This window comes from Lepidochelys kempii, chromosome 19 (genome assembly GCF_965140265.1).
Source record: "Lepidochelys kempii isolate rLepKem1 chromosome 19, rLepKem1.hap2, whole genome shotgun sequence".
Lineage (NCBI taxonomy): Eukaryota > Metazoa > Chordata > Testudines > Cheloniidae > Lepidochelys > Lepidochelys kempii.
In genome coordinates this window covers 6,447,303-6,506,367 of record NC_133274.1, presented here as the reverse complement: position 1 = coordinate 6,506,367, position 59,065 = coordinate 6,447,303, and the positions used below count along the sequence as shown (strand labels likewise).

Sequence of the window (59,065 nt, the reverse complement as noted above, 5' to 3'; positions counted from 1 at the left end):
TTTTACAGGTGGGAAGGTTGGCTGGTTAAGGTAGTGCTGGGACTCAGTAGATCTGGCTTCAGTTCCTAGCTCTGCAACAGACTGGGCAAGTCACTTGATCGCCTCAGTTCCCCATCTGTAAAATGTGGATAGCGCTTCCCTTCTCCCACCCTTTGTCTTGTCTTTTGAGTTTGTTCTTTGGGGATGAGATGCTCTCTTATTATATACAGCGCGGAGCACAATAGGGCCCCAATCTTAGTTGGGGCCTCTGTGTTTACAGAAATACACGTGAATAATAGTTAATTGTTGGTTGTTTAACTGGCTGCAGCATCCCTCCATCCCCGAGGCAAAGCTACAGGGTGGATATTCTTTTCCTCTGGGTGGAATTGGGAAGTCGATCAATTCCAGTGCCGAGTGTGTGGTCCTCCCTGCACTTCCTGCCCTCTGCCCCGTTCTACATGGGTGTAATAAGGAAGCAGAGGACTGCCTGGTGGATGTGCTGGCTTCTGGCTTCTGTGCTATCACAATTATCCTCTGAAATTGGGATGACTGTTCTCTACAAGGCTGCCTATGTTGGCTTCAGAGAGAAGGAAGCCTCGAGGGCTTTAGGCACTAGCTATTGCATACTTCACAAATGGATGCGTGCCACAGAGACGCCCATCTGCAGCCTGGGAAGGGGCCCATGTGGAGGGTTTTCGTGCTGGATTGGAGAATAGAGGAACTCTTGTTCCAGCTTTTGTCAGTGTCATTCCTGCTGCAGCTACCTGCATAGCTAAAAAGCAGTGGAGGTTCTAGGGGGCTCCTCTTGAGAGGGGGCCTGGAAGGGGAGTCCTGAGTCTTTCTCTCCTTTGCATCCCTCTCTTAATCTCTTCTGCTAAAAAAAGGAAGTTTGGGTTCAGGGGCTCAGATCAAAAAGATCATCATCGTTCATTATTATTACAGGTTAATATCAGCTTCTACCTCTGTAACCCCTTTGGTCTCAGACTCCCCACCCTGTGTTATTGAATGCTGTGCTCTGCTGCCCTCTGGTGGTGAGTGTGGGGTATTTGAAATAGACCAGCACGTGGAGTGCACTCTGCCCACAATGGGTATGTCTACACTACAATTAAAAACTGGTGCCTGGCCTGTGCCGGCTGACTTGGGATCCTCGGGCTAAGGGACTGTTTAATTGCGGTGTAGATGTTCGGGCTTGGGCTGGAGCCCGGGCTCTAAGGCCCTGTAAGATGGGAGGTGCAGCCCAAGCCTGAACATGGACATGCGATTAAACATCCCCTTAACCCAAGCCCCATGAGCCCGAGTCAGCTGGCCCGGGCCAGTTATGGTGCCTAATTGCAGTGTAAACATACCCAAATAGGCAAAGATGAGACAACAGGAACTTTGGAGAGGAAAAATAATCCAATTTTCAGAATAGAACCAAGCACATCAAAACACCAGCTCATACAGAGCATAAGTCCTCTTCAGAACTTTCCGTGTCTACAGTGCCTTCCGTCCAAGGCCTTCATAGAGTGAAATATAGCCCTGTGCAGGGGCTCAGCACAAGGACTATACACCACTGAATCCCCCAAATTAGGACATACACGGGTCTTAAGTGATGCGGCCCTTCAACACCCTCCCATTATATAAATGTCACACCCAGACAGTATGCCTGCTTGATGTTGTGCCCAGGGCAATAATCCCACATGACACCAGGAAAGGAAAGCATGTGGCACTGTTTTACAGGAGCGTGAGTACTGGGTGTGGGGGAGGGGCGAGGGGGGGAGAATGACCGTTTTGGTTAGTTACAGCCATGCGGCCAGGATTGAAACTCTCATCCAGGTTTCTCTTCCTTGTTCTAGATGGAGTCCAGCCAGAAGTGGAGTCAGAGCTGTAAGAAGGGGCAGGGTCCTGCTGAGCCCAAGCTCTGAGTCATCTGTATCCGGTGTTCCACCCCTTCTACAAGGAAGCAGATCAGTGTGTCATTCATACCTTTCACTTCAGCTTCCCTGGAGCCACCTGGAGCCCAGCCAGATGAATCAGGCTACTCAACCTGTTCTCCCTTTTGTGTGCCTGTTGCTTACCTCTACGCATGCTCTGGGGCCTTCTCCCAATTCCCTTCTCCCTCCCTGCTCTCAGCTTGTCAGGATGAAGCTTGAGAACTATTTCCATTCCCAGAATACAGAATGCATTGTTTTTGTTGGGTATTTGTCTGACATTGGGAACTGACATCATAATAAATCACCAATGGCAGTAAGGTATGTAAATGCCCCAGGTCTGGCTCCACTCATCTCACTGGAGTAGCCTCCTGTGGAAGTCCAATGAGTTACACTAGAATAACGGAGATCAGGATTTGGGGCCTGATCCAAAGCCCAGTGGAGTCAGTTGGAGTCATTGATGTTAGTGGACTTTGGATCAGGCCTCAGTCCCCCGATCTTACCCCATTACTCCAGCCATCTAAGCTTTCTCTTTGAATCAGCACTTTGGTAAATGCCAAGGGAAGACGTGAGACTGTTTTGCTCTCCCAGAGCTATTGTTTCAGGCTGCCTATAGACTCAAGCTTGGTTACATTTGGGTCATGTCTTCAGGGTTCCCTTTGCAACCGTAAGGGCCAGACACTTTTTTTAAAAATGAAGACTAGGATTCAGGAGCACAATTGTGCATAAGAGGTGGATTTCCATGGCAAACTCCACAGCTGTGGGATACATGAGGGCCAGTGTTATGACCCTTTGTGCCACCCAAAATCATTTATCCCCTCTAATGTATCTCTACAGATATGTTCATGAACTGAGAGAAGCAGCGTGACAAGTCTGTTTGCCCTCTTTTCCAATGCTTGCCACCTCCCCTAATTACTAGCTGGTGACTTCTAGCACAATCAAACTTCTCTGCTCGGTGAACAACACAACCATGCTTTTCTCCAGGGTTTATGGTCATTTGTTTTTCCTTCTTCCTGGGACAAGTTCCTCAGAGCACTGAGCACGATGTTATCTTTGGTTTCTGTCTTGCAGTTGTTTTGTGTTGGCCAACATGCGGTTTCATGTTTTTATCACAACATATGGAACTGACAGTCTCTTCCTGACCTGCCCTACATGTCAGATGCAACTCTGACAGGTACAGATGCCTCTTAGAGCTAATTTAGAGCAGCAGGTAAAGATCAATATGAATCTGATTCAAAACAGGGTAGGCACTGCCTAGCCCGCCTGCCCTATGGAATCTCCTCTGAAATGGGATCTCAGAGAACATTATGTAGGACACCTGCTGTAAGATGGACCAGGAATGAGATAACTTGAATCAATACTGAAGGATGTAGTGTTCTAAACAGTTTAAAGTATTGGCACTAGGCCTTTAAGAATTGACTTAGTACGTAAACTGTCCATCAAGAACATAACTTCCTGTTATCTAGTAAGATCTGCCAAGATCCCTAATCACTGAACAGAATGGAATTAAATACACAACTCCTTGTATTGTAGGAAAGTGTGTGATCTCTGCTGCTTTTCACGAGATGCCAAAGCATGACTCTTAAGTGTGGCCACTTCCTGGGTGGAACGTGGCTGCCAGGTAACATTGCACAGTAGCATCACCCAACAGTTTAGGACAGGAAGTAAGGAAGAGCAGCATCTCCAATTGGAACTGCAAGGAGGATTGAGAGAGGCAGAATGTAATTACCTAAATTGGAATTTGGCCAGGAATTTGGACCCTGTGTTTTCTGAGCCAGAGGTCCTGAACTCTCCTGCAGGCAACCTGCAGTCCTGCGCAGTGAAAGTAAGTGGGTTAGTCGATAACTGTGGAACCATTTAAATTGCCTTGCTCCTGCCTGTGCTATTCGTGTGGGGTAGATAATAAACAAGGACTTTGTTCCCAGCGACTGTCATCCTGATGCCTTATTCCAGCACCACTAAACCAATATACTAAAATGCTTGCCCTTTGCCTGTTGTTCATAAGAGCCCAAATACGTCCCTAGAGCTGCCCATGAAATGCCACCTTGCTGGAGAGGCATAACTGTCTCTGAGCTATGAGGGACAAACAGGGGTGGCGCTCAGTCAGATGAGTTAGTGTGTGATGAATGTGATTTCATTATAGAGGAGAAGGGAGCTAGAGAACCAGAAATCTCTCTGCTGTACTCAGGTTGCAGAGGGTGGGTGGGGATTTCCTGGCCTCACTCAGTGCTTTTCCCAGGGGAGGATAGTCCCTCTCCTCCTACAAAGGCCCTTTCTCCTCTCTAAATAACCATACAACTTCTTACAAGAGCTTGATCTTTCCTGAAAATACCGTCTCCAAAAGAAAAGGAAAGGTTTCCACAGTATGCATCCGATGAAGTGAGCTGTAGCTCACGAAAGCTCATGCTCAAATAAATTGGTTAGTCTCTAAGGTGCCACAAGTACTCCTTTTCTTTTTGCGAATACAGACTAACACGGCTGTTACTCTGAAACGTCTCCAAAAGGGCTTTCTTCCTTGCATATTGCTCAAGTCAAACACTCGCTCCCTGTACCCTGAGTTCTTGTCCTGCTTCTTGTCCTCTCCCAACAGAACAGAATCCTTGGGCTGATGTTCCAGCTCTCTGTCACCACTGCCCACAGTATCATAGACGGACGGTTAGGGAGACCTGCTTCTGGCACCTGAACCTGAAATCATTCCCCTCTCATCCGTGGCCAGTGCCGATGGCAGAGTTTCAACAATGGCTGCTGAGTCATGACATTCTCTTCGCCCTGCTCGGTATCTTCCTTGGCATGGGCCGGGCTTATCATGTCATCCTCAGCTTTTACACTTCACCTGGGAAGGCCCCATTTTCTGCCTGTTAGTTTGTTCTCATGGGCAGGAATGCAGCAGTTCTCATCTGGCGAGTTACCTGCACTTGATGGTAAAGATTTCAAGGTTTGTGGCATCTGAGATGGAGCAATTCTTCCCAAGTGACCCACCTTTTATACTGATAACCCCACCTGCAGGGAATGTCTCACAACTGCATCCTTGGTCAGTGGCAACCTTCAACCTTGGCTACATTTTGGGGGTAAATTCCCACCCATCCTGCATCTTTTATTATTTTATATAGTGCCACAAGTATGCATGGCACTTTACAGGGGAATAGAAAGACAAAGTATCTGTCCCAAGGGACTACAAACTAAGGGATCAGCAGCTGGGGAGGCAGGACATCTGGATGCTATTCTACAGTGCCAATGACTTGATACATGGTCTCGGAGAAGTCACTTCCATCTTCTGTACAATGGGGTTCATATTTACCCGCCTTTGTGAAAAGCTTTGAGGTCTGTGGGTACAAAATGCTATGCAAGTGCGAAGTATTATCACTTGCACAAGAGAAATCTCATTGTGTATGCTGAGGGCTGCAGAATCAAGATTAAAAGATGCTTCCTGGAAATTTGTGATGCAACCAGCATTTACCTCTTGCTTTCTATGGGAAATAACATCTATGCAACACCCAGGACTCTTTGTTCACTGCCCCCGCTCTCAATGTCTGTTTATCATTACTGCAACAAATCCATGGCCAGCTAGGAACTTCCTGGCTGTCACTACAAATTTCCCAGCAAGCTGGTATTGAATTGGGTCCCTCCTGTTTCCAAAGCACAGCAGCCTAGCCCTGGAGTCTGGAGGGGAATCACCATTAGCAGTAGAGGGCTTTTGATACCTAGCTGGGCAGGTGCAGGTCCACCTGGCATACCACAGTCTTCATGGTGACCTGGCCCTGAGAAGCAAAGGGAAAGGAAGTGGTGGGGGGAGGGGCAGTGTGAGGAGCAGAGTAGGGCAAACCAAGATGGGGGGGGGTCCTATACCAGTGTGGGCCATACCACCACTCGTGTTGGGGTGGAATGGGGCATTCCAATTGTGATTGTGAAGTGGAAGGGGCCATCCTGACACTATCGATAGGGGGGAAGGGCACCTAGGCCAGGCCAATGAGATTGTGGGGGAAATGGGCCATTCCAATACTGATTTTATTTCTGGTGGGGGGGGGTCTGGACCAAACCAGTGCTGACTTGGCGTGGGCGGGGGGGAAGATGAGAGACGGTAATTGGCCGGGAACGGGTTATTCCAGTGCGGGATGGGTTATGCCCAGGCTACCTTTGGGAGGGACTATACCAATGCTGGTTTAAGGGGAGGGTAACCATACCATTGCCAGTTTGGGGGACATGAGCCGTACCAATGCTGATCGGGGGGGTAAGACCGGCCACATCCTGCCGTTTTGGGGGGGAAAGGCCCGTACCAACGCTGATGGGAAGTGACTGAGTAGGTCATCCCAATGCCGGGACTGGGGGGAGGACGGGCCGTACCAATGGCGGCTCTGGGGGGGGTGGACCATACCAATGCTGACGGGGGAGTGCGCGCGGACCAGGCCATCGCGCGGCGCGGCGCGCGGGGGGGTGTCTGGCCGAGGAGGAGCCGTTTCCCGCGGGGGAGCCGGCGGACGAGGCGGGCTCGCTCACGGTCTCCGCGGCGGCTCCAGCCGGCCGGGCTCGTTCGTCATTCCCCACCCCCTCCTCTGGCAGAGCGGCTGCCGCCGTCGCCGCGCCCCCTCCCTGCCCGGTGTGTGGGAGGCGCCGGGCCCGCTCGGACGGACACAGCCGCGCTCAATGCCCAGGGTGAGGAGCCGGGGTCGGGCCGCGGGGAGGGGGAGGCGGGGGGCGCCCCCAGGTGAGGCGGAGCTGGGGGGGGCTGCCCCGGGGGAGGCGGGGGGCGCCCCCAGGTGAGGCGGAGCTGGGGGGGGGCTGCCCCGGGGGAGGCGGGGGCGCTCCCAGGTGAGGAGGAGCCGGGGGGGCTGCCCCGGGGGAGGCGGGGGGCGCCCCCAGGTGAGGCGGAGCTGGGGGGGGCTGCCCCGGGGGAGGCGGGGGGCGCCCCCAGGTGAGGCGGAGCTGGGGGGGGGCTGCCCCGGGGGAGGCGGGGGCGCTCCCAGGTGAGGAGGAGCCGGGGGGGCTGCCCCGGGGGAGGGGGGCTGCCCCGGGGGAGGAGAAGCCGGGGGGGCTGCCCCGGGGGAGGAGAAGCCGGGGGGGCTGCCCCGGGGGAGGAGAAGCCGGGGGGGCTGCCCCGGGGGAGGGGGGCTGCCCCGGGGGAGGAGAAGCCGGGGGGGCTGCCCCGGGGGAGGGGGGCTGCCCCGGGGGAGGAGAAGCCGGGGGGGCTGCCCCGGGGGAGGGGGGCTGCCCCGGGGGAGGAGAAGCCGGGGGGGCTGCCCCGGGGGAGGGGGGCTGCCCCGGGGGAGGAGAAGCCGGGGGGGCTGCCCCGGGGGAGGGGGGGTGCCCCGGGGGAGGAGAAGCCGGGGGGGCTGCCCCGGGGGAGGGGGGGTGCCCCGGGGGAGGAGAAGCCGGGGGGGCTGCCCCGGGGGAGGGGGGGTGCCCCGGGGGAGGAGAAGCCGGGGGGGCTGCCCCGGGGGAGGGGGGGTGCCCCGGGGGAGGAGAAGCCGGGGGGGCTGCCCCGGGGGAGGGGGGGTGCCCCGGGGGAGGAGAAGCCGGGGGGGCTGCCCCGGGGGAGGGGGGGTGCCCCGGGGGAGGAGAAGCCGGGGGGGCTGCCCTGGGGGAGGGGGGGTGCCCCGGGGGAGGAGAAGCCGGGGGGGCTGCCCTGGGGGAGGGGGGGTGTCCTAGGGAAGCGGGGGGCGCCCCCAGGTGAGGAGGAGTGGGGGGGCTGCCCTGAGGGAGGCTGCTCCGGGGGAGGTGGAGCTGGGGGGGGCTGCCCCCAGGTGAGGCGGAGGTGGGTGGGGTGGAAGGGGGGGCTGCCTCGGAGCCTGAGGTATTGGGGGGCTGGTGTGATGAGGTGATGGGGGCTGCCTTGGGCTGAGGATTGGGGAGGTCCTTGGGGCCATGCTTAGCCTCCCGCTGTGGGGTGGAAGGAGCCGGGCCCAGGTGGGGGAGTGGGGGGGGGGTAAAGGAAGGGCTCTGAGCAGTTGCTGGGGGGGGCTGAGGTGCCTGGGGAGGGCGAGTTGGGGGGATGGGCCGGCGGGAGTAGGATGACGTGGGGGGCAGATGGCACAGGTGTGTCAGTGGGGATGCGCTGAGCCAGTGTGTGCTCGGGGAGGCTGAGGGTTGCACACCCCCCGTGGGCCCTGGAGGGAAGGGGAGGCTGGCTGGGGCAGAGTGGAGGCATGGTGGGGGGCGGGGGGCAGATGTGGGGATTGAGGTGCTGCGAGAAGTGGTTTGTGTCTGAGGTAGGGGGTGGGAGTTGCTGAGTTGTGCTGGTGACTCCTCCCGTGGCTCGTTAGCATGATTAGTCACAAGCTGCATTTTCTCTCCGGGCTTTTTCAGTTGGGGGTGGGAAGAAGGTTGTCTTCTTCCAAAGCTCCTGTGTACATGGAAAGTGAATTGTGAACCCCCTGAATGAACAGCACAGGTTCTGACTCACAACTGCAGTAGTAGTGTTTAAAAAAACAAAACAAAGAAACCCCAACCACGCCGTGACTCAAAGTATAGAAATGTTTGACTTTTATAAGCCCAATTGATGGAAAGAAATTATCCATTTGATAGATTGAGAGCTTGACAAGAGGAAGGAATATAAATACCTGTGAGAATGCTATGCTGAAATGAATGTCTATGAATGTGCATGTCTTTTAATGAGACATGGCTGTAGTTGCAAATCTTCTGTGTGTGTCTAACAGAAATAGAGGGTCAATTTCATAATTCTTAATTACCTCTAATTGTAAGTATCAGTTTTCAATTCAGAAAGTGGAATTTATGTTTTCTGTATCAGAACTGTGAACGTAATCTGTCTCTCAGTTCTTGCCTCTGTACTTTGCCCTGTTGTGGAATGCTGCATTGGTTAACTATTGTGAGGCCTCTGGGAGAGGACTTATTAAAGTACAATTCTGGAGACTCTCTTCTAGAGAGAACCGGTATTGTAGACTGTTCATATAAAGGCATTTTTTTAATTGGGTTAAAATGAGAGAGTCTGTAGATGAGCAGAATGATTCATTAGGTACTATAGTACTATTTAACATCAGATGATTTCTGCAAACTTTAGGGGTGGCACTTTTTGATTGCTTTTGAGGGGGAAGCATGTTGTCAGTTGTAAGCCATGCTAAACTAGTGAATCATCTTTCTTTGTTATCTATAAATGTATTGCCTATGATCAGATTAGTCTGGTACTTTATTCGCTTGTTAAAGAGTTGAAGAAAGTGCAGAATGTCTCCATGTAAATATTACTGTTTGAACACTGAAAATGCAGCACCTTAGGGCTTGGAGATTCAGGGTTAAAGTTCCTTTTTTTACACGTAGGAACATAGGAAGTGCCATGCTAGGTAAGACCAGAGATCTGTCTAGGCAAATACATCAGACAGTAGTCTAAGGGACTTCATAATAGACAATTTAAAATATTGTAACCATAGAGGAATTTTTTTCTTATCCCCATCAGTTAGTGGATGATTTAAGGTCTGAAGCATGACTTTTTATAAATATCCCAACTTTCATCTTTTTTAATATTCAACATCTAAGCCTATTTTTAAGCATACTAAGCTCTGGTGTCAGTATCATATCTTTTGACAATGAGCTCCATAGGATAATTGTGCTGGGTGTTTAAAAAAAAGTTTCCTTTTATCAGTATTAAATTTGTTACTCCCTCAGTTTCATTGGTGTGTCTCTGTGATTTATGAGAGCGTATATCAGTTGGAGTACTGGCTTTTTTGCTCTGATCATTGTTTTGTATACCTCTGTTATTTTCTCTTGTTTCCATCATTTCTACTCTAAACACCCATTCTTTTAGGTCTCACATACAGAAAATCTGGCACTGTCTTGCTCATCTCTTTGAATTTTAACAATTGCCTATTAAAAACTCATTTTTTATTTACTTATAAATTTCAGTGGAGATTGAACATGGCTCAGTAGTATGTGCACCCTGGGCCTTTAACTTTCCACTATACATTGTCAATTTTCCAGTAGAGACATGGTAAACTCATAGGCCTGGTGTATGCTAAAAAGTTAGGTCAACCCAGCTACGTCACTCAGGGATGTGGAAAATCCACACCCCTGAGCGATGTGGTTAAGCTGACCTAACCCATGGGAGTAGACAGGGGAGATGGATTACCTACGCCAACAGGAGATCCCCTCCTATCAGTGTAGATAGTGTCTATGCTGAAGTGCTACAACGGTGTTTCAAGTGTAGACAAACTAAAGTGAGATGAATGTGGTACAAGAAATTGAGTTTTTCTACTCTAACTTTATTTACTGAATAATATCTTTACCCTTTTTTGCTTTAATGCTGTGAAAACACCACTATGTTTGCTTCCGGTTTGATGGGTTAGTATTTCTGATTTGAGTTATTTGTCATTTTGAATCTTTAAAAAAAAATAAAATTGGCTTGTATTAATTTCCTGGTTTTCCACAATATGGCACTTGATGCAAAAAAATTTCACAATTTATTTTGGAATGGGCTGTTAAAATGGAATACAAATCTCACTTTGATATAAGAAGACTATGCAAAATGTCATAAGGTCATTTAAAATTTTTCTTTGCAATTTAAACACAGTTCTATATTTTGAACGTAGGAGCTTTTAAGCTCATCACGCTTCATTAGGTGGGCCCGTTGTTTGTTTTTTGATTATTTTGAAGTTTTCACTTTTAGAAGCCCAGATGGAGTTGCTTGGAAACTGTACTTAAACAATATTCAAATATGGCTCCTCTCTGAGCTGGTTTTAGACATGAGGATTGTTAAAAACATACACAAAATTAAAACAATATTTCCAGTTTCAGAGCTTCTTCGGCGTCTCAGCAAACAGAAACTTCTTTGGCATAAAGCACATACCCAGTAGCTTATCTTTGGAAATCCAAATGGAGTATCAGCTCATTTCCCTCTGTTGAACTGGGCACAGAGATGTTTTCTCTTTTTTGTGTTATAGTGCCTATGCTGTTGGTGTTATTAGTTGTTTGAGCTCACTCAGATTAGGGAAAGACAAGTGTTTTCTCCCATCTTCACTGAAGTTTTGATGAAAGATTAGTGCCAGATTGGAAAAAGAGTTGTCTTGTGAAAAACACCTGACTGCTTTTAGACAAGGAGGACTTGTGGCACCTTAGAGACTAACCAATTTATTTGCGCATAAGCTTTCGTGAGCTGCAGCTCACTGCTTTTATTCTCTCTTGCTAAATTGACTCCTTAGACTGAATATTTGATTTGTCTTTCTTATCAAACAGAAAATTGAGGTAAGCCTGCCTTGTTTTAGGGCAGAGAACAGAGTGAATTGGCTCAAGCAAAAGGAAAGGAATGAGTCATCACCAGAGCTTGTCAGCAAATTGGTAGGGAACTCACAGGGGTGGGTAGTGAGGAACTGTAGAATTTCTTGACTTCTCCCCTCTCCAGGCACATGTCATTACGAACAAGCTTCCTTTAGAGATTACATTTAAGAATTGTTTCCAAGAAACTATAGAACTGGCATTCTGTTCTCTATACAGTCACACAGCATATTTTAGAAAATAATTGTCATTGAATTGAGTTCTTGAAGCTTCAGTGTTGCATGTTGTCCATTGTGTTAAACTTGACTAGATTGGAGAACTCTTAGAATCCTGATAAAATCTTTTGCTTACAAAGCACCTTTTGAATCCATCAGAACCCTCAAGGCACTTCTGAATGTGCCTGTGTGGTATTAGGGAGACAAGGTAGGTGAGTTTCAGAGTAACAGCCGTGTTAGTCTGTATTCGCAAAAAGAAAAGGAGTACTTGTGGCACCTTAGAGACTAACCAATTTATTTGAGCATAAGCTCACTTCATCGGATGCATCCGATAAGGTAGGTGAGGTAATATTTTTTTATTGGACCAAGTTCTGTTTGTGAGAGAGACAAGCTTTCAAGCCAGACAGAGCTCTTCTTACTGGGACCGACATGGCTACAACGACACTGCATGCAAACTGTGCAGTATTAACATTTCTCACTTCCACCGCACATGAGGTAGAATGTAGCAGTCCTACATAGGAACAGGAAGTGAAGTGTAATGTAGTCAAGTTAAATTACAAGGGAAGTCTAGTTAGGCCACCATATATATGAGAATTGCAATTTTTCTAGGATACAAGTCTTGTAGCACTTTACCCCCCTACCCCCCCCAAATAAAACAAAATTCCATGTCACATATTGCAAGTATGTAGGTGTAAAACACAAGAATTAAGATTTTTATGAGAGGGAAGGAAAGAAAGCAAGTTCAGCAATTCATGACTTAAGTAATCTCATTAAAAGAATATCAAATATGGAATTCAACTAAGAACAAAATGAGTTAACATAAACTGGATTGCAAGGTGCCGTTCTCACAAATACTGAAGGTATCCTTTTAATATAAACTGCAAATTAGCAGGTTTTGCTTTGCATCCTGTGCACTAGGTTATTTTGAAAGGTGATCCAAGTAACCTTTCCTAAAGTATCTGTATCTTGCAATCTGTATCTTGGGAAGCTGCAGCTGTTGCAATCTGTTTAACTGCCTTGATGTAGCAAGGGAAACACGTGTAAATGTAGGTTTTGGATGGGGTGGTGAAGACAGGGAGCACATTATGATTGTTGTTACTTGCTTGTCAGAAGGACTGTTTTGCTGATCTTGTGCAGGGTAAATACAGAAGTACAAGGATTTTGCACAGTCGAATGACTTAATTTAGGTATCAATCCACAGTAAAGTAGGTAATCTCTAAGTATAAAATCAAACTTAAATGCCATTACTAAAATTCACACATTTAACATTGCCTTCTGTTTGTCAAGTCAGGAATCACATTTGACCGTTTTTGGTTCATCTAAAAAAAATAAGTGACTATTGTAGCATTTTTTAAAATAAAACTTTAGAGCAGGTGCGGGCAAACTTTTTGGCCTGAGGGCCGCATTGGGTTTCGGAAATTGTATGGAGGGCCGGTTAGGGGAGTGCTGTGCCTCCCCAAACAGCCAGGCGTGGCCCAGCCCCTGCCCCTTAACTGCCCCTCCCCCCTGCTTCTCACCCCCTGATGCTCCCCCCAGGACTCCTGCCCTATCCACACACCACAGCCTCCCCCACTCCCTGTCCCCTGACTGCCCCCCGCCACCCCATCCAACCCCCCCCTCCTTCCTGACTGCCCCCCGGGACCCCTGCACCCATTCAACCCCCCTGTTCCCCACCCTCTGACCACCCCGATCCCTATCCATACCTCTGACCACCAACCTAAACTCCCCTGCTCTCTATCCAACCCCCCGGCCCCTTACTGCGCTTCCTGGAGCACCGGTGACTGGCGGAGCTATAGCCGTGCCACCCGGCTGGAGCCAGCCACCCACCGCGCAGCACAGAGCACCGGGTGAGGCTGGGCTCTGCAGCTGCGCTGCCTCAGGAGCTCGCAGCCGCGCCACCCAGAGCATTGCACCGGCAGCAGAGTGAGCTGAGGCTGGGTGGAAGGGGGAACAGCAGGGGAGGGGCTGGGGGCTAGCCTCCCAGGCCAGGAGCTCAGGCCGGGCAGCAGGGTCCCACAGGCTGGATGTCGCCCGCGGGCCGTAGTTTGCCCACCTCTGCTTTAGAAGCTAATATAGGGATCTTTTTCCGTCTGTTTGTTTTTCACCATAACTCTTGCAAATTGTACAGTATTTTTGCATGTAATTTAGCTAATAAAGATGGCTTTTTAAGTCATATCAAGTGCTATGAGGCTATTATAAGGGTGTCTAAATAGCAAAAATAATCACGTCAGTGCAAGGCCTACTTGGGTTTGTAACAGACCAGTCACAGCTCACTGCAGTACTGAGGTGTTGGATGCCTTCTTGCCCCAGTCACATAATACTTCATGAAATTATCCATAAGAAGACAACCTAGTTGTAATGTTTTGGTAGCCATTCACTTTCCTTTTCCCTCTTTCTGAAGAACAGAAACTGAGAATCAAAATTACCTCAGAATTGTTCATTTTGTGGCATTCATTGAGGTTGAAGCTAGGTTATATGTTCATTCTGATCAATCATAATGGCCAGTCAGTGCTCCCAGGATTAAGTGCCTGTTGATATCTTGACTGGCAAAGTGAAAGACGTTTACATTTACTGTCTGAATTTAGGGGCTTTTTAATCTGGCCTGATGGATAATAGAGTTTTCCTTAACTCCTTAAAAAAAAGTTACTTCACTGATCTAAATTGTTCCCTTACCTTATGGTATTTAACAGTTTGGACCTTATGGTATTTAACAGTTTGGGGGCAAATGTGCATATAGACAACCAAATAGTCTTTAGATACTTATTTAACTTGGCATACGGTAGAGTTTCTCAAAATATTCAAATATTTAACATGTAGCATTTCACATCTTTAAATAATTCTTCAGACATTAAATACAAATCTTCACATCAGGGGTAATCAACAGACGGCCCATAGTCCAAATCTGGACCGCCAGAGGCTTTTCAGTGGATCGTGGGATGTGACGGAACTTGGGGCTTTAGCACCATGGGGGGGGTGGGGGCGGGTGTGCTTCTGGAGAGACCTGTCACCCACACCGCTCCCCAGATATCCTGACCTGAGGCGAAGGGGGAGAGGAAGGGGGGAAGAAACCTGACCCCCCCCACTTTGTTCCCCTGGGGGGAAGGAGGAAAGGAAGAGTCCTTCCCCCACATGGTTCCCCAGAGATCCCGATCTGGGACAAGGGGGGCGTAGAAGCAGAGAGATTTTCCCGTGCTGTGTCTCTGCAGAGACACTGACGCAGGAGAGGGGAGCAAAGAGACCTGCCCCTCCATGGTTCCCCAGAGACCCTAACTTGATAGATGTGTACATCATACACCCACCTCTTCCTAGAACTATCCATAACCACTTTGTCTCCCTTTGCAGGGCAAACATCTCTAACTCTGCCGCTTTGCACCACTCCTACCTGCAAGCTTTCATCTAAAGGCATGACCTAGAGCAGGAGTAGTCAATAGGCAGCCTGCAGGCCAAATTCTGACCATCAGACGCCTTTGAATGGCCCCTGAAATCTTTTTACTAACTTATTATCGAGTTTTTATGATTTTCTCTGCAGTCTGGACCTTTACTATACCTTGAACAAGAAATCTGGACCTTGACACACTCAAAATTGATTTACCCCTGCTTTCCATCTTCAAATCATTCTTCAGATATTAACTAAATAAACAGTTACTGCCCCCATGGGAGTATTATAGGATTATTAACCCCATTTTACAGATGATGAATTGAGATGCCAAAAATAAGGCCTGGTCTATGCTTAAAAATTAGGTCGATTTAGTTACAGTGCTCAGGTGTGAAAAATCCATCTGTGTAGACAGATCTAGGTTGATGGAAGAATTCTTCTGTTAGCCTAGCTACTGCTGCTTGGAGAGGTGGATTATCTACAGCAATGAGCAAACCCCTTCCGTCGCTGTGGGAAGCGTCTATGCTATGGTGCCGTAACAGCACTGCTACGGTACTGGACCTGTGCTGCTGAAGCGCCTGTAGTGTAGACATGGTCTAAATGACTTGCTGGAGGCCACCCAGTGAGCTGTTGAGGAGCCATTATTAGGACTCTGAGTTTCTGACTCTCAGTCCCACACTTGATTCATGAGAACATACGGTCTCCTTTGTGTACTGTAATAAAGACATCCAACTTTGTGGATGTTTCTCTTATCCTGGGAAAAGAAACTTGGGTAGAGTGTAACTCTTTGATTTGCTGTTGAATGGGAGAATTGTAACCTCAGTGACCATGTGTTGCTGCAACTACAAGTATAGTTGAATAGAGTTGGAGGAGGCTCCTTCCTTTCAGAGAATCGTGTGCTTGAAAAATGTCAGAATGGGTAGTTTTAGAACAATAAAAGAAAATGTTCTCTCCACCAGAGACTGTTGTGTTTCCATAGTGCTGTCAGGATGCTAGGGACTCTCCTCTCATGTATTGCATGATCACTAAACTGCTGAACTGTCCCATCTGTTTAAACAGCTTTATCAGGTCCTCAAGAGTAAGGAAGTTAACTTATTATAATTTTCCTTTTTGATATAACTATTCTTTCTTTAGGCCACTGTCTAAAAAGTGTCAATTGACTCTCAGTATATGCTTAAATGGAATACATTGTTTCTGCCTGAAAGAGGACCACATTGCTCTTGCTCAAGAGTTTACAGGTGCTGAACACATGCATATGCCATGATTTTAGTAATTTTTTTTTACTAAGTACATCAGAGCTGTAGCAGACTGGGAGACATCAAACTAATCTGTTTGCTTTGAATTCTTGAAATGTGTACAAGATAAAGTTGTGACCAGTTCTCATGAATTGACAGGTGCAAGGACTTAACTGTGATGTATTAGATGGAACTCTTCCTTCTAGGGAGAGAATTTATAATGTAATCCTGTAATTATAAAACTGATAAATATTCCAAGGTTCATTCTAGAAATCTGAATTTCATTCACTTAGAATAAAAACTGTGTTAGGGTTGGGTAAGGTGACTAAAAGCATCCTTGTTCTTGCCTGTGGCATCCTAATTAAAAATGTATTTTTTTTGGCTTTGAAAGCAACTCTTTAAGGAAATAATTGCTGTTCTGCAGTTGATTTTTGACTTGGTGTCAGAGAAAGGGTAATTGATTGTATGGGCCATTTTGATGTTTTAGTTCAAGTGTCAGGCTAGTGACTTTAAATTGCAGTTTTGCATTTCTTTTATTTTCCGCCATTGGTTAAGGCTGCTACTTTAAAAAAGAAGTTGCTGTCACATATTTCTGTAGCTTTAAGGGCTCTTATTTTTATGTATCTTTTTTCCCCTTTAGCTTAAAGGTCTATTTTATCTGAAATTATTCATAGTGGATAAGACCATGCTGGTGAGGTTTGCCTTGCTCCCACTAGATAAAGCTGAATTCCTTGTCTAAGGGTGAAAACTTGGTGCTCTTTTCTCCTTTGTACAAAGATTGGTTAATGAAGTTTATTATTCAGAACTTCTTTTCTGTCATTTTTACATGAGGAATGTGTTACTGACTTTTTTTTTGTGTGTGTGCTGGACAACTTGGCAAAATCTTGGACTTTCATGGTGATATCAGAGGAAGCCCAAAACCTGAGGAGTAACTGTAGGCAGAAATCTGAGTTGGGACAGTCATCACACTCCTCCAAAGATCTTGTTAAAATCCTCCAGGAAAGGAAGCATCAACCTGACTTTTCTCTGCTTAAAAACAAGCAGGAAAAAAGACACTGTAGTGCTCAATGGAGCAGTGAAAGGCATACTTCCTGCTTTTGCTTAGCGTTTCACCCTTGAGTGTGCCCATCTAGTTTGCTTCCAGCAGTGGGGTGGATCTGTGACTATATACTTCATGGCAGAATTAAACTTGTTACGTCTTATTGGTGTAGTATAAAACATCTTTCATGTGACTTTTATGTGGCAGGAGTGGATGGTACATCCCTCATTACTGCAAACTTGGATAAGGTTGACAGTGACTTAAGTTCTTACCATTAAATGTTTGGTTGCCTTTGAAATGAGCTTGTGGTTTCAGACTAGTTCCTACTGGATTATGTCCCATCCCCGGCCTGGCTCCTCACCCCTCTGCATTTCAGTCAGATCTATGCTAGAAACTTTTGCTGGTTTTATCCATGTTGGTTACAGGTGTGAGTTTTTAACAACATTTCTGTACTGACAAAATCCCTAATGCGGATGGAGATTATACTGGCACAAAAGTGCTTTTGCTGGTATTTTATTTTGCCATGGAAACTAACAAGCTCTGCCAGCAAAACCACTCTTTCTGATGCCTGGCACCATAGTAGTTCTGGCTGGGAGGAGCAGCAATTGCAGGGAAATCTGCTCAGCCCTTGCAGCCATGGACTGGAGCATGCATGCTCAGTGCAGTCTTCAGTGAATTTAGGTACCAAACTCTAAAGTCTCTGCTGAGTGTATGAACTGAGAATTTTCATAGTTGTATAACTTGGTGTAATTTTGGCAAATTTTCACCGGGATGGCAAAAAGCATCTTTGTTACATGAAGGCAACCTCCTTGCCAAATGTCAAGACCCTGCTCCAAAGTATGAGGTGCAAGAGCTTCTCATCAAAATGGCTGTACAGTTTTTCTAACATGAACAAAACATATTTTCCCCTAATCTCTTTCTCAGTAATGACTGAATCATTTTATCTTAAACTTCCCTTGTGCCCACCATTCTCCCCCCACCCCCCCCAAAAAAAAACAAACACCAGCCTGAGGCAGGCAGCCAGCATGGAAAATTTCAGCCCGAATAGTTGAAGTTTGGCAAAGTTATAAGCAACTGAAAGCAGGGTCTTAGAAGTATTGAGCACTCTTAATGGTGGCACTACCAGCACAGCCTATAATAATTCCATACTGGGCTGGTTCACTCTGAAAACTTACATTGCCATAGCTACGTCTCTCAGGAAAAATCCACACCCCTGAGAGATGTAGTTAAGCCGGCTAATCCCCGGTGTAGACAGTGCAAGGTCAAAGGAAGAAATCTTCCATCTACCTAGATACTGCCTCTCAATGAAGTGGATTAACTTCAGTGATGGAGAACCCCTCCTGTCACTGTAGTGACTGTCTACACTGAAGCACTCAGGATTTGACTTAAATCATGATTTATATCATGATTTAAATCACTAGTCAGGAAGACTCAATTTAATCATGGTTTTCTACATAAAAATGCATTCTTGTTGGTGGTTATAACCTTAATAAATATTCTTCACAACTCAGAGATAGATGTAGGCTTCATTTTTAGAAGGTACACACTATACATTTTAAAACAGTGATTTATTTTGAAAACTTTTCGATTAGTTTTACAGCTATATCAGAAAATGAATGATTGTTTGGTTATTTCATTTACCAAAGGTAACTAAAGCAGATATTTATGAAGTCACTGGGAGGTGAACTATCTCCAATTCAACAGGTTAATCATTAGTATTTGGAGGATTTTCTTGCCATGCTGTATTAGGAGGAGAACATCACCAGACAGACATTTAAATTGTTTTATTTAACTAAAACAACGTTAAGTATTCTGGATTTTTTTCTTCAACAGCAAACATCTAATATTTTAACATGACAAGCATATGTCCCTCGCTTTTCACATTTATCTCCAGACTTCTTCTCCTTGTCCAGAACTATTCCACCCCCAACAATCTTCTATTCATTGAACTTTTTGAAACTTTTCACTTTTAGAGAGGTAAGGGATTGACTCTGTGTACACAAATTTGCAGGGGGACAGTAGGGTTGAGGTCTGTTATTTCTCACCTCTATTTAATTATTTATTTAAAACATTTTTGCTGTTAACAAGCATGTTACCTCTGGAGAGACAAATCCACAGTTTGAGAACCGCAAAATTAAGCATCTCTGATGGCATCTTCTAGATTGTGCACTGAATCCCATTGGGTAGATAGAAAGATTCACCTAAATAATTTCTACAGAAGCCCCTGGAGCTCCATAAGATTGGGTCCCTAATCCATGAACTATTGGAACTCATTTACAAAACTTTTCTTAAACATGACATGAATGTATTGTCTCATACTATAGAATTAGAATTTATAATCCCTATTCCATGACGAGATATCTTTGAGCTATAGTGTATCTTTCTTTAGGTTTTTTCCTCAAAAGCATTTTATCAAAAAAATCTGATTTAAATAAAAACCTTTTTTTAAAAAAAAAAAATCATTGATTTTTATCCACCCTGGAAGCACTACAATGGCGCGGTTGCAGTGCTGCAGCTGTGCTGCTGTAGCAGTTTAAGTGCAGACATAGCCTCAGCTGATGAACATCCTAACTTCGGTAAAATCAGCATTTATCCAAAGTGGAATTAGAATTTTGCTGTTTTCCATTATGTTGTGTGTTCTGAATACTGCTTTACAAAATGTTAGCAGTGCAGTTGTTCTGCTTCCTTCTTGTGCTATTCATATTTACTTGAGGGAAGTGATGATCTGATTAGTGAAACTCTGTTATCTGGCCATTTTGTGTGGAAACTGAACTTCCATAAATAGCTTATGAAAGGTAGGCTAATTTACAGATTAAAAACATAAGAATGACCATCCTAGGTCAGACCAATGGTCCATCTAGCCTAGTCTTCCAACAGAGGCCAGTGCCAGATGCTTCAGTGGGAATGAACAGAACAAGGCAATTATTTAGTGATCCATCTTCTGTCATCTAGTCCCAGCTTCATGCAGTCAGAGGTTTAGAGACACCCAGAGCATGGGGTTGCATCCTGGACCCTCTTGGCTAGTAGCCATTGATGGACCTGTCTTCCATGAACTTAGTCTAGTTCCATACAGATTGTTTGGCTGTGGAGAATATCTGCTGCTTTCTATGTAAATGTTTAATTATGAGCTATCTGAGTGTATGATGACGGTATTTCACCTTTAGTTCTGGTATTCAGTATTACTTGGCTTTTTGATTAACTGAGATTTTGTAGAATATTTGTCATCCACATGCAAAAGATAGAACATAATACAGGAATGCTTCTTGGTACTACAATAAAAGATGTGGTTCAGTGTACATCAAAGTACTTTCAAAAGCAGGCTTGTTTGTTTAACGCTTCATACTTTAATTATGTTGAGGCTTCTGGGTGCACTGTATTCAATAACACTGTACAATCAGAAGGAACAATCCCTTTTAAATGTGACATTTTTCTTCTTCTTAGGTTTTCTGTTGGAATATACGTCACACATTTATGGCGATTCTGAGCATCAGGGCAGATTTCTGCCAGGCCCAGCACAGCACCCTGGCTGACAAGTGAGCGTGTCCTACGTACCATAATTACTTTGCCTTGAAGACTCCAGACACAGCAGTCACCTTCAAATATATGGGATATCTTCTGCATATTGGAAGCATATTCCTTTTACTGACTCAAGCAAAACTAAGCATCAAGAAAACAAAGTGGAGAGAAGATCTGCCCTTATTTTTTTTTTGTCTCACCAGTGCCTAAATGTAGTACAGGCTGCCTAGTCTTGCATGTAGTCAGAATTTTTGGAGTCTGAAGGATACCACCTGCAGTTATTGAGGCCTAAATTGAATTCAAGTGGATTCTAAAGCAAACCTGGTTTTCTTGAAGTAAAAAATCTTAAAGAACAAACAGGTCAATAAAGATAGTTCTGATCAAGCCCAGGCATTTTAGTGGTCTTTTTAATGTTTTCTGCTGTGAAACATTTCAAGGGTTATTGATATTTTTTTTTTGCCCCCACATATATTTTTTTTGTTTGCCATTATGAACCGTCCAGCCCCGGTGGAGATTACTTATGAGAGTATGCGTTTTCTGATCACTCACAACCCAACCAATGCAACCCTCAACAAGTTCACAGAGGTAAGGTAGCCAGATACAGTAGTATGTTTTTTCCCCCATTCCTTGTGTTTTGAAATTTCTAAAGCAGCACTAGATCCACATCTCCCAGATCCACCATGGGTGATGCCATCAGAAATACCCTTTATACTTTATATAATTTAAAAAAAAAAAGCTTTAATGATCAGATACTTTGTTTCATTAAACTGTTTAAAGTTCTCCTGACTCTGTAAGAAGGAAGCCTTTGGTGATTTCCTTTCCTGAAAGTCCTACATCTTTTGACTGAGAGAGGCTGGATGGGACTCCTTTTGGAGCCCATAAAGGTGACTCCTCTTAGGTCCAGCCTACAATCAAAAGTTAGGTTGACCCAGCTACAAGGATCAGACGGTGTGAAAAATCTATGGCCTGACCAACACAGTTAAACCAACCTAACTTCTCAAGTAGACAGCACGAGGTTGACAGAAGACTTCTTCTGTTGACCGAACCACTGCCTCTCGGGAAGGTCGATTACCTATGCTTATGGGAAAACTCCTTCCGTTGGCATAGATAGTGTCTACGCAGAAATACTATAACGGCGCAGCAGCAGTAGACAAGCCGTAATACTCTGCCATCCCAATAACTTGCCGGGTGATTTATCATGTTGTCTTTACTATTGAGTGAGACTACCCTTTGTTGTCGATGTAATAAAACGTACTAACCCCAGAGAGCCATAGCTTATCTTCTGGCTTTTGAATAAGGATCTCTAGTGGTTGATTAATCTGTCTTTGGCCTTTTGACTAAGATCAAGTGTAATAAACCCACTTCCTTCCCTGACAAACCAAGGGACGCACCCCACCCATGTACTTAAGCACTACACCAGTACTGACTTGGACTCTAAATATGCTCCATGGGTGGCATACCCGAGCCCATTTATCCACTGACATGTTAAAAAACTCCCACACCCCAATCTGGGTCTATGTACTCTGTATGCATCTCATGAACCTTGTAACCGATACTTGTAATCCCTCATATCCCAAGCCTGACCCCAGATGTACAGTACCTTCCTTCGTAATTTGTGTAAATTTGACTTTAAACATTAACTTTTAATAACATTATTATAGAAGTCAGACTTTAATTAAAAAAAAAAAAAAGAGGTCCTCAAACTCCGCTTCTAATCTCAGAATAGTTAACTATTTCTGGTAATGGAATTAGTAGTGATGACGTTTTTAAACTACGTCTTTAGCCTCAACTGAGATGAATGGCGTCACCTCCTCTGTACATTGGGTCATACCCAAATTACTGTAATTGAAACTATAAAGGCTTAAACGCTTGTTAAAACGGAAGCTTAAATTTTGCAGAAATAGATGGCATCACCCGAAAAGTACTGGTACAGCATACCACTAGATCCCGTCTTGCTGCAAACTGTGGCGCATCTTCTCGTAAGTCCTTTAGGAAGACTAGATCATGCCCTTGCAGGGGGAAGATTTGATCTAATAGATCTCTTCCATTCTGGTAAGATCTTGTGATCTGACACTGAGTTTTCATATCAACATGATTCCACCTTTCAGGAAGATGTTCTTTTTGTCAGCAATCCGCTTAAATACTAACGGTTAGTTTGGACTGAAACCCTGTTTTGTTTTGTTTTTCCCATTGATGTGATGTTTTCATTTTATTGTTATGGATTATATTTCTAATACCTTATCCAGGGGCCTAGAGCCTGGGATGGACAGTGCATGTGGGGTATTAAAGTGTAAAAATAAATTTTGAAGAGCCATTCCCAGTACAGGCCCAGGAGGAAATGCTGTCTGATCTTTCAAAATGAACTGGGGCAGCTTTAGTTTGATCTGATTATTTATCTAGCACCATGTGCTACTTATAGTGCATTACAAGGAAGCTAGAATACGGTTCTGTGCGTTCTGTTCCTCTCTGTTTCAAAATGTCTCAGCATTGCCTGAGGCAGACAGATCCATGCTTCTATTTAAAGAGAGAGAGAATCTGCATGCAGGGTATAAGTAGCTATTTTAATTTTGCTGTTACATATGCATACCTATAAGGCAGTTTTCCTACTCTGGCCTCCCGCCCTAAGTGAGACTGACATAGAGGTATTTCCTATTCCTCTTCTCCCCCTGGCCTTTTAACCCTCATCATAATGTCGGTCAAGACCACATCCTTTCAGCTTAGAACTGGATGAGACTCTTGGCGCTATCCTTGCTCCTCAGTTATCTAGTCTCCTCCATGGAACTGTAGAGCAATGTACACTGTCATTGATTCAGCATAGCATGTTTATTTGGCTTTGTTAAAGTTGAGAAAATGCTCTAAGTCCCCATTCTGGGAGTATGATTCATGTGTTTGCTTTCCTTCTTGTTCTTAAAGGAGCTTAAGAAGTATGGAGTGACAACCTTGGTGCGAGTTTGTGATGCCACGTATGATAAAGCTCCTGTTGAAAAAGAAGGAATCCAAGTTCTAGTGAGTCTCTTTTAAAATTCTTTCTGAACTGAAAAATCATTAAATATGAATCAGATGTTCCAGCACTGTTTGGCATTCATGCTTCTGCCTGATAATGACCCAGGACTGTGCGACTGCTATAACATTTGAGAGCTCACTTTGATATGCTTGTTCAGTAAAGTGCTTGTAACTTTGTGAAATACATCTGAGATATTTTTGATTATTACTACAACCAGGAGTTCTAGTTAGAATAGAAACTCTTATTCATGGAGGTCTGGGTGCCTCAGGAGATATTTTGCTGTTCATCTCTTGGTCACTGATTTGAATGTGGATTAGGTTAGTACGGACAAAGTTAATGGTGTATCATCTATTCAGCCTATGTGATTTGATTTGGTAGTCTCAATCCTGGACCTAGAACCAGTGACAATTTCATAACTGGCTTTGCTGTTGGCAGCTACGGAATGAAGAGTCACTTCTCTACTAAAGGTGGTATCTTTAAAACATGGGTAAAATGCATTGATGGGGTATTAGTTCTGCTTAAACTGAACTTCCATTTCTAGTGATAATCTCAGACATTTCACAGGTACTAACTTGACTTTAAAAATATCGTTGTTGCTTAACTGGCATTCACTTATTACTTTTGAAATTTTTAACACACAGGCTGAAAACAGCCATAATTTTACATAGCGGTTATATTTGACACATGGCTGTATTGTATATGTTGTAGACCAGTTCTAGCATAAAACGCCAGTAATGTGAGAGGTCCAACTCGCTATAGAAGTCAGTGGGCTCAGCTGTAAGTGCAGTGTACCTATTGGCTTCTTCCCTTCTTCTTCAGGAGGTATAATTCTGTAACTGTGCTGTTTACGGTTAGATTTGCACAGTGAAATATGGTATTGCTTGGTGTCTCTAGGTTGATTTTTTTGTTAGCGGTGTGAAGGCATTAGGGATGAAGGCAGATATGAAAATGCATTACCTCAAAAGTTAACAGCTATTGTATGTCAGATGTGACTTTTCAATATAATAAAAAGGCTGAAGTGACTCCTCAGTCTCTCCGCTGGGATCTCAGAAGCTGCACCCTGCCTAACAGTTAGTTGTAGGTAGTCAGTCTTCTATTGCCTCTCATTTTTGTGGCTAGAGACCATGGGCAATTTGGAGGAAAATCCACACAACTCTGCGGGACTTGTATTTGTGGGATACATTCTGTTCTGCGTGATCCTACTCTTAAACTTATATATGACTTCAAAAGAAAAGCCTCAAGAGTTATTTAAAAATGGGTACTGCCATGCTCTGATTTCAGCACTAGGTTGTGGGGAGCCTCTCGCCTCACTGCGGCATTGAAGTTTCTCTGCTGGATGATCCTCCCCACTCCACCACAGCTGTTAACCATAGTGTTTCCAGAGCATCATCAAAGCAAATGAATTATAGCAGTCAGTTTGCTCTGCTGGGAAAGCAAACTGGCCAGGAACAGCACAGGAAAGTTACAGCATATTTAAAAAAAAACAAAAAAACCCAGCACAGGCTCATGAGCAATCTTCCTTCTACCAGAGGTGCAGTTTCTTTCCTTCTACCTCCACATTTCTGTTTGAAATGCATATGTGTAGCTGTCATAAAATTCCATAGGAGTGTGATGGTGTTTTGGTCAAAATAACTTGTTTACAGGTGAGGTGCATGCACCATGCTGACTGGAAAATGGGCCAATGTCAATTATGGTGCAGAAGGGCCAGTTTACTTCTGCAATGATGACCGAATATCTATTTAGGAGCTCATATTGTCCTCAGCACCATGATATTTGAGTGCCTTACAAATTCTAAATTATATACACAGGATCCTGTATGTTTGCCACATTTGTCCTTGATAACCAGCCTTCTCTCTGCATTCAGTATGTAACTGCTCCTAGTATGCTCTTGTTGCAGGAGAGCAAAACAGCAGAGGGAACAAGTCCTGTAGACATCAGACAAGGATAACAGAAAACAGGAGGTGACAGAGAAGATTTGCTGCTAATGTCATACTTGAGCCAGATGATTCCAGCCATGATAGTGTCTTCATTACTTAATACATCACAGTGGTATTTTGGCATTTAAGAGTGGCTCTGAATATTCAGCAGCACGACCCACAACCACTTGTCCCTCTTGAAACCAGCTCTGTCAAAACAGGCTGCTGTCACCATTCAGAAATGGTGCTATATTACCAGCTGGCTGAGAAAATGACACATACCACTATTTAAAGCTAACGTTTGTTTACAAAAATAACAAAGATTAAAACTACAGCATGTGTTATTTAAAACTGTTGAGGTCAAAAGCCTTATGAAACTCGTGAAACAGAATATTTTAGTAAAGCTTGAGTTCTTTCCATGATATAAGGTAATATACTAGTAAGACAAACAAAGACGGTGGAATGTGGCAGCTAGTGAGCCTGCTTTGACAGATGGCATAGTGAGAAAGCAGGGAATTGGAGAATTAGATGTAGCCTGTTTGAACTATTAGTGTTGGTAAACAAGTGTATGCAATAAAGAGATGAAACTAGGGAAATAGGAGGCTGGAATGGATAATAGTATCTTTGGGATTAATGTACCAGATGACCAGAGGAAAGCTAATGTGATGCCAATTTTTAAAAAGGGCTCCAGAGGCAATCCTGGCAATTGCAGACCGGTAAGCCTAACTTCAATACCAGGCAAATTGTTGAAACTATAGTAAAGAACAGAAGTATCAGACACATAGATGAACGTGATTGTTGGGGAAGAAGTCAGCATGGTTTTTGTAAAGGGAAATCACACCTGACCAATCTACTAGAATTCTTTGAAGGGGTCAACAAGTATGTGGACAAGGATGATCCAGTGGATATAGTGTACTTAGATTTTCAGAAAGCCTTTGACAAGGTCCCTCACCAAAGGCACCTAAGCAAAGTAAGTTGTCATGGGGTAAGAGGACAGGTCTTCTCGTGCATCAGGAGCTAGTTAAAAGATAGGAAACGAAGGGTAGGAATGAATGGTCAGTTTTCAGAATGGAGAGCGGTAAATAGTGGTGTCCCCCAAGGGTTGTACTGGGACCAGTACTGTTCAACATATTCATAAATGATCTGGAAAAAGAGGTAAACAGTGAGGTGGCAAAATTTACAAAACTACTCAAGGTAGTTGAGTCCAAAGCAGACTGCGAAGAGTTACAAAGGAATCTCACAAACCTGGGTGCCTGGGCAAGAAAATGGCAGATGAAATTCAATGTTGATAAATGCAAAGTAATGCACATTAGAAAACATAATCCCAACTATACATGTAAAGTGATGAGGTCTAAATTAGCTGTTACCGCTCAAGAAAGAGATCTTGGAGTCATGGTGGATAGTTCTCTGAAATCATCCAGTCAATGTGCAGTGGAGGTCAAAAAAGCTAACATGTTGGGAATCCTTAGGAAAGGGATAGATAAGTTAGAAATTATCATATTACCTCTATGTAAATCCATGGTACACCCGCATCTCGAATACTGCGTGCCGATCAGATTGCCCCATCTCGAAAAAGATATATTGGAATTGGAAAAGGTACAGAAAAGGGCAACAAAAATGATAAGGGGTCTGGAACGGCTTTCATATGAGGAGAGATTAAGAATACTGGGACTTTTCGGCTTGGAAAAGAGACTAAGGGGGATATGATAGAGGTCTATAAAATCATGACTGGTGTAGAGAAAGCAAATAAAGAAGTGTTATTTACTCCTCATAACATAAGAACTAGGTGTCACCAAATGAAATTAATAGCTAACAGGTTTAAAATAAACAAAAGGAAGTATTTCTTCACACAATGCACAGTCAACTTGTGGAACTCTTTGCCAGAGGGTATTGTGAAGGCCAAGACTAGAACAGGGTTAAATTAAGAACTAGATAAGTTCATGGAGGATTGGTCCATCAATGGCTATTAGCCAGGATGGGCAGGGATGCAAAACCATGCTCTGAAGTGTACCTAGCCTCAGTTTGCCAGAAGCTGGGAATGGGCGACGGGATGGATCACTGGATGATTCCCTGTTCTGTTCATTCCCTCTGGGGCACCTGACATTGGCCACAGTCAGAAGACAGGTTACTGGGATGAATGGACCATTGGTCTGTCCCAGTATGGCCATTCTTAAGTTCTTATGTCAGTTCTTTAAACTATAAGTTAATGTGGTTTTAAATGGTTATGTGTAAGTAACATGAGAGAAATCCAAAGCAAGGACATGAAGAGTTAAGGCTGAATTCCGTTCTTTGAAACATTCCAGTTCACCAGGGAGAATCAAGTAATGGGTCATTCTTTTCTATGGAACTCTGTGAAATTTGTCATTGACTAACTACTGTGAGAACAACATTGGTCCTAAATGATTATGGATACCAATTTGTGTGTTTTTGGATTAAATATTGAATGTGGAGTATAAACTCCTACAAAAGTTAATTTGAAAAGGAGCTGAGTGCACTAAATACGTCATATGGTCAGGCCCTGCATCCATATTCTGGATTAATCACCTGCAGAATTATTTTGGAGAAATGAGGCTTTCAGTTTCAGTAGCTCTAACAATGGCAGATTTGTACCCTTGCAATTTCTCAACTACTAATATTTAAAGGTTGTTCTTGTGTTGAGGTCTTCTCAACTAAAGATGTTAAGCCTTGAAAAATGTGGACAATAGAAATACTGACAGGTTTCAGAGTAGCAGCCGCGATAGTCTGTATCTGCAAAAAGAACAGGAGTACTTGTGGCACCTTAGAGACAAACAAATTTATTTGAGCATAAGCTTTCGTGGGCTAAAACCCACTTCATTGGATGCATGAAATACTGACAATCTTAATTATAGTGACAGGTTTCAGAGTAACAGCCGTGTTAGTCTGTATTTGCAAAAAGAAAAGGAGGACTTGTGGCACCTTAGAGACGAACCAATTTATTTGAGCATAAGCTTTCGTGAGCTACAGCTCACTTCATTGGAGCTGTAGCTCACGAAAGCTTATGCTCAAATAAATTGGTTCGTCTCTAAGGTGCCACAAGTACTCCTTTTTTAATTATAGTGGTGTTGGATGGCTATTCCTGGAACTGATAAGCAGATGACAGCTCCTACTCTGATGGTGTGCCATCCTGTCTAATGGGCTACCCAGGAAGTGTCACGGTGCTAGTTACAATTACATTTCAAAATTAAGAGCCCAGTAGCATTGTGCTTCTCCAGAGTTTCTGCATGTCTTTTCTAGGCTCCTGAAGGAGGAGAGTATGAAGTCAGGATCCTCAAGGTACTGCATGATAGCCATAGTTCTCCTAGCCAAGGGCTAGAAGAAGGCTCCTTTCACTCTAGTTTCTGAGAAGAGAATAAAACCTGGGCCCACCTTTGTCTTGAAATGTAATTTCAAGACACACACACACACACACACAACTCTATAAACAGAAAGCATAGATGCCAAAAGTGAATTATCTAGTGAAAAAGATTTGGAAATAATCTCACATAAAATTCTGACTTATAGCCATGCTCATATTATGCAGTATGATTCAGACAGTTCTTTACATTCTTGACAAACTTTCATAAGGAGGAAAAAAAAATCATAGATGCTGCTCAGTTATTCACTTTTCCATTTATTTTTAAGCACTGTATTTTGCATATGAGTAAGAGGCATGTGTTTGTAATTGTGGATAATACCTAGGGTAGGTATGAATGCCTCTTCCTAATCAGATGCCATGTATTGCAGTTGGACAAGCTGATCCAGTGGAATAGTTGTGCGGCAATCTTTTCAGACTCTTCTATGCAGAGTATACGGTACAAATAATATTTTGAAGTGGTGTACTTTTAGGCAAAAGTCTACACAGTTCTCTTCTTCCTCCTTTAAGTATTAAATTGAATTACAGTTTATTTAGATTTAATTACAAAATTTCAGTGATATTTCAAAGACAGTTGTTTAGTTTTTCCACAAAGTCCATTCTACAACTGAGTCGTCAGTCAGCAATTTCCACTAGACCAAATTAGCTGATTTTTAGTGAATTAGCTTTTAATTTAAAATGTTTAAGGATATTTAAATTTTGTTGAGTATTCTATTATGATATAATTGAATCTGTGTCTGGAATACTAGGAAATTACATGTTTAATAACAACCGTGTAGAATTTGGATGTTGACTGAATAAAAGCCTATGCCACCCCCTGCTCCTCTCCCGCTAGCCCTGCTGTTCATTGTGGATTGCATTCTCTGTCAATGTGTATAATCCCTGCACAAAAATTATAGCTAATCTTTTCTTCCCCTGAAGGACTGGCCATTTGATGATGGAGCGCCACCCCCAAATCAAATAGTTGATGACTGGCTAAACCTGTTGAAAACCAAATTTCGTGAAGAGCCTGGATGCTGTGTTGCTGTGCATTGTGTTGCAGGATTGGGAAGGTAAGTGTTTTGCTCTTTTGGTTTTGTAAGGGATTCACTTTAGCATATACATAAACTAGTTGAAGATTTCATTCTGAAAGATAGCTACATTCATTCAGTTACAAAAAACCAAGCAAACTATGTTTAAGTAACATAAGCAACTTCATACCATCATAATCAAGGAAGCTTACTACAATTTTAAAATGGTAGGTGACACGGCAACTGTATCTCAAAGCTCTTGTTTCATTTTGGATTGTTTGTTCACAGTAGCTGATCTGACAGATCATAATGTGTCAGAAGAATTAGAGAATCTACTCAGTGGAAAATGCATTGCATCTTTCTGCTAAAAATCTCTTGTGCTTTTTGACAAACCTAATGTATATATGCAGTATAAGCCAAATACATTGTTTGCTCTGGGCCTAAGCTACAAGGTTCTGAATGCCTTCTATTCCATTGACTTCAGTGGGAGTTTGAGATTCTATAAGCACTTTATATGGTTGGATTCTTTTTTATTGCCTTCCAACTAGTCAAAGCCATTGAATAATGTTACAAAATATTGGCATGCAACATTTCACTGAAAAGATAGCTTTTTTTTTTAATATATTAATGCTTGGAAGTCCCAAACTAGTTTTTAAACTCTTATAGTTTTGAGGTTGAGACATTTAAAAGCAGACCAGAGCAATTTTTGTCACTTATAAACACCTGAAAAGAAAGGTTCACTTGGAAGTACTGAGGGCATTTCCTGCAGCAGTGTGAATGCTGGAATAATAATACATTGATACACAGCAGGTTTAACAGCCTGTTTGGTGGTTAGGGGACCCAGTGAATGATAATTTGCCCCATCAGCCCTAAACTGCCTTTCCTCAAATTGGTAAATCAGGATATTGGTTCTATGGCTCTTTGCAATCCCTTAATTCTTGGCTATATCGCCTACCCCCAATATACAATTCATACATCTATTTCTACAGGAGCTACAGATTTCGTATTCATCCTAAGGCTAGGACAGGTATTGTTTGAGATTGCAGTGTTGTTTTGTTACTGGAAGCTAAGCAAATTGTCATGTGTGCCACTTCCCTCTCTATTTTCCTATCTCCCATTACTCTACTCCCCACACAGACAGCATCACCTTCCCTCCCAGCCTGGGAAGGGAGTGCACCAAGATTGTGCCTGATTTGTGGATTTCTATAGCTTCTAATTATTAGGACAGCTGACAAGATTATTAATGACCTCTTCCAAAATGTGTAAGCTCCAGTTTAATATCTAAAATAAACTTGTGGAAGGTGGTTTTGGACAGATTGGACTGTCATTTAAAATTAGTCTTTTGAATCATTTAATCAGATTTCATAAGGTAATCGGGGGTCAGGCTAGTTCAGTACTTGCATGAGGGAACTCTGAGATGCAGCAGAATATAACTCATTCAGTGGGTGTCACTCCTGTATTAGTACTGGCTACCATCCCAGCATAATGCTAGGGGAACTGTTCTGTAGGAGTTTCCATTTTTTGATAAAGACCCAAAACCAAGGTCCATTGTGCCTGAGGTCCCCCTGGTACTTCCTGGTCATAATCCAATTTTAGTAATCCTATACTGTCTCCTAAATTTCCTCCTTGGTTTTCAACCTAATATGCTATTCACTACCCCCTCTAAACTGTTATACATTAGTGCTATATGCTATTTAAAAGTTGATCTGTTTTCCCCAACGTGGCCGGATTTTAGTGGTGGGTAAAGAGAGATCTCTCTCGTATATGTGCTGATTTCTTTGTGGGTCCGAAATGCAATTTCCCTCTTCTCCAGGAAGGAGTCACTATGTTTGCGACTAAAAAGAAAATTCATTTCTTCAGGTAATTGGGAAAGCTAAATAGAACATCCAGTCTCACAAATGTAAACAAATAAGTTCTGTAAACAAATCGCTACTTGTCCTACATGCTGGGAACAAAGAGATAAATACTTGAGATGCTTCTGTGATTGGGGTGGGAGACTTATAAATTCTTAAATAGGTATAATGAAAAGACAGAAAGGTGGGATAAAGAAAAATCAAGAAGAGTCATGTAAGTTGGGTTGGCTGGTCTTAACTTGGTTGTTAAATCCATTTCTTCCCTTAGGGGAGAGGTGAAATGCTGAAGCAGGGAAAAACCTGAGTAATGCAAAAACATGGCAATTAACATGATTTGCTACTCTGTTCTTTGTCTTGTTTCCGTGTGAGGATTTTTTTGGGAGGGGGAGAAGGGTGGAAGATGACCACAGATTGTAGCTCAATTAAAAGATTTAAAGCCCTCCTGCTTCTTGCCCAGCATTAAGTCAAAGTGTGCTGACAGTTTGACATCTACTGTTATTACAGACATGAGTTGGTAGGTTTATTCATTAGGAATGACCTTTCTGGTTTTTCTCTTGGGTTCCTTTTTTTGTAGAAAGAAAAGGAAGAACTTCTTGTAAGTTTTGCTTAGGCCCTGGGAAGCACTGCATTTATGCTGCTTGGGAATTGAACCTCAAATGTTGTCTGTTCTACTACTTACGTTTTTAAAGTGCATTTAGTGTTTGTGGGGTTTCAGACTGACAGCAGCGAAAACTGAAGTTGCGTTTATCCAGGTGCTGCACAGCAGTGACGGAGCAAGCTGCCCTGCCAGAGTTGTTCAGTTTTGTTCCTGATTAACTGTAAGGGCAAGTAGTTCAGTTTACAACCTCTGTTCAGTCCTTGACCTCTCCTCTGCCACTAAGGTGCAAGTGTAATTGTGTGCTATTGCTAATATGAACAACTGAGCACTAGGACGTGGACTCAGAGCATCATCTCCCTTCACATAGCACTCCTGAATCAGCCATCCACACATCCTTCCCACTCAGCTGGGTTGGTTTCAGAACAGTGACCTGCAGGGGAAAATCTTATTCCATTGCCCCTTAAGTCCCACAAATAACCTAGCAAAAGGAATAAGTGTCAATGTTGTCATTTCAAAAGCAGTGCATCTCTTTGGTCTGTATGGGATTAAAGCTGTGTTGTAACAAGAAGTTAAATGCACCAAAGATGAACCTCAGATTTCTTCATGGCCAGCAGAGTACAAAATTATTTTATAGTAAAAAAGTAAAGAATAAAAATCCATTATTACTATTTCATGGCAGACACTGAAGGAGCTATTGATTTTGGTGCTGGAAGCAAAGCTGTGTGCTGAAGAGAATTTTACATTAGATGCTGCAGGCAAATGGCTTGCTGTAGGTAAAATATTTAAAGACAGGATACTGAAGCTGTTTGTTTATAGACTAATATGATCTATTTTGAGGGGTTCAATACATTGGTTCTCTAGACTGTTAACATAAATACTGATTTCTCTTTGTAGGGCCCCTGTCCTAGTTGCACTGGCTCTCATTGAATGTGGAATGAAGTATGAGGATGCAGTTCAGTTCATAAGGCAGTAAGTAAAAGTAACCAGCTCTCCAGCACGTTTCCCCTCTCCTATGTCTGTCTATGCAATTTTATCTTTGTGTTTTTAAGAGCAATGTGCACTTGTAGCAAGACTTCTTAAACTGCTGATAGTTTCCCAGTAGCTGTGTCCTGCCAGTTCTGGGCATAACTTTAATGCCAAGGCTTACACCCTCCTGGGTGTGGAGGTTGGGGGGCAGGGAAGAGCCAACCTTTTACATTTGCTTGTGAATTAAGGCACTGGTTTGTGACCCAATGCATTTGGAGTGAAAGTAAAATGCTAACAAAAGAACTTAGTAAAATTCCTGCTTGAGGTGGACACTGACAAATTACTAAAGAACCAAAACCAAATGTAGCCTGGCCAAGTACCATAGCAGCATGACATTCTATAGCTCTTGGGCCAAGCAGCATGATCAATCTACAGCAGGAACCCTGATGGTCTCATGTGTGGAAGGGGCACAGTCTGCTTAGGAAATGTTGGCAGCCATCCAACATGGAAAAAAGGCAAAAGTGGTGCTTGAATGAGAGCGAGCACAAAGTTCTGGTGTTTTTTGTTATAGCATCAGATCTTGAAATGAAGCCCACCAGGTAGGAAGATACTATACAACCATGTGCCAAAACCCTGCTTTGTGTTGCTGTTGGAGCTGTTGTAGGGTCTTCAACTGCCTCCCTAATCCATCTCACTGTCAAGAGGACTTTCTTGGTCCTCCTAAATTTTCTTTCTTGATTTCCTCTCACTACTTCTAGCTTTACCTCTTTCTTATTAAGCTAAATTACCCTCTTTGTTAACTCCCTTCAAATATTTGTATTTAGTTGTCATGTCTTCACTTATCTAATACTACACATGCAGACATCACATTAATCTTCAAGGGGCGGATGGAGTATCCCTTATGTCATTCAGCACCACTCCTGCTTGTAGGAGAGGCAGTGGACTCCAGGGAAGCTAAATCTCCCAACCCAAAGGCATGCTGTAGTCTGCTCAGTAAGATGAGGGAGGGGGAAGCGTTTTATAATCTATAGATTTAACTAATTCAGCTCTACAGATCCCGAGTTTCATGTCCCAGTTAAGATCTCCTTTCCTAGAGGAGACAGTGGATAATGAAGTGAGCCAGGTGACAGTTCTGTGGGGCTGGAAAAACCTTGCAGCGAGCAGCTATCTTCTTTGAAATATACACAATAACTGAAGCCGTACTTTTGCAATTGATATGACGCCTTCATTCTGTTTATTTTAGGAAAAGGAGGGGAGCTTTCAATTCCAAACAGCTGCTTTACCTTGAGAAATACCGACCTAAGATGCGATTACGCTTCAAAGATACCAATGGTCACTGCTGTGTTCAGTAAAAGAAACCTTAAACAAAGGCTGAAGTTATCATGGCTGTTTTCTGGACTCTTGTCACCTGGAAATGTGAATCTGGAATCAAACTACGTCATCAAATTAGTGGTGGAGTCAATGCTCCTCAGCCTCTGTCCTAATGGTGGTGATGATTTAAAAAAAATAATAAAATTAAAAAAAGAAACATTTCAGTGAAGGATTGTTTTCTCCTCAAGCTGCAGTTTGAATATCTGCCAGGAGAAAATCAGTTTCTGAACCTTCTGTATTTTTAACTTTTTTTAAAAAAATAAAATAAAGTGAAGTTTATGTCTAAGGAAAACCAGCAGAGCATTGGGTTGTGCAGAAGCCATTTTCTTGGTTTGGGGACAGTGCTTCATAGTTAGGTCCTGGCATGTGGAATTTCCTTTGGGACGTCCTTTTTTTTTTTTTTTTCCTCCCCCTCCCCCCTTATTATTATTTTTTTTTAAATTGCGGTTTTTTCCCCTTTCCTTGCTGAGAGCTGGCAGACAGAAATAAGGAGGAGCCTTTGTTGCTGTAGGTGAGCAGTCTGACAGCCTTAAGTCCCACTGGGCACTTTTCAAGAAATATAGTGGTGGTTGTGTTCTGTGTCTGTGTGGCATTTAGACTTTGCAAATGACAGGATGTTTTTGGTAGTTTTCTTTAACTGAAGACTCTCTTTTTCTAATTGGTGGAGGTAGTATTTTTTCAAATAATGCTCTGTGTGCGTGTGTGGGCATGTGTGCGCGTGCTTGACTAAATTGTACTTCTCCAAAAAACTTGTCTGGGAAGTTAACTTTCTGCTATTTGGGTAGAAAAATTATTTCTTGGTGGAGGAAGATTCAGACATCCATAATCCAGAAGTGTCCTGGTTAACTAAAAGATTCCAGGCAGGGAGTTTTTAACTCCTCTGTCCTAAGAAACAGAAAGGCTGTTATGGTCATTGTCCAGATTATCTCTGCCTCTTTGAACATAATAAACCAGGACTTGAAGTGTCTCATTGGTACTGCCTGTGAGGCTCAGATAATATATATGCAGTTTGGTCTCTGAATAAATGCCTGGTTATGGGTATTTTCCCAGACTGGTCCTCATGTACAGTTCAGTTTAATTACTGATTGCCTTGTTCTTTTTTTCTTTACCAGGCTCTTTCTGAGAGAGAATCACTGGTTACACACCAACAATGCCTAATGTGCATACACTGTCAGCAGGCCGTAACTTACGGGGTGGGGAAAATGCTGATTTTGGGGGGCAGGGGCTGGAATGTATTGTTTGAGGACCAGTGCAGTATTTTCTTTGCAGAGTCATTGCTGGGTTCAGTGCACTAATCAAGACTAGTAATTTGCACTGCCTCTGAGAGGTCGTTTCAGTAAAACTGGTTTTACCAAATGAATTGTAATGCCAGCTTAGTGTTCTGCCACATTAGCAATCTTGTGTGCTTTCAACTCAACATTGTGTTTGTAATAGTGGTCAGCCGCTGAGGACTTTGAACACAGGTTTAGGATCGTCTTGTCTCGTGGTCTCTTGCTGTGCAGCACCAAAGGCTTTCATTTGTCTGTCCCAGCAGCAGTGCCAGCAAGTGCAGACTGGTACCCCCTCTTTACTAATACCTCAGATGCTGGTTATGTGAACTGCCTCTGTACAATATTGTCCTAGTCCAAAGTTTTTTTTAATTTGTAACCTAACAAAACTGCATAAACACTTTCAGAAAACACATAATGGATTTTAAAATTCTATTTCTAGAAGTGTGTTTAAGTTAAAACAAAAAATGACGGTACTACTCAAACCTTCCCACTTAAGGACATGCCAAAAGATCCCGCTGTAGGTTCACGGCTATAAAACACTGCACCCCCCCAAAGCTCAGATACTGTACCGTGACTTGAGCTGTATTAATGTAGTAACAAACTCCTTCCTGCCTTAAAATGTGTAACGTGCTCAATTTTTGTGTGTGTGTTGTAGATAAAGGGGGCACACAAGAGTGCGTGATGCTAATTCCTACTTGTTAGGAAAATAATTGGTAATGTTTGATTCTGCGCAGGGGTACGTAAGGCTCTAATATTGCCCCCCACCCCCGAACGACAAACCAACATTTTAATTATTCTCAGTTGGATTTTTGTTTCTGCGAAATTAAAATCTTTGATTTTGAACTGAATAAAGTATTGATAGCTGATTTCAGTTTGACAAATGAGAGATGTCAGACTGGAGGGGGGAAAGTGTTGTAGCCAGATTGAAAACCAAAGCCCCAGACCCTTTAAAGAACAATAAAAAACCCTATTTACATGCTCTGTGTATAACTGCATTCCTCCTAGTTTTACTTTGATTTATAATATATTATATTAGCTTGTACTATGACCTTGCAACCTTAACTGAATTGAGAAAACATGATAAAGTCACATGGGTGCACAGACTCGTAGACATGATGGGGAGCTTGATTGTGACTGGGGTCCAACAGGCACAATAGCTGGTTCAGCACTTGGACATAGTGCAATAAAGTTCTTACTGTAAATGGCTCTTACCTCTGGTTCCCAATTAATTTACTCATTGCATAGATGTTAAATTTTGTTCTTTACCCTGGTTCCTAAACGGATTCAGACCAATCTGTCTACAGACACTCCTTCTTAGATGGTCTGATGACCACAGTTCAGCAGCGAACAGCGTGAGCTTGCTTGTGACTCAGTGAGAATTTGGAGGCACGGTTCCATCCTGAAAAAGAGGAAGAACTGCTGCAGACATCAGCTGTTTCTTTCCCCCTAAATCACCTGGTTTAAAAAAAACCAAAAACCATGAAATCTCTGTGCAGCCTTTCCAAGTGCTGTAAGAAGATTTGTTGCAAATCTCTTCTTGTCTCCTGAACAAGACTAGACAATGTGCCACTTGGCAGTGTGTGAATTAAAACACTGTCTGGGACGACACGGGGGAATTTCTCGAGCCTTGGGTCCTAATCGGTTTCATTTAATTTGTAGTGGAGCTCCATAGAAGAGATGTACAATTGACTTATGTAAGAAGAGTGCTATTTTCAAAGCTCCACAGATAGAAATTTGAGTCAGCTTTCCTTTGTTGCCATCAAAGCAGATGCATTACCCACAAATCAGTATCAGAGTTCTAATTTTTATCAGATTTTCTCACCAGTGCATTAATGCAAGGTTTCAGTCCCCAGTGGAGATCAGATAATAAACGACTCTAGCTATACTGGAAGCTGTGTCTGTGAAGGTTCATCTCCTCTTCCTGTGTGGATAAATGTCTTTTATATAATGGGTTTTAATGCAAAATCCTGTCACTTGTTTCTGAAGGACTCTACCTTTGGTTACCATGCATGAAAGAGGAGCACATCATTAACCAAAGCTTAATCAGCAGAAAAAGATAGATTTCATTGCAAATTAGTTATATGAACTTTATATATTTCCTCTTTGTGGCAGTATAAGTTACCTGTTTCCTCTGTTTCTGGATATTTACACATCCATTTCTGAAAATGCAAACACTGATATTTTCTTTAGCTGGAGATTAACATTTAATTGATTGAGTATTTATACCATTCAAGGTAATGCACTTGGAATGGGGATGGTATGCAGTTTAAGGTCAGTTTGCATATGTAAATATTCTTAATTAAGCGTGAAGTATTTGAAATCCGCCAATTTTATGAAAGCTCACTTTCTAATGCTTTTAGTCAAAGGATTTTATATTAGACTTACCATTAATACCTGCAACCCCAAGACTGAGCTCAGTAAGAACTTTATACATAGATATAGAGCTCGGCTAATCTGTTACTTACAAAATTTGAAGTAAAATGTGGAATGTAAGATTTTGTCAAACCTGTCAAAATGTATATGACCCTAGAAATAGGACTGATTTGCATATTATAGTCAACAGCAATGAGGTGCCAGCTGCACGTAAAATATTTATGCTGAATAGTACACACTAAATATTGCCTGAATCATGGTCTTCATATCTAATATTTCTCTTTTCACACCTGTGTACACTAGTATCCATATTGCTGCCACTGTAGAGGGGCATCTGCACTGGCAGAATTTAGGCTTCACTGTCTCATCCTTGGCTCTATGACATGCGAGTAAAAAGTTTGCACCCTGCCAATGTTATTTGCTGTTTACACTCCGAATTTTTCCTGTTGCTGGTATGGCCTCAGAATGAATGCTGGTCTCAAAATGAAGAAAAGGAGAGACCAGTCTTCTCTCACCCTGTCTGTCTGTGTCTGTAAAGCAACTAGCTGGACCTGCCGAACTTCTCCTCCTTTAAGTGTTGTGAGGATCCTAACCCATAATATTTCTGTTATAGTCACTCTCCTTACATTAGGCATAATTCCCTTCCAAACAGTAGTACTGCTTGAGGGACCGCAGGGGTAACTGCATTTTATGCTCTAGGACAGAAGTTCCCAAACTGGTCCGTGGACCACCAGTGATCTGTGAGCTCCAGTCAGGTGGTCTGCGGATAGTTCCCTCTAAGGTGTGCACCTGGGGGGCCGTACACAAGAGAATGGCCACCTACCTAAAGACCCTGGAGAAGAGACACGTGTAAGGTGAGGTGGTGGCCTTGGGGGGAATAAGGGGTAGGTGGGAAGGGGCAGTGAGGTGAGAAGAGGGGGTGGGGGGAATTTGGGACATGCAGGGCTGTGGCAGCCAGAGAAAGGACTTTCACCAGCTCCAGGGCTACAGCTTCCAGGGGGAGACCCCCCTCCTTCCCAGCCTCAGCTCTGTGGCTGCTGTGGCGGGGGAAGAGACCACCCCCCCCCCAGCCTTCCCAGCCCCAGCTCAAGGGCTGCCATGGCAGGGCAGAGAGGGCACATCCATTGCACTGGAAAGGTAAGACTACTGATATTAAAATATGAGTTATGTGCTTTTATTTGTAGAACAAAAAAAGTTTTCTTTTTATACAACACTTTTATCCAAAGCGCTTTACAATAGTTTAGCTAATGGTACAAACAACATTTGGAAAGATCATTAAATGGTCGGCCGAGACCCTCAGCAATTTTCAAGTGGTCCGTGGAAAAAAAAACATTTGAGAACCACTGGTCTAGGAGTACTAACCTAGGGGCTCTGAAGCCCTGGCTCTAGAGAGAATGGGACTGGAATGCAATTATTCTCTACGCTACTTGAGATCATTAGCACTAAGTCTCCTTGGAAAAACACTTTTATATACTATTGCTGTAGACACAAGGGGGCTGAATTAAGATTACACAGACAAACAATTCTTGCGTTTCCTAACTTTTTGAGTGCTTGACTTTGCAACATTAATGTTTTTTGTTTGTAACTTAGCCTTTTTAAAAAAGCAAACTGGAGGAAAAAAAAAAGTCAATCAGATTGACACCCCAAGCTTCATCAGGACTCACTGACCTCTGCCACTTTGGCTGATGGAGTGACTGACAGTAGTACACACACTGGTCAGGGGCATGACACATGCTACTATTTGCGAAGGGTAGAGGAATGGTCAGACTCAAGAATCTCGGGTTCTGTTCCAGGCTCTGAAGGGGAGTGTTCTCTTGTGCGCGTAGACACTTCTGTTTCACTCCTCAGCTTGACTACTTCTTCTCTGTCCCAGTAGTGTCTTTCCCTGGCTCCACATTCTTGTCTATACTCAGGCTTATGCCAGTCTTTTCACCCAGCTAGCCCTAGTCTCCCATTTTGAGTTTGCTGTTTGAGTCCCAATCCTCTCTGCCACTAGGTCCTAGTCCTGGTCTCCCCCCCTCTCCCCCAGGTTCCTTGCCCCAGTCTTCCCCCACCCTGACTCTTTGAGAAGTGGCTCAATTTTGACACAACTGCATTTTCCAACAGAAAACTGTTCTGTTGGAATTTTTTGACCAGTTGTAATCAATTGCTTAATTGTCTTCATTTTCAAGCCCTTTATTTCCTTCCATCCTGCTGCTATGCACTCTGCTGACATCAATAAATTGCTTGCTTCCCCCCCCACCCCAAATCCCATTTTGAGTCTTCTAAATGTGTTGTTTCTAGCTATCTACCCCAGATGCCACCAGGGAGTGATAATTAGGCACAGAAAGCTAATGGGGTTAGTGTGAAGGGCTCCCCTGACAGCTGCTCATCACCCTGTTGGGTATTAAGGACATAAATTATGTGATTCTGAGGCTCTTTTCTCTCTGGTTCTAATTCACTAGGGCCCACTGGTGCATGGTGCTGAATGCCCTCCTCCCTATTGAATTGATAAAGGAAGAGGGCACTGCAAAGCTACTCCATGTCACACCAGCATGAGGTCAATTAAAGGGCTCCTTGGCTGATTTCTTTAAGATGGCTTGACTGTGTGTGTGTGTGTGTGTGTTTGTAGAACTGATGGCATTCAGGAATCCTTGACATGCTTGTGAAAGCTGAGCAGTCTTCTTTGGAACTGGATTTACTTCCTCCCCCTTTATGCTTCAGCCCTGAAAGGGATGTAATTAGCAATGTTTTGCACCTGTGTCTATACCATCTTTTGTTCCCAGCCCTCCTCCAATTTTCATGATAGCTCTGTGGACTAGGTAAATATTCATACCCCCATTTTACAAAAGCAAAAATGGAGGCACAGTGATTATATGCCTTGGCCAAGGTCACACCTCAACTCACGGGTGTGGGGGGGAATTGGAACCCAAGAGTCCTGCCTCCCGATTTCCAGCTCTGTCTACTGGACATGTGTTTCCAACCACATTTAAAATTCCACCAAGAGAGAAATTACCAGCAAAGTTTTGGTTTTGACTTTCTGGCATTGTCTAATCAATATGGGCCCTGCCAAAAGTAAATGCTAAGGTAATAGCAAAGATAAAACTTAGGTTGCTTCAGAATGGGGTTAGGTGACACAAGAGTTGAAATGCTGGACCTCGCTGGAGCCTTGTCTATACCACAGCTTCCATTAGCGGGGCTGTATCTGTTTGGAATTATGGCTCCGGGGAAGAAAAATCTGGCTGTGGACAAGAACACTGAGGGTGGAATGTGGCCCTTTGTCTGGAATAGCGATGACTGTTGCAGACAAATGGGGTGGGAGAGAAACAAAACCACCATGAAAAATGCAACAGAATTTGTGTTTCCATCTCACGATGCAGCTAGCAAAGACGACCTGTTGCTAAAATCAAACCAGAAGTGGGGATTGTGGCTGGAAAATCACCAATTCCTCCTCTGACATTTACCAAAACTTCTGTACTATGGGTGGGAGATTCTAGGAGCTGATATGGTTGTTTTTAAAAACAGTAAATTTCCTGAAACTTTCTTTTATGAGTAGGTAAAGACTCTCTCACCTGCTGCCAACATCCCTTGAGAAAACAACCAGCAGGGTAAGATGGTTTAAAACAAAACAGAAACTCCTGCTCTGGACAGTTAATCCATGGCATTTTTAACAGCCCTTCCTGGAGATCTTGGCTGGATGCAGTCACCTGCTTAAATAGAAAACCTTTGATTCTGTGCAACTTGCTCTGATAAGAGGTGTTCCAGTGAGATGTCAATAACCCTCTTCTTGCAGCTATTTCTCTGCTCAGTTCAGGCCCAGATTTAACTAAAATATTAGCCCAAAGAGCTTAAAACTTCTCCTGCTTAATCTAATCCAGGTGGCTCAGCCCAGTTTTATCACCAGCAAAGCCCCATCAGATGCAAGCAGGCGTCTTAAGCATAATCTTCTAAATTGGCTCTCTCCCATATGGCTTGCAGAAATTCTATCATTACATGTAGAAGGGAGGTTTAGATTGGACATTAGGAAAAAATTCCTAATTATCAGGGTGATTAAGCACTGGAATAAATTGCCTAGGGAGGTTGTGGAATCTCCATCATTGGAGATTTTTAAGAGCAGGTTAGACAAACACTTGTTAGGGATAATCTGATAATACTTAGTCCTGCCATGAATGCAGGTAACTGGACTAGATCACCTCTCGAGGTCCCCTCCAGTCCTATGATTCTATGTAGGAAAGATGTCTGATTAGTCCCATCCAAGTTTATCTGTTGAGAATCTTGGTGCTGACGGATGTTGGCTGATTCTTTATAGCACTGCTCAAAGCTATTGAACAAACAAAATATCCAGTTTCCAGCATCAGAGTTCTGGATAACTGTAAATTACTCAGAGGCCCTATGCCAAGTTGTCCCAAAACTTTTACTTTTTCATTTACAAATCTTGAGCAAAATTTGTATTTCGTGGGGTGGTTGGTCGTCTTTATTATTTGTATTACAATAGCACCTAGAGGTCCCAACCCAAATTAGGGCCCCAAGTGTGTTCAGCACTGTACAAACACAAATTAAAAGACCGCATCTGCCCAGAATAACTTCTTGTCAGGGAGCTGCCTAGTGAGCTGGCCGCCTGGCTCCCCGTGCATCTTGCGGAGCTGGAGAGTCCACCTCCCCACCAGGTGGGCAATCCAGGGAACCAGTCAGCTGGGAAGCCCACTGTCTGCCCAGGGAGCTGGGGAGTCCTGACAGCCTTCCACATGGGCTGTGGAGAAGCCTAGCAGCCCACCAAGCAGGCAGCCAAGGGAGCCAGCTAGCTGGTGAGCCTGCTGCCTGGGAAGCCAAATAGTTCAGGGAGATGGGGTGTCTCCTGACCCGGAAGCTGGGCAGCCTGCCAGGTGGGATGCTGGCACACTGGGCAGCCCAGGGAGCTGGGGAGCCCCAGGAGTTGGGCAGGCTGGCAGGAAACCGGGCAGGCAGGCAGTCTAAACGTTGTCAAAAGTTTCAGTGGCGTTGACAAGTTCCCACAGAACTCTTTGATCCCCACGAATTAGCATTTTCTGACAGAAAACTGTTTGGCTGGAAAACTTCCAGCCAACTCTAATCTATCCACTCTCACAAAGGGACAGACTGATGGAGAGAGATCTACTGACTGGCAAATCAGAGCAACAGATGAGATGAAATCCGCAGACAGATCTGGTGCTATGGAGGACTACGGACGGTGTCCCTAGCCTCTGTTTGCCAGAAGCTGGGAATGAGCAGCAGGGGATGGATCACTGGATGATCACCTCTTCTGTTCATTCCCTCTGGGGCACCTGGCACTGGCCACTGTCAGAAGCCAGGATACTGGACTAGATGGACTTTTGGTCTGACCCAATATGGCTGCTCTTAGATACTGATCCAGGTGGAGAAGATGAACATACAAGTCAGTGGAGAACTTGCTGTAATGCAGAGCACTATCTGTGATTCAGCCTCCTCTGCACTGCCATCCTCAGAAAAGTGCTTCTTCCAGGACCCATGAAATCTCTAGGCCACCCCTTAAAGTGCTAATATGAAAACAAATGATGGCAAAACCCACCCATCCCCATTCAAAAGAAATCCAGAAAAACACAGAAGCAAATCATGCAACTAATGACATGGGCTAATTATCAATGTGCAGTCACTTGCTTTTAGCTGCACCATCTCCCTCATCTGCCATTAGCCCAGGGCGGGGACCTCTTTTTCTCATATGCCTGTAACGCCCCACTTTTGGTGTAAGAATAATAATAATCCTGACAACCTTTACGAACACAGACTGGGATTCAAAGTCAAGCCCAAACCTACAGCCATGGGGGGGAGAGAGAGAAAGATCCCATTAAGAAAAATGTTGTCAAGGAAACTGTTCTCACTCTATGCAGCCAATAATGCACAAAGAAAATTCTCTCTGCTGCACAGCTCAGTACAGCATGAGGTAGGCTCCACAAATGTAATTAGGACAGCAGGAACTCAGCGTGGCTACAAAGACTTGTTTTGATTCCCATGTGGACTCCCATCCCAACCTGCTGTCGCTATTTTTTGAATCTTGAGTAACAAGCCAGACTTGCTTTCCTTGTATGACGCTGGCCAGAAATTTTAAATGGGAGAAGGGTGAGGAGGAAGGTGACATATGTTAGAACAGACTGGCTCTTGGTAGTGGTATTCTTCCTGCAAGCATAATTATTCAAGCAAGACGAATACCCTGCATTTCAGTTAATTTCTCTCCAGCTTGTGTTAAATCCATTGCAGGATGCCTTGCGTTTGACATTTACAACTGCCCTTAATGACAGTAAATTTAAACCCAACAGGGAAGCTGTGGATTGCTGCCAGGTCTGTAAATGCCACTGTATTTAGATAGGATTCCTTTAGGATCACCCCTGTGGGGGAGGTTACAGCCTTCACGATTGTACTAACTGGGACCAGGAGCAGTAAGAGCATTGATCTCTCTCGCACATGCATGCTTTCAGAATCCAGACTCATGTCACTGATAACCTGAGGTTGCTTCCTGGTTACTAGGTAATACCAGTATTCAAGGTGAAGCCCTGATTTCTGCAAACACAATTTTTCTTATGGATTTCCTGTCTGCTTGTTGTTAAACTGAGACAAACCTGCTCATTCATTTCAGGCCCTCAGACTGGAATTAAATTGTGTTCCCAGAGGCCCAGCAAAATTACCAAACCTTGTGCCTTTGCTTGGAAATTGTTTTTAAATGAATTTTAGTGCTCACAATAGCTAGAGGATGATTGAACTGGCTCAAATCAGGAGCCATGCAGTCGAGCATACAGCTCTGTGAGCGCACCTCAATATATTCCAGTCCCCCAGGCCCAGCTGTTCCAAAACTGTCAGGCAACATCCACTCCTGAGCCCTCACACCCTGTCAGTAATCAAACTAAATCCAGACCTACAATGAACTCCTCCTGTATTCCTGTCCTAGACACCTACACAGCTCTGCTGATGCACCTCACACCTGACCTGCAGCATCCTTTGTTTATCTTAGTCCTTGTTCTCTTCTGAATAGAGACTTTCAGCTGTGTCCTATTTTGCCAGATGGCGCAAGGTTTCTTCTGATGTGTCAAATATCAATTAGGGACCAGGGTGAATCGATTAAAACCATTTTCACTTGTAAATCCAGCACTCTGTAAGCCAGTCCGGCGCAGCTGAAAGATGAGGGCTCTAATCTATTTCCCCCACCAACCCTTTTGTATTTATTATTTGTATCTACTCCCTTTATTCCACCTGTTTGAGAACAATGGGTGATTGCAAGAGGGCAGCTGCTGAAAAATGCCACACGGGCTGGATCAAATCAGCAGGTGACATTTTTTCACTGTGATTCTCTTCAAGATCAGCTGGGGCTGCAACAAACCAGCCGCTCTTTCATTTACTAGAGGACAAAACTGCTATTACCCAGTCTTAGAAGAACAGATGAGTGGACTATGATTGCGTGTGATGTCCCTGTCTAGCTGCGAAGCGGCACCACGGTGGCAGTGACGCACCAGCATGTCGAAGCCAGGCTGCTGCAAGGTTCAAGAGGAGAAAAGGCATCTGGAAGGAGAATTTTTTTTATTTGTTTTTTATCCTTCAAAATCACATAACTATCAACGGCCTCTGAAAGCCTAGAGAGGGAACAGGCCGTTGCTTCTTAAAAGATCTTTACATCTGTCGTTTGCTTGCTGGATAGTGGATTCAAACTCTCTGCACTGCTCCCCTAAAGTACCATTTGGAAGCTGGGCAGACCCTCTCGTCTGTGGAAGGACAAATGCCAACAAGGGTGATTTAATTTTTAATCTCATAGCATTTTATTTTATAAATCTTGCTGATGATGTGAATCAGGGAAAGATCCAAAGTACGTATTAGAAGGGAATTCAGATCGCCTCAAAGGAAGATGGAGGAAGGCACTATTGTCAAACCCATGCATTCCAAAATAATGAGATTTGCATAAAAACTAACATGATTAAAAAAGACCATTTTGGGTTCTTTCTATTTGCATTCTGGGCTCGTAGGATCATACACGGGTCACATTTTCAAGCTTTACTCTGCAGCCATGGGGCTAGAATTGCACTTTTCTCTAAATAACAGCTGAGCTTTTCATGCAAAACTCTTAATTCTGCCTGCCATGGCTTTAAGAAAAAGACCACATATTGTGAGAGCTGTCAACACTGGGAAGGAGTCGAGAGGCTGCTAGAGGAAGGGAGGAATGCTTTTAGAAATGAGTAACAAACAATGAATTTTTCATCCTAGAACACCAAGCTGCTGAATTTGGATCTGGATTCACAACTGAAGTTGGCTGCGGAGGGGGGAGAGTTCAGTGCTGTGGTTGTGGATCCAGCTGTGTGTAATTTGCTGCAACCTGCCACTTCTTTCTGCTGTCCACTGAAGGTCTCACCTTTGCTTTCACTTGCTATGCAAAACACTGAGCTGTGGTTAGTGGTCAATGGCCATCTCCATTTTGCTTTCTGGCATCCCGCCCCTGCCGAGTAGTTCGCTAAACAGGTGTCTCTCCCCGCTTGTTTGATCAGGGAAAAGTTTCATAAGCTCTGGCTACAGTGGAGATGGAGACACCGTTAATGCTGCTGCTGTTTGGCAGGGAGAGAGCTCCCCTCTGCCTGCTCTTGTGCATTCTGCCCTTGTGCACTTTGCCTGGCCACCCTATGGGAATATCCAGGAACCTATCACAATGATCCACCAAGGTCTGCATCACCACTGACTAACACTCCTGACTGTGTAATGTGCTCCTGGGTTTGTTGGGGGTGGGGGGAGATATAGAATGGGTGCATAGCTTACAGCAATGGCTGGAAACACCAACTGTTTAAATCTCTCAATAATCTCTAGCACACTGGCCACCTTGACCACACACCCCTGCAACAAACTGTAATTGCCCTGCTCTCCTCCATCTCAACAGTACCCACCATGGTGCTCCTGATTCCAAACTGGTGCCCAGCTGATTGGCAGCTATCTGGGGATGCAGTCAGCTCCCAGGAGGCAATCAGCACTCTGTTTCACACAGTGAAGGAAGCTCTGACCCTTATGGTTTGGTGGTGCATTATCTGGGCTTGTTCACTTTCCCTATTCTGATCCCACCTTGAGACCAAGGTGTTTGCACCAGTCTGGGGCTGTGGTCCTGATCCAAAAGGGCCGCTGCATCCCATAAACATCATCTTCAAGCACTCCACCAAGCCAGCTTCTCTGGGAGGTGTGGTTAGGTGAATGAGTGTTGCCACAAAAACTCCAAAAACTGCTGGTCTTGGTCTCCGGCTGTACACGGATCACACCAGAACAGCCCCCAGAACCTCACTACAGCTGCCTTGCAGAAGCTCCAGCCTCAGCTCTTCTTGCCGAGCAAGGAATGAGAGTTGAGCATTCATCCCGGCCTCCAATCAGAGGACAGAATTAGCATCTATTTTGCTGATAGGGAGAAAAGAGGCCATCTCATTGATGCAAATGGGTCTGGGCTTCCTCACACGCAGCCCAAGATACTGCTTGGTCCTTCCTGCCATCTAGCAGTCCTGTGCTGATTCAGCAAGGCACTGAGATAGCCCAGTCTGCTCTTGCAGCAGAACTTTCTGCCTGATTCCTCCTCTCCCCAGATGCTCAGAGCCTGAATAAAATTGTCTCTGAGCATAAATACCCCCGGAGGACGAGTGGCAGTCCCCGGGGTCCCAATCACTCTGGAATGACATCATTAGGCCTGTAGGGGAACTAACTGTACATCTGAGCTTCCAGATCAATTAGAATCAACTCCTTGTTCTGGGCATAAAAAATATACTAGGAGCATTTGCCCAGTGGACCCAGCAGTGAATCAATTATGGAAAGTGGTTAGTGCTGTGCTGAGGAAATGCCTTTTAGCCACACAGCAAACAGCAGGTTTGTTTTCTCTTCTTCCTTTTTTGGCCGTGTGTCTGCCACTTGCTTGACTGGATCAATGCACCAGGAACCGTTCAAACTAATTTCAGCCCTGACTCCATCCATCACCCCATCCCCCTCCTGCCCTCACCCTGCTTTGCCTCTTTTAGCAGCAGACACACATTGATTCACATACCGCTCTCAGAGTTGCCTGAGTGCACAGGGGGTTTCTTCTTCCTTTAAAAGTAATTGCATTTAGGTACCAAGCCTGGGGACCTTGCGGAATTCCAGCATGATAAGACTGTTTGATATGTCCTGGTTTTCTGCTGTCCCCATCCCTGCTTCCTCTGTTGTAACCCTTGCTGTCCAGCAGGCTGGATATAGTTGAAAGGAAAGTACATGAGCTCCTAACCTTTAAGATCCCACACACCTCGGTGCCAGCCCACATCTCTGCACTCATTCATCCTACCTCTCGCCTAATTACTCCTCTTGTCTCCTTCTTCCACTCTTGGATTTGCACCGTTATTCATGCCACCTTTCCACTTTACTCCTTTAAATCCACTTCTTCTGTGGAGCCTGTTCAATCCTAGTCTTTTGGGGAGCTCCTTCAATCAAGGTACTGGACCTTCAAGGTACAAGGACCTTGAGCTTTGCTGATCACTTTTGCACTGCATGAGTCTCCACACAGCACAGACCAACCTCCCAAAGTCCTGTCCCAAGCATGAATTGCGCTCTGTGTCAAATTGTAATGAGACCTCTGTGGAATGGTCTCTTCAACAGCTGTTCCAAAGTCCTGGTCAGGACCCTAGAGAAGATGACCCTGGGGACATTACAAAGCATTCTTACATTGTTCTCCTCCTTGCTAATGATGCCTCTACATCTTCCACTCACAGGATATTGTCCCATATATTGTCATTGTCTGAGTTAGACTGGAAGCTCCATGGGGCAGGGGCCTTGTCTTTCTATGCATTCTGTAAAGTGCAGTGTATCTTACTTACGGTGCTGTATAAACAATAGCGCATGTCAGAACGTGTTCTCAAACGACACACGTTTAATATCAAAGAGAGAGAAAACTGCATGTGTCCTCTGTGACTCCGCTTCATTCCATTTGGTTTGAGTGCTTTGCTCAAGGTCTCTTGCGGGCCCACTTCCTGACAACCACTGCCATCCTGCCATTCTTCCAGGTAACAATTTTGAGGACAAGTCCAAATGTAACCTCTCAATGTATAAGACCTGTACTGAAACTGCAATAATACAGAGTAATTGTTTTTCTAGTCAGCCAAGGCTTCCCGACTGCAAAATCTGCAGAGCCTAATACAGCAAGCAATGGTTTCATAATGGACATCAGCAATTTCTCAGCTACCTGAAAACCAGTACTGAATCGATAGGCCGGAAGAACTGGAGTAGCTTTGATCTGTACCCCGTTACGCCCTCCCACAAGGCCTGGAAGAAATATATTTGCAGACTTATAAAATTAATTGATTTCCTCAGTGTGGATGAACAGGTGCACTCATTTACTTAGAATTCTCTGGAACTTTGATCGATCGATCTCTCTCTCCCTCCCCATCCACCCTCCCTCTCTTGCATTATCATCACTATAGTATCGTCACACTTCATAAAACTTGCATTATAAACTCAGGTCTCCCTCATGTTTGCTGTGTAGTTGAAGTGGAAAACAAAAGAGGATGGCACAGCAATGCTAATAGGAGAGGGATTTTCTCCTGGCATATGTGGAATTCACAGTACCTCTACAGCAAGAAAATGAAAATTATACTAAAACGCTGCTGGGATTTATTTAATGCTCAGTTTGCATTTGGTGTGATACAAAGAGGGAATTTTAGATGGATTTGGGGTGACCCATCCTAACAGAATTCAGACAAGAAGCAATTCCTCAGTCAAGAAAGATTCAGAGCACACACTTATTAAATAAGAACATGGATTTTTTTAACTAAAATGATAAATTACCTGCAGCCCTTGAACTCCAGGTATGCTGCAAGTACAGCATAGCAAGGTTTTTGTGCCCTTGGTTATACAGTATGTTATTTTCTTACATACAGTGATAGTACTTTGCAATTATATAGCATGTTCCATTCACAGAATTTTGAGAGGATTAGTGATTTAATCCTCACATCACCCCAGGAGGCAAGCAAGGATTAATGCTCCCATTTTATAGATGTGAATTGAGGTGCAGTGAAATGAATTGACTTGCCCCAATTGACTTGTGGCTGGTCCCAGACTTAGACTGTCAACTCTTTGGGGCAAGGACTGTCTGTTTGTTAGATGTATGTGCTGTGCCTAACAATGGGGTCCTGATCCCTGACTGGGGCCCCCAGGTAGTGCCATGATACAAACAATAAGGGCTGAGAATCAACCTAGCTCTCCAAGTTCTAGCCTTCATCAACAGACCCTTCTCCTATAACAGTAGGCAGTGTAAAATAGCATTAGGCAGATCTTTATTTTACAAATATATGGAGGCACTAAAGAAACTAACTGCTAACAAAATATAAGATAATGGGATAATAGCGCTGGTTCTCAGAATGTCAGCCAGTGACTCCTACTTCAAGTCAGGTGTGTCAAACATCTAACCTACTTGTTGTGCTTAGCTGACACCCATGACAGATTTAGGTTGTTTATTTACTGTTCTGTTTCTAAGTTCTTAGCCATTTCTATGCTCTTATCCTACTTTCATCCCATGGTATCCAAGAGCATTCCAGGGTTTAAAAGGAACACAGTTGACTAACATCTGTCCACTGTGGTTTCTCTCTTTGTCCTCCAGGGGTGAAATTACAGGAGTTTTGCTTGTTTGTTTTAATGTTATTTAGGGCTTGTATAAACATGAAAGTTATTCCAGAAAAAGATAGGGAAAATATAAGAGCTGTTCCTGAATAACTCCCAAGAGAAGCCCTTAATAGCTGATGTTTATGGGTTATTGTTGGGGAAGGCAAAGTGGAAGAGGTGTGCTTTACATTTGGACTAGAAAATGGGGCGGTTAGTGGTGGTTTTTTAGATCTTGCAGTAACGAGTTTGACAGGCTAGGGTTGGCCTCTGAAAAAACCTACAGAATGCAAACTTTCACATGGAAAAAAGTGATAGCTCTTATGGTGGTGAAGAAATCATCCCAATGTTGCCCAATCTTACAGAGCCTGAAACAACCCTGCCCTCCCCCCCCCCACCCCGGTGAGGAGAAATGTGAGCTGCCTCTTTCATCCCAGTAGGGTGGTGACTGTTATGCTGCTGGATCTTTCTGCAAATTTCCCACTGCCATCAATGGGATATGTGCTGTGGATAAAGGATAATTTAACTTGGATTTCTTCATAGCCCTGGGCCACAAAACATAACTAAACATTTAATTCGTCCTAATGTCAGTTTGACAGCCCTACCCTGGTAGAAGTTTGGGGCTATGTGCTAGCTATTTGTGACAACTGGAGAGATGGGGTTTATTCCCAGCTCTACCACTGACCTACTGTGTGACCCTGGACAAGTCCCTGTGCCTCTGTTTCCCCTCAGCTCTTTGTCTGTCTTGCATAGAATGACTGTAAGCTTTGTTGAGCAGGGACCATCTTTTACTATGAGTCTGTACAACCTCTAGCACACTGGGGCCCTGCTTTCAGCTAAGATATGCAGATGCTACTATAATAATCATCATATACCCCACACAACTAATAAAAGTTGTCTGAACCAGCGGGACAGCAGCTACTCAGGGAACACTGGTCAGAATACACGGATTTATCTTTTAACCTTTAAATTCTGTGCTGTGGAACGGTGATCGCCAGCCTCCAAAAGTGGAGTCCTCTACCTGGGCAGTGGCAGGGCAAGCTTCCCTTTATCTTGCCAACATGCCTCGCCCATGACCTAGAGGGAACATTTCTTGCCAGAGTACAAGAATTACAAGCAGAGTGTGCCACTGCAGGGCTTATGGCTGTAGTCATATCCATCCCCACCCAGCAGTTTAATTGAAGCGTTTGATGGCGGTTTCCAAGTGCGTCAGTTGTTCAGTGCTGGCTGGCTTTGTGGAACAATTAAGTTTACAGGGACTTGAAAGGCTTCCAAGGACAAGGACAAACTCAGGCTAGGTAAGTCACCAGGAATAGTGTGGTGATCTGACTTGACGACCCAGGGCTTGTCTACACTGACACTTTACAGCACGGCAACTTTCTCGCTCAGGGGTGTGAAAAAACATGCCCCCCACCCCCGAGCACTGCAAGTTTCAGTGCTGTAAAGCACCAATATAATCCGTGCTCCCAGTGCTGGTAGCTACACCCCTCGTGGAGGTGGGTTTTTTAGAGCGCTGGGAAACCTCTTTTAGAGCACTGGGCCTGGTATGTCACCTGCACACAGAGCTTGAGTGTAAATGGAGGCTGAATTGCAGCACACCCCACACATGCGCACACTGCTGTGAGATTTAGCATTTGGGGTACCACAGATACCACTGGGTGCCAGTCAATAGGTCACCTAAGGGGCAGATGGTGTGCCAAGCCCACCACAGAGGTAGGTGGATCATCATTAGGGTTGTTGGGATTTGCTGCATGTAATGGGCGGGAAGGACTGAGTGGGTAATCTTGGCAATGTCACCTTCCTGCTAACAAAATTATACTCCCCCTTGGGCAACGCACAGCCCCCACCGAAGTGCCTCCCTACTAGGCCTCAACTTCTAGTCACACCCATCCCAGCTACCAATGCCAAGACAACCCCAACCAGCCCCCTCCAAACTAACCCCAGGACACACCCAACCAGCCCCCCAGCTATAACACACTGAAAGCCCCCAACCAGCCCCCCCCCGGCTATAACCCCCAGAAACTGCCCAATCAGCCAACAGGCTGTAACCCCCTGAAACTCCCACCCAGTCCCCCCCCCAGCTGTAACCCCCTGAAGCCGTCCAACCAGCCCCCCCCCACTGTAACCCCCTGAAGCCGCCCAACCACCCCCCCGGCTATAACCCCCTGAAACCCTCAACCAGCCCCCCCCCCCACTCTAACCCCCTGAAGCCGCCCAACCACCCCCCGGCTATAACCCCCTGAAACCCTCAACCAGCCCCCCCCCAGGCTGTGACCCCCTGAAACCTTCAACCAGCCTCCCCCCGGCTGTAACCCCCTGAAACCCTCAACCAGCCCCCCCCGGGCTGTGACCCCCTGAAACCCTCAACCAGCCCCCCCCCCCCCGGGCTGTGACCCCCTGAAGCCGCCCAACCACCCCCCCGGCTATAACCCCCTGAAACCCTCAACCAGCCCCCCCCCAGGCTGTGACCCCCTGAAACCCTCAACCAGCCCCCCCCCAGGCTGTGACCCCCTGAAACCCTCAACCAGCCCCCCCCGGGCTGTGACCCCCTGAAGCCGCCCAACCACCCCCCCGGCTATAACCCCCTGAAACCTTCAACCAGCCTCCCCCCGGCTGTAACCCCCTGAAACCCTCAACCAGCCCCCCCCCGGGCTGTAACCCCCTGAAGCCGCCCAACCAGCCCCCCCCGGCTGTAACCCCCTGAAACCCTCAACCAGCCCCCCCCCGGCTGTAACCCCCTGAAGCCGCCCAACCAGCCCCCCCCGGCTGTAACCCCCTGAAACCCTCAACCAGCCCCCCCCCGGCTGTAACCCCCTGAAGCCGCCCAACCAGCCCCCCCCGGCTGTAACCCCCTGAAACCCTCAACCAGCCCCCCCCCGGCTGTAACCCCCTGAAGCCGCCCAACCACCCCCCCGGCTGTAACCCCCTGAAACCCTCAACCAGCCCCCCCCCGGCTGTAACCCCCTGAAGCCGCCCAACCAGCCCCCCCCGGCTGTAACCCCCTGAAACCCTCAACCAGCCCCCCCCCGGCTGTAACCCCCTGAAACCTTCAACCAGCCCCCCCACGGCTGTAACCCCCTGAAACCTTCAACCAGCCCCCCCCGGCTGTAACCCCCTGAAGCCGCCCAACCAGCCCCCCAGCTCTAGCTCGCCAACCGACCCCCCCCGCGTTCCCAGAAAGCCCCGCCTTCCCCGGCTCACGCGCAGGGGGAGCGCCCCCGTCGGGCGTCACGTGCCGCAGGTGTGAACTCGGACTCGGCGCGGGCCTCGCCTCAGCCACGTGATCGCCTTCCGCCTAACGGCCGCCCGGGCGCGCGTGCCCTGTCACGTGGTGCGTGCGCCGCACGGGCCCGAAGGCACCACCGGTGAGTGGGGGAAGGGAGAAGTGGGCGGGGCGCTGGGAGCCCCCCCACGGGGCTACGGGACCCTGCGTGGGGGCGGGGTCCTTGTGCCCTTCGCCCCGGGGGTCCGTCGGCCCCTCCCCTCGGGGTGTGGGGCGGGGTCCCTGTGCCCCTCCCTCCGGTCTGTGCCCCCCCCCCTTGCCGGACTCCCCCAGGGTGTGGGGCTGAGGCCCTGTTAGTGCCCAAGGGAGGGATCCCGGTGCTATAATTGTCGCTCTGTAGATGTACAGCATCACTGTGGTGCCCGGGGCATGTTGCGTGTGCATGGGCGTGCGCGGGACCCTGCCTGCCTGTGTGCGGCGCACGCATGCAGCTGCCTGGTGTGTGCATGAACACCTGCAGTCTCACATGGGGGGTGTGGGGCACCCGTGGGCGGATAAGATTGAGCATGCGTGTGCAGACACACAGCATGAACGTGCCCAGGCCATCGGAAGCACGACTGGGCGTGCAGGAGGGAGCGCTGGTGTGTATGAGGTTGCGCAAAACTGCATGGGGGTGTGGTGCACTTCAGAAAAAAAATAAGACATCTTGTTATTTCTTTTATATAATCATGTGAAAGAATAATGTGGGGAAAAGGGCCCCGGGAGGAAATTTGTACGGGAGGACTAAGGCCACATTTTCACAGTTACGTGGCTAACGTTAAGCATCTAAATCCACACTGAGCCACCTACACAAGTAGTCTGATTTTCAGAGGTTTGGGGATCCCACAGCTCCAATGGGGAACTCAAGTTAGAAAATTTAGTCTGTTGTGAAGGAGGAGAGCCTTGAGGAGCCGTGAGTGTGTCAGAATGCACTACAGAACCTTTAGTGTGCAGTGGCCGGGTTCACATGGTGAGTTAGTGCATGGCAAGCTGCTGTACACAAACTCGCCATATAGACAAGTCTGAGATTTCAAGTACAGGGGACAATGTGGGAGAAATTAGCAGAAGTGATAGGAGATGTTGAGCTGGCAGAGGTTAAGGGGATAAGCTAAGGAACAGGAGAACTCGACAGAAAAAGTTATGTAGGAGCAGCTGTTAACTTTGAATGTGGCCATTGTACTTATGTTGTCCACAGAGAATAATGATTTTTTTACAAGTTACCATGATTCTGTTTTGTTTTTCAACAGTTGCCTCTGTAAGGGCTGTGGGGAACAAGTCTGTTCTGCAGGAGTTTTGAAAAGCATTTCTGTTGCAGTTACTTGAGGAATGAAGTGAAACCAGAAGTACCTCCATCCTGAAGAGAGTTAAACTGAAGAGAGCTGTGTGTCCATCAACTGATTCATCAGTTGGCAGCAAATAAATAAATAAATAAAAGAAGAGGAGGAGAGCCTCAAACAGTCCATTAATCCTAATGGAGAACCAGAGGTTTCATGGTGAACACTCAAACTTTTGTCTGAATGTGGACATTGAAAACATGGAAACATCAAACACGGAAGCAGGTTCCCTTGGCACTGGGGACCCTGACAGAGACATAAATCCAGAAGAAGAAGTGTTTAAGAAAAGGGCTGTTGTGGCTGGTGAGGCTTTTGAAATTCCTAAAATAAATGGTGTCAACGATGATGATAACGATAAAGGAAGCAGAACTGTCCAAAGTGAAACATGCTTTGATATTGGTGATGATTTGGATGAAAATTGTATTAAAGGACTCAGTAGCACTCTACAAATCCCAGACCTTGAGGCACTGGGGCAAAATGAGAAGTCACATAGCATGAAAAGCCGTTTGAAAGTCCAAAGTCCAGAAGAATCAGTAACGTTACAGGGAGCGAGACTGACTGTTTTGAATGCTGTCAAAACAGAGTTTCATCTTAATAATGAAGGAACCAAATTGAAAGAATTGTTAAGTCAAATGGACTTTTCAGGAAATCTTTCAAACTCCTGGGACCAGGGAACTCACTCCAAGTTGCCCATCTTTCCTGATCTGAAAGAGGAGAAAGAGTTGTTCAGGTTACCGTGTGATTTTGCCCTTTACCCTCTATGGCTCTTGAGAACATGAAGGAAAAAGGAGGACGTTCATTAACAGAAAAGTTTAGGATTCTCCCCACTGCAAAAACTTCCTTACCCACCCCAAACAGATCTCCCTTAAGCCGCTAAACTCTTATACAGCCCTCCAGACAAGCTCCCAACCAGCCCACACCAGTTGTGAAAACCCCTAACTAAACTCCCCTTCCATCTGCTAAATCCTACTGAATCTATCTGAGAGGCTGACTAGCCAGACTCCCCAGTTTCCAAAACCGTCACACACAGTAACAGACCCCCAACCAGTTTCTTCCAGTACTTGTCAGACCCCATTTCTGTGTCCCACTGTGCCAGATCTACAACTATCAAACCAGACCCCTTTGTAGATGATAGGCACAGAGCAGTTTATGGCACATGGAATCATAGTGAGCCCTTGGGGAAGAGGATTCCCTTTACAGGTCTCATGCAGGGTGTGAAGTTTACCTTGTTCCTGTCTAAAGTTCCTGCCTGTTCTGAGGCTCAGATGTGTCACATGTTTGGGGGTGGTATGGAGCCAGAGTTGCTGTTCTTTTTGTCCTCTGAGCACCTGAAAGAGGCAGGTTGAACAGGGTCTGTGAAGTCTTATGGGCACTTCCTGTTATTTATAGCTGCCATTTGTAAGTGATGTGGGAACGAGGGAAAGAGATTTTACATAGTAGCATGAAGCTCTGTGATGAGCCTGTTTTAAGAACATAAGAATGGCCATACCGGGTCAGACCCAGGGTGACCATACATCCAGTTTTGGCTGGAACAGTCCCTTTTTTAAGCCCTATCCTGGCCATCCCAACTTTTTTGGAAAAAGTGGGCATTTGTCCCATTTACTCTTGCCATCTTGTTGAGTTTGCAAGAGCAAACAGGACAAATGCCCACTTTTGTCAAAAAAGTGAGATGTGGAAGAACAATGCCAGCCCCGTGGTCAGGGAGAGGCAGAGCTTGGATGAGCGGCGATGCCAGCCCCAGCCTGGTATGGGGGGAGGAGTGGGGCAGGGCTCGGGCTAGCTGCTTGGGCCAGCACCGCAGGCGTGGGGTGTGGGGAGGGCTCGGGCTAGCCCCACACGATGTCCTGTTTTCCCTTGGGGAAATATGGTCACCCTAGTCGGACCAAAGGCCCGTCTAGCCCAGTATCCTGTCTTCTGATAGTGGCCAATGCCAAGTGCTTCAGAGGGAATGAACAGAACAGATAATCATCCAGTGATCCATCCCCCCCGTTGTCCATTCCCGGTTTCTGGAAAACAGAGGCTAGGGACACCACGCCTACCCATCCTGGTTAATAGCCATTGATGGACCTGTCCTCCATGAATTTATCTGTTTCTTTTTTGAACCCTGTTATAGTCTTGGCCTTCACAACAACTCATTGGAGTGGAGTACTGTGTTGCCCTGGGGTCTTGTGACCACGGAATGGGGCAGGGCAGCAGAGCATAGGTGCCCTTTGAGGCCCCTCAATCTGATGAACTCTGAGGGGACTGCTGTGGAAAATGGAGCTCTGAGAGAAGGCCAGAGCAAGCCCAAGCCCATGGCTACTGAATTCCATGCTGGGGGCAACTGACTGTTTAATATTTCCTTTTTAAATGGTTAAACAATCAGGATGGGAAATAAAAATTATAATGAATAATTAATGGTAGTATTTATAAATCCAGTTAATTATTTATCATTATGAAGTGCTAGGTGCTCATTTAGAGCCATACACCACATCCCCATTTAATTTCCATTGATATGGCAGAGCTGTGTACACCTGGAATCAGGTAGCATATGGCTCTTTAGATGGCAACAAGTCCAGTAATGCACTGCATGTTTTGTGAATATCAGCCAATAGGGGGACACTTTGTGTGTTTTGAGTGTCTCAGTACCTTAGGCCAATTCTGAACTAAAAAGTTAGTCTAACCCAGCTACGTTGCTCATGAGTATGAAAATCCACAACCCTGAGTGATGTTGTAAAGCTGACTTAGCCCCTTGTGTAGACAGCGCAAAGTCAACAGCAGAATTCTTCCATTGACCTAGCTACCACCTCTCGGGGAGGTGGGTTAACTACAGTGAGGAGAAAATCCCTCCTATCACTGGAGTGAATGTCTACACTGAAGCGCTATAGCATTGCTAGTGAAGACCTAGCCTTAGAAATGGATGTTCCCTCTTTTCACGTGTTTCTGCTGACCCTGTAAAACTCATGTCAAAGCTGTCGCACTGTCACAGGACTTCCACTACATCGTTTCATGGCAGCAATACAACCAGTATGCTTTTTAACCTGCAGAGATTAAACGTGGGACACAGTATGAGATACAGACCCAAAATGGGGGATAATACAAATAGTATAAGAACCAAGAAACCATGTGGTATTAATTTCTTTAGCATAGACAACCTCCATTTTATTATGCAACAGTTCTGATATCAGTAATTTACAGAATTGAAAGAGATATCATAAGGTCTTTGTGGGATGGAGGCAAATTTGGGTCTAAACAAGGAATGTCTCTTCAAATGAGGGTCAGTGGAGAGAGATGGTAATCAGGCTTGAAAACTGGCCTGGGTACTTAAGATTCTTAATGTCTGACTCTGCAAGGTGCTAGAGCATTTTCAGTCCCACTAAAGTTAGATGAGAAGTCTTGTAGATCCTATAGTAACTCGGGAACTTCCACCACCCCTTTAAGATACAATTGTGATGAGGGTTGGACAGTGTCTCTTTAACTGTTAACTTTGATTGTAACACTGGTATTCCTGAGTTGCCCTCACAAAATGAAAGCATTATTTTCTTGTTTCACCTCACAGCTTTCACCTCGCAGCTTGCAATGAGCAAGTTACAGGCAAGAGAGTGGGAGAAACACATGCCAGTGACCGTGTTTCAAATGAAGAGCAGAGTGAACAGTCCGCAGTTACTCTGAATGTGG

General features: G+C 44.9%; 1 protein-coding gene across 1 annotated transcript; it reads left to right on the top strand.

The window, feature by feature from the left end:
- Nucleotides 1-6,297: 6,297 nt before the first annotated feature.
- Nucleotides 6,298-37,051, top strand: PTP4A2 (protein tyrosine phosphatase 4A2). Its single transcript, XM_073317565.1, has 6 exons — nucleotides 6,298-6,539; nucleotides 20,409-21,068; nucleotides 23,397-23,489; nucleotides 29,698-29,828; nucleotides 33,132-33,206; nucleotides 34,447-37,051. The coding sequence occupies exons 2-6, from the start codon at nucleotides 20,973-20,975 to the stop codon at nucleotides 34,553-34,555; spliced, it is 504 nt and encodes a 167-aa protein (XP_073173666.1). The 5' UTR covers nucleotides 6,298-6,539; nucleotides 20,409-20,972; the 3' UTR covers nucleotides 34,556-37,051.
- Nucleotides 37,052-59,065: the final 22,014 nt, after the last annotated feature.

Excerpts from the sequence above, each read along its gene's own strand:
- PTP4A2 (XM_073317565.1), top strand. The coding sequence starts at position 20,973 with ATGAACCGTCCAGCCCCGGTGGAGATTACTTATGAGAGTATGCGTTTT. Across the intron at positions 23,490-29,697 it reads AAGAAGGAATCCAAGTTCTA|GACTGGCCATTTGATGATGG; the intron begins GTGAGTCTCTTT and ends CTTCCCCTGAAG. Across the intron at positions 29,829-33,131 it reads TGTGTTGCAGGATTGGGAAG|GGCCCCTGTCCTAGTTGCAC; the intron begins GTAAGTGTTTTG and ends TTCTCTTTGTAG.